This window comes from Nicotiana tabacum, chromosome 9 (assembly GCF_000715075.1).
Source record: "Nicotiana tabacum cultivar K326 chromosome 9, ASM71507v2, whole genome shotgun sequence".
Classification (NCBI taxonomy): Eukaryota; Viridiplantae; Streptophyta; class Magnoliopsida; order Solanales; family Solanaceae; genus Nicotiana; species Nicotiana tabacum.
In genome coordinates, this window is record NC_134088.1 from 126,826,161 (window position 1) to 126,898,249 (window position 72,089).

Sequence of the window (72,089 nt, forward strand, 5' to 3'; positions counted from 1 at the left end):
TGCGGCCCTGCAGATATTCTCATTTCCCTTACTCAAAAGTAATTTTTTTTTAAAAGAGGATTTGTGAGAATTTGTTATGGAATTATTTTTTACATGACACATGAGGTCCGCATCTCAAAAAGTGAACCTTTTATGTGTTTCACGATGTGTTGCATTTAGTCAAATTTGGTTTTAAATAATAAGAATTCTTATTGTATGGTCAGTGATCACTAGACTTGTTTGATTTGAGTTTCTTTAGATCAATTTATCACTATTTCTTGATTGATTAGTTATTGATTAGTACTCCAATATGTAATCCTCATTAATTAGACATTAATCACTCGTGCTTATCCATAAAGGGCAGAATCATTAGTAAACAAACATTGACTATTGGACGGTTTGGATCAAGGATTCAATTCCTACTATGGTCACGTTGCAATACTTGAATAATTTGCCTTAGATTGGACATGAGATTTGTTTTCTTTTTCTTTCTTTTTTGAAAAAGGAGGAAACTTAATCTAAGCACATGAAAATTGAGTGAAGACATTACTCATGTAAAAGTTAGGAGTATTTTTTAATCCCCAGCGAAATATTATTTTTAAACAAATTATTAAATATTAGCTGTAACTCACCGTTTACCATTAGTGTGAATAAGTAACCTAAAATATTCATACCCTTGCTGTTAATAAATATTCATACTTACTTTTATCGTTAACAATCTAATAAATTCTACGTGTCAAAAACTTAGCTTCTTTACTTTTAACTAGCTTTATAGGTACTCTCTGCAATACAGCAGGTTGGGAATTGATCAAGGTAAAAGATAATTATAAGATGATTTGATAATATGGTAACGGTTAGAATGAACTCAAATTATAATGAGAGGTAAAGTTAAGATATCCGGTATAATAGAGTGATATTTATAATTATCTTATTCAACAATAACAACGATCCAGTAAAATTTCATAAATGGAGAATAATTATCTTATTCTTTTTTGGTAAATTAAACTGAAAATAAAAACCACTCGTGTTTGCAAATTTTTTGTCACCGGCCGGGCAACACTAAATCAAGATATACTCAATTCAATTGAAGAAAAAAGCTTTAAATGTATGGAAAATGAAAAGTAATCTATAAGCCAAATAATATTTGACTTAATACACCAAAGTTTGTGAGTTGTGTGACGCTGTTTTGGGTAGTTAGTACTTGTTGGAACTTGGGAATTATTATTTGACTTGACAAAGACCAAGTTGAAGGACAAAAAATCAAATGAAAAACAAAGGTCAAAACTAAAAACAATAGTCTATATATTACTTACACAAACAACACATAAACACGCTGACTTTTTGTACTTCACTTTGTACGTGTTGGTTTTGCTACACTTTACAACACCAACCCCGCGTCCATTTAATTTGAATTCGTCGACGTTTTGTTTCATTTGACTGTCGGTTATAGTTCCATTGTCATTGAAGCGCGTTTAGGGTGAAGTGATAATATCGTTTTACTGGATTGAACAACAGTGAATTTAAATTTATGAATTACTGACTTCAAGTTAATATATTATAATAATCATACTAAAGAAATAAGTTTTCACCTAAATATTCTTATAAATTGAATGATTTTTAAATAGAAATACGGAATATAAACAAAAGGTACTGGGTTCCGGGGAACACATACTTATACCTTTAGATCCACCCCTGTTGAGCAGTGACGGAATCAGAAATTTCATCAAGAAAAATAATAAAAATGCTTTCTTATATTTAGGAAATTGAGCATAAGAACTTTTTATCTCTATATATATAGTATAATTTCTATTGAAAAGGATTCGATTGAACTCTTTCGATAACATTGAGGTTGATCACAAGGGTGTTATTAAGTGGGCCCTTTAACATAAAAATTGTAAAATTTCGAAAAAAAAAATGAATTTTTTTTTCAAGTGAAAATGATATTTGAAAATTAGAGTTATGTTTGGACACGAATGCAATTTTGGTTTTTTTTTTGAATTTTTGTGAGTGATCAAAGTAAAAATTTTGAAAAATAATTTATTTGGAGTTTTTCAAATTTTGAAAAAAATCCAAAATTCATCTTCAAGTGAAAATTAAAATTTTTATGGTCAAACACTAATTTCAAAAAAAGTAAATTTCTTTTTGAAAAAAAGTGAATTTTATTTTATGACCAAACGAGCTCTAAATAAATATTGCATAAAATTCTTCTATTTTTAATCGGAAGTCTAAATTTGAAATTCTTGTGGTAAGATATCAAACTTGTAATTGTTGTAGCCCCCTAAAAGTTCATCCAACCCCAAGGTAATATTTATCTCATTGAACATAAGCTTTAATGTACAAAGGTTACAACTTTGAATTAAAGATTAAGAAAATTTCTTCGAACTACTATATATGTAATAAATAACGAAAAAAGTTAACCCTACATTAATCGATACTTTTTCATTAGCATACCATTTCATGTCCCTCAAATCCTTAATACAAAATCACATTAATCGAACAATAGACTTTGAATACTACATATTTAATTAAAGAAAAATAAAAATAAGATGTATACCACCAGTTGTAGAAGTAGGGAGAACAGAGATAGCTGTCAACTTTTAATAGAGGCTTGTGGTTTCCAGCTACACCTCTGCCGATTACTTTTAACACTTCTCTCTCTTTCACTCACCCTTGTGTTTTGAGTTTTCACAACCTGCCGCCATAATTCTTTTCAAATTAAATGATCTAATATCATAATACAATATTAAAAAATTAATACTAGCATGTTTGCCAAGCTTCGCCAAAGCTAATTTTTTTTTAAAGTATTTCTTTTCAAAATTAAAGTATTTGACCAAACTTTTAGAAGTAAAAAACTATTTTTGAATAAAAGAAGAAGCGGTTTTGAAGAAACAGAAAAAAACAGTTTATCTCCAAAAATACTTTTTTGAAAAGCACTTTTGAGAAAAATACATTTAGAAACTGCTCAGAAGTGCTTTTCAAATTAATTAGTCAAACACAAATTGTTCATCACCAAAAATACTTTTGAGCACTTTTGAGAAAAAATAATTCTCAAAATAAGCTGATTTTTGTAGGTTGGCCAAACAGGTTATAAGACTCTGAATTATCAAGTAGTACTTCTTACATTTCTGTACACGAAGATTAAGAAATAAAAAAGAAAATTGATTTAGCCCTTGAGTTGTCCGTTTAGGTCGAATCCAGTAGCTTTGGTCCAAATTCGATATTTATCTTAAGAAACTCATTAAATATGTAATAATTATTAATATAAAACCCAGTGATTTTAAATAGAACTAAAATTTCGAATCGATAAACTTCAAATCCTGATTTCGCTCCATGACATCTTAATACCTCTTCGACTAAGGCTATATGCGCATACTATATATTATTCAAAGGCTAGGATTATCTTCAATTTTGTTCATATTATTAATGATAAAAAGGTCAAAAAAAAGGAAAGAGCATTCGGATTCGTGTTGTGTACACTTACTAAAAGGTGCAAATGTTCAATTAAAATTCTCTACCCTCGTATATGGACTTAAACTCGAGACTTCTGATAAAATATAAAAATATTACAGTCATCCCATAACACTCTATAGTAACCATGTATATTACTAGAGCAACACTCTCCTGCCATTACTTGTAAAGAATATTAGTTGTATCGGATTATGTCGATACATTTTGGCATACAAATCTAAACAAAAATTTTCAATAGATTGTGTTAGTTATTACTTCCTCACTCTTTGTCTAAAGTACTAGTGCCTCAAAAGAATATCCAGTCTTGCATAGCTTGACAAAGTGACTGTGTGCAGCTAATACTTCTCCTTCATATCTCTCTCATCAATCTATGACTATTATCTTGTTAATAAATTCTTGAATTTAGAGGCATTTTAATTTACTCACCTAACCCTTTGTAGCACCATTGGCAAACATTAGTATAAGCAGTAAATCTGATTCAATATATGTTCCAAATTTGATTCCAAAATGAAGATTTCTGTCAATTAAAATGCCTAGAAATTGATGTGGCACAGTTACAACCACCGCAGCAAGTAAAGAGAGATCTGCAAAAATTATTATAAAATGAAAAGAAAAACATGTAAGTAAAAGATTTGCGACAAACTATTTCCACAGGAAGATTTTCTATAATCTCCATTTCCAGCTTTAAATCATTTTTTTGTAAGTAAAAGAGTTTTTTTTTTCTATGGCTGAGGATTTTAATTAGGACCGTCTTTTTTCTTTTAACAAAAAATTATAATTTAGATAAATTACATGCGAACTTGTACGGACCCTTTATGAATACTAATAATTAGGTCATTTAATTACGCCAGATTGGTGTTATCATTAGTAGAGAGAGTATGTGATATGACATTAATATGATAGGAACCAACAACGTGAATGTATCTCAATGATGGGATATAAATTGTCACATCCTACGTCATTCTACTCCATGAGACCTTAAAAAATATTTAATGTTAAAAAATAGTAATTTATTACTTTTTTCGTATTTATTCATATTGTTTCAATTAGTGACACTAATTAAATGAGAGATAAAGAGTAATTTAGATAATCATTTTTGTGAATAAAAGTATAAAACTAACAACTTGTTTGGATAATAGTTACATATTATATTGTATCGTATTGTTACTTTAAATACAATGTCTGTCTTGATTGTTATTTAAATTTTATTGTATCGTATCGTTAAATTCGTCGTTACGTAACGGCGAAATGTGTCATTTTATGTAACTACCGATTTGGTGTGGTCGCGTCGTTATCTTGTCTTTTTCTCTCAATCTCACCCTTCATTATTATTAAATAATTTTATTTTATCATTTACCCTACCTTTTTATATATTGTATCATAATTTTTCTTTATAATATTGCAAGTTTATTCTTTATATTACTGGTGCGTGATATTATGAAACGATGAAAAACGACACAATCTATCCAAACATTGTATTCATCAAACGATACAGTACAATACAATACAATATAATACGATATGATACATTATGAAACGATATAATTATTATTAAAACTAATAAACATCTTTCTTAGATTGAGTATGTATAAATTTTAAGAGTTTAATTTAGTTATATACACAGTTATTTGTATAAGTTGTTTACATTATTAGTCATATTTACATATTGTAATAGGTAACTTATCGTAATTATCGTATTGTCAAGATTATAAATCTCACATTTTAAAAATTATAAATATTTTTTGATGACTTGATAATTTAACCTTTTTTTAACACTGATTTATATATCTTAAACTCAAATTTTAAAGACAAGACCACGTGGTTGAATGGCTTGTTGAGACGTGGATCTGTGAGCCAAGACCGGCTCATTGTACGGTGCAAAGTACCCATCAAAATAGGAAGAGAATTGTCTACGTAGTTGTACTTAAAAGTACTTTAAATTTTGTATTTAAAGCAAAGTGCTAATAATAATAGGAGTAATAGTTAGGTTTTGCATGGAGATCTGAAATTTGACAGTTGGATATGTCGAGTTAATCATATTATGTCTGATTTATTTTTTGGTAAAATAACTACTCCATATTTTATATTATGGTGTAAGAATTTATTCTTGTTTCTTTGTTTTTGTAGTTTTGTTGTAAGAAAATTATGCCAAGAGATTATACAAAAGAAGTCTATGCTGCATACCTCAGAATTGAGGATTTTAGGATTTGACTTCGTGCCTTAGATAGATTTATGTGAGCTTTCCGATACTTTTAAATTTATTTATTATTTGTTTGCCGAAGTGAATCTTGAAACCCAAAATTATCATATACAACAATGTTTTTTTTATTTGTTTTATGATTTCCTTTTTCGTTTCGTTACTGCAATGTTAAGAGTTGTCTCCTTTGCGTACACACTACCCTCCTCAGACCTCACTAGTGAAATTATATTGGGTTGTTGTTGTTGTTGTAGACCATTTTCTTAATTAATGAATTAGGCAGAAAACTTCTCTAGTCATTTGTAATGAAATTTATCTATTTGGCCATCCCACGCAACAATCATATTCTTTCGGTTGTTTGGTACAATATATTGTTAGTGTAAAAATTCGTTACTTACTAGTAGCCCAAAGAATGTCTAGTCTCCTTAAAATGTGAGATTTGTAGTCTTAAAAATAAGATAGGCTAATTGCAACAACAAATAAAAGTGATTTGATGATACATAAATATTTAAAATGACAAGGTATATAACTTAAACTCATTTAAATTAACTTTCACTATCTACATCATTAGTATTTGTTTAAGAATTTTTTATCTAGTTTTCCAAACTTTCAAAAGTTTTATAAAAAAATGAACGTCTTTTGGCTCATGTAAATGCGGCTGATTTTCCTCTTAGTTTGCAGAATAACTTCTTCCTCTTTTTCCTTTCACCTTTTATTTTTGGATTTTAAAAGAAATAAATAAACACAGTGGGAAACACCATATTGCGTCAAGAACCAAGTCGGTCTTTTATTTTTATTATTATTTTGGAACTATCAAATCCATTGTAATCGAGTTTGGAACCTTTGGTTTGGTCAGATATATATTTATATATATATAACCTAGAGAAAATATTATCTTAATTGTTTAATTTTTCTCCTATAAGTAAGAATTTGACTTAATACTTTCCGCAAAAAAGGAAAAAAATATATATAATAAATCAAGTTTCGTTGTTTTCTTTTTGGGCTACGCGTTACAAAGTATTTGGATTTCTTATGAATTGCACTTTTTGTCTGATTAATCGTTTGTTTAACAAAAACTTACATAATATTTTGTGAGCGTGCATGTGCTTTGAAGTGTAAAGCTCTACAAGTGACATGTTGTTCACACCTTAAATACGACGTTTTTTCCTCCTCTTCTTCTCCTCCTTTTCTTTTATAATTGTGATGTCGGATCAATTTGTGTACACCTTAATTAATTCACAAAATAATTGTTACTTCCAATCTTACTATGTGTTTCTTCCTCTTGTTCTTCATTTTGTTATTTTCACTTTTTCATAGGATCCTTGCATTTCTTATTGTTTTAATAAGTCTTCTTGGGTAAGATTTAGTTCATGACTTTTCTAGTATTTCTTTTATTTTTCATCTGGTGTTCAATATGTGACGCTATTAAATTCGAATTAGCACAAAAAAATTTCACATTGAGAATAAAGTGTTCCCTAATTAACAAATGCGATCCTGTACCCAAAGCTCGAATCTCTGTAGTTTGGTCTAAGATGTTTAAAAAATAAAAAGAGAAAATAAATAAAGTGGTAACGACTATGCTTGGCAACCACACATTTAATGCAAAACCTCCAATTATTTACGCACACAACCAATAAAGTATTATATAATGTATATTATTATATTTAACAGGTTGTATGAGTTCTATCAAAATGACACCAGATGTAAAGGCTTGAATGTTTCTTTGCATTGAATATAAATTTTAAAAATATCTGTCCTTTTAGACTTATCTGAACTCTTTTTGTTTGTATTAACTCATCAGACCCTCTCTTTTATTTATTATTATGGATTTTTCTAGTCAAATTGTGGGTCCTTCAAGAAGTATGCATGGAAGTTTCAAATAGCTTTGAGCTTTCACTTTTCTCTAATATTATTATTATTCAAAAAGGCAAAGCATGCTTGTCAATTTCAGATGTTCACCAACCCAAAAATCAATATCCACTGCATCCCAACCTAAGCAAATGCATCATTATGGCTAATAAACACTTATCCCTCGTATCCACAATAAGTAATCAATTTAATTTTTTATTTTGATTCAAAATAAATATCCATTTATATAATCAAGAAAAAATTCAATTTGTTTTTTCAAAGTTACTCTTATGTACGTATCCCTAAAATGTCTTTTACAACTCACATTAACTATATTGTAACATTTAATTAAGGGTAGTTTAGTCATACCAACTATTTTTGTTTAGAATTTTGTATTTTCTTAATGGATGTGTCCAAAGTAAATTGGTAACTTATTATGGACCGGAGAGAGTAATTAGTATAATTAATTGTCTTTACCTTCTAATTCTTTTTTATACGTAGTTATGCAAGCAAACGCGATCCATACACGATGTATTAAATATTTTAGGATATAATAAGAAACTTAAAAGACACAAACAACATATTGAAGTAGCTGTTTAAAATAGCAATGTAGAGGAAAATATTCTAAAGTAGGTCGCTGCTTCAAGATGCGACCTATCAGAAAATAATTTAATGAAAATTATCCTTTATGGAACGACCGATTTGGTGTAGTCGCATCGTTCCTTTATTTTTTTTTCCTTCTCTTGCCCTTCCATATTATTAAATAATCCTATTTTATATTTTAGCCTACTTTTTTTATATAATAATGTTATCTTGTACCTTATTTTTTCTTTATAATATTATAAGTTTATTCTTTACTTATTGGTGCATAACATCATAAAACGACGAAAATAATACAATATATTCAAATATTGTATATATCAAAATAATAAAATACAATACAATAAAATACAATACAATACGATACATTATGAAATAACGACCATGAAACTATTTTATATCACTTGTGGATCATGAAATTATATTAATACTTTATTGTTTCTTTCCCTTGATTTTGACAAAGCTTGGAGGCTAAGCTAAATGTTTGGTTTGACCGCCAATGTTACGGTGGGATGAATATGATTTATTCACCTTTAATTAAAAGTTTCGGGTTCGAATTATGAAAATAATTTTTTGTAATATGATACGTTTTTTCTTTTATTGAGCCATACGCTATCGCTATCCAATCTGGATCAGTCGAAGCCCGCTGTGCGAATATCGTACACCGAGTAGAAAACGAAAAAAGAAAATGTTTGCTTAACCTCATCAATTGCGATTACTCATATCTACTAGGTCAATACAACGTCACTAGTAAAATTTTCTTATTAAACGTACTATAGAATTGGACTTCAACAAGAAACTGAAAATATTCAAAGAGAATTTTTCTATTTTTCATTTTCCCACGCAGGGTATAATTATTGAAAATAGATGCGACTAAAGTGAAATAATGATATTAAAATTGAAAATATATAAAGGAGAAAGGAAATGTTATTGACTCAAGTGGAATTCCCATTACAAGATAAAATCTGAACTTACACTCAAGTTTTACAAAAAAATAATTTCTCTTTAATTTTTTTTTCTTTATCTTCCAATAAGTAGGGCGGAATTTTTCAAAAAGCTATATGAAAGCCATTCGTGCTTAACAAGTTAAATGAGATTACGATCTTGCATACTTATAAAGTTTCAACTAGAATTTGTTCATATTTAATAAGGAATAAAAAAGAAAATAATAAGGAGTAATAAATACACCATCTGGTTCACTTTAATTGATTTTTTGACATTTTTTTTGTGATCCACAATATTTAATTTTTTCAGATCAAGAAAGAATTAACTTCTTTTTGTCAAAATTTCCCTTGAAGTAAAGAGCTTAAGAGTATTTGTGATATTTTTAATGAACAAATTAAAGTTAATATGATCATTTTTATTATTAATTAATGTTAAAAGGTGAATTTTTTAATATTTGTAAAAACAGCAAAAAAATCAATTAAAGTGTACGGAGAGAGTACTTACTAAATAAACATAATTAAACAAAATTACCAACAAAGGTTGAAATTTTTGAAAATGAAAATAAAGGATATTATAAATAAAAGGTTAAAAAATCTGTTTTTTTCCCTCTTTGAAAGAGTAAAAGGGTTTTAAAAATACCATTTTAATTTACAGCCTCACTAAAAAGTCCATCCCACGTGCCTACCCCAGCCCCCCCTATCCAACTACCCCACACCCTCCTATGTATCCTCTTCTCCTCCTAATTCCTATATATATAAATCAGCTTATAGCCATCAGTGTAAAAAGGAGCAGAAAATACCAACATATATTCATTCTGTTATAGCACACAAAGCACAAAAGGGAAAAAGAACCGTTCTTTTTTGTGAAAATCAAAGCCAGAACCAAACCAAATTCCCATTATATTTATCCATTTATTCCATTTTATTCAAATTTTATCGCATTTTCAGTCTTGGGTTCTCAAGACTCTTACATATCATTGAGGTAAAGTTTGAATCTTTATTGTTCTTTTCATGATTTCTTGTGGATTTTCATGTATTTTTGCAACTTGGGTTTTAAAGAAGCTTGTGAAATATTTTGTTTTTGTTTTTGTTTTTGGGGTTGCTTCTTTTTCTTATGATCTGTTAAATGTGGGTTCTTTTCTGTTTTTTTCTTCTCTGGTTTGAACGTGTTTCTTGGACATTTTGAGAGATTGAGCTGACTAAATTAGAATATTCTGTGCATTTTTGTTGTCTGAGGTATTTGGGATATTGAAAATGCCATTGAGAAGTGCCTAATTTGAAAAGATTCAGTTTTTGACACTTATTGTAAAGTTTATGTTTAGTTTGCACTTTTCTGAGACAATTGAATCTGCCTTGTAAATGTTCTGCTGTTGTTGAGAAAATATGTCTTGCTTGAATTGTTCAAATATAAAAATGAAAAATTACTCAACTAGTTGTAAATGTTCTGCTGTTGTTGAGAAAATATGTCTTGCTTGAATTGTTCAAATATAAAAATGAAAAATTACTCAACTAGTTTGAAAAAAAGAATTTTTGAAATTTGTAGTCTGATATGATGTTTCAAAAGTTGCAAAAATAGTTGGTTCCGGCAAATGATACTTATGATTCTCTTTTCCTGGAGACTTAAATGGTAGTGTTAGTGTATTAATACAGCTCATAATGTGATGTACAAAAGTTATACTTGTTGATGTTTTTACATTTGGCAGTTGATTAATTATTATAATTTGAATCATTCAAATGCTAAGTATATACTATTACTATTGGCAGGATTTTAAGGTTTCAATAAGCTATTCAAGATCCATTTTGAAATCGTATGGGGTTATCCTTTTCATACCCACTTGCCTCTCATAGTGATTTGGAAACTTCCCTTGAATCTGTCATTGTGAAATCTATTGATTTTGGATACGATGAGGGAAAGACGCTACTACAATCAGTTAGCTTCAAGAGTAAAGATACAGAACCAACAATACTGCAATCGGATGGCTTTGGAAAGATGTCGATAGAAAAAACTGTAAGCTTTAGGACAATGGAAAATGCAATGGAGTTCAGTAAAACTTCATCAGAAGAGAAGCACGAGTTTAATGAGTTTCGTAGGTTAGACAACATGAACGGAGAGTCTCCAAAATCTCCTCTAGTATATACTAACAGCCCCAAACATGAAGCAGCTTTAAAATTGCAGAAAGTGTACAAGAGCTTTAGGACTAGAAGAAAATTAGCAGACTGTGCTGTACTTATAGAGCAAAGCTGGTATGCTTTTCTATCCAAAAAAGAATATGTCCTAGCTTAAAATTCTGTTGATTTGATTTTTCCTGACATGTACTTTTGAATAATTTTCAGGTGGAAGCTATTAGATTTTGCAGAACTCAAACATAGTTCTATTTCATTTTTTGATCTTGATAAACACGAGACAGCAGTTTCACGTTGGTCGAGGGCAAGAACTAGAGCAGCCAAGGTAAAATTTGGATCATATCATTTATGCTTCTGAAAGTTAATGCAAAAATTTGAATTTACTCTAAGATGTTTGCTGACTTTTATCTTCTTCATGCAGGTTGGCAAAGGCTTATCTAAAAATGGCAAAGCCCAGAAATTAGCGTTACAGCACTGGCTGGAAGCTGTACGTAGAATTTCTACGTTACACTAAATTTGTGTTTTATGCCAAATTTCTATTTTTTCTAATGTGGAAAAGGTTTCCTGTGGAACAGATTGACCCACGACATCGTTATGGACACAACTTGCATTTCTATTATGTCCAATGGTTGCATTCTCAAAGCAAGGAGCCCTTCTTCTACTGGTAATTGTCTAGATGACCGAATGATTGAATTGTAAAGATAATGCATCGTAAAAGTTTCTCATTTGCTAACTGTGTTTCTCTGAATCAGGTTGGATATTGGAGAAGGAAAAGAAGTGAATATTGTTGACAAATGCCCTCGATGGAAACTTCAGCAGCAGTGCATTAAGTACCTTGGTCCGGTAGGTCTTAGCTCCATTTATTAGTTTGTAGTAATGAGTATCTCGCTAATTGCTCTTATGGGGATTTGAAAATTTACTTACCATCGATTTTTTTCTTCATTCACAATAGATGGAAAGAAAGGCTTATGAAGTTGAAGTGCAAGATGGGAAGCTCTTCTACAAGGAAACAGGGAAGCTCCTTAACACTACCGATGAACCAAAAGGTGCTAAGTGGATTTTTGTCCTTAGCACCTCTAAAACTTTATATGTTGGCAAGAAATCGAAAGGCACATTTCAGCACTCCAGCTTCTTGGCTGGAGGAGCCACATTAGCGGCTGGGAGAATAGTTGCCGAACAAGGAGTGTTGAAGGTATGTTGATATATCACTTGCACACTTCCAATTCGACTTATATTGACACCTTATTCTGATTCCGGTCTAATTCTTTTTGTCTTCATTAACTGAATTCTACAGGCTGTCTGGCCTCATAGTGGACATTACCGACCTACCCCAGAAAACTTCCAGGACTTTGTTTCATTCATGAGGGAGAACAATGTCGACCTCAATGATGTTAAGGTACAAATTTGATCTTTTTAGGTTTTAGTTCATAGTTTTCTAAAATAGAGTCACATGCTGATTAGTTTCACATTACGCAGCTTGATTCCGACGAAGATGAGCAAGAATCCGTTGGCAAGAAGAGTGGTGTTTTCCTCAGAGGCAACTCTTCTGAGGATGACTTTCAAAAAGATGTTTTGGAGACGGAAGCGAATGTTTTAGAAGAGTCAACTTCAGAGAAAAGTGACTTGAAAGTACAACAGAATGCTGCTGATATACAACTATCCGATTCAAAACCATCTCATAGCTTCAGTAGCAAATTGACTAATCTTCAAATTCCAAGCAATGATGATTTCTTACAGAAATTAAAAAATGAAAGCGAAGCTACTAAATCTAGTTCCAACTCCTTCTCATTAGAATCACCGTCAGACGGATATGAAACAGCAGAAGAACTGTTTGCTCTTGAAAAAGATCAAACAGATTTAGAACACAGCTCTTCTATCGAAGAGCTCGAGGAAAGTAAAGAAGAGATAATTCCAGAAGAATCTATTATCCAAAGGATAAATTCACACAAGGATCTTAAATCATATCAGTTGGGAAAGCAACTGTCCTGCAAATGGAGCACCGGAGCTGGACCTCGAATCGGATGCTTGAGGGATTACCCTTCACAGCTGCAATCCCATGCTTTAGAACAAGTGAGCTTGTCCCCGAGAAGTGCTTGCCGTCTCAAGATGAGCTTCCCTTCGAGGGCATCAACGCCAACGACCTTGAGCAGGGTAATGCAGGTTTCCTGTTCCCTTTCTCCTCTGGGGAACAAGACTTTATCTTGCCTCAGTAGCAGATATTCCTCTCCTCCATATAACGGACCCTAACTTCAGTTGCTGAACCTCACACTCATGAACTAGAATTAGCTTTTTTTTCTTTTCATTAGTCTGTTCTTTCACTGTGAATAGACAAGATGACATAGGGATTCTTTCTGATTCTTTTTAAAAGAATTCTTCCATAGTTTTTTCTATTCAACTGTAAACAATTTTGTTGATCCTAGTATTAGATTGCAAGATGCAAGTTGTAAATTTTTTTTGAGTTCCAATACTTTGTAATTGGAAAAGAAAGAATTGAGAACAAAAAAAAGGAAATCATTCATACATTCTTACTCTTGCAGTGTTGATAAAAGAAAAGAAACAAAGGGCTTCCATTTCATACATTTACTGCCATTGTTCCCATTGCCCTCTCCTCTTTAGCTTCTATGATGTTTGCTAGTAGGTGATTTGTATGAGAATTAAAAGGTTAAAGATCATATGTTGGTTGACAGATTGATACTTCTGGCTCATAGAAATTGACCAATGAATTAGATGTGACAGATTGATATTTCTGGTTCTTGTAAAGCTGGCCATTTGGAGACTATAAAGTTTTGAATGAGGGAAAAATTAGTTTTGATTAGAGCTATATTGCTCGGACTCTTCAAAAATGTCATCGTATGCGTATCAGATCCTCCAAAGTGCCGCAATATTTTTGAAAGTCCGAGCAACATAGGATTAGAGTCTCATGTTTTCCACAGTGACTTTGTTCTATGTTTACTTAGTATTTGCTTTTATAAACATATAGAGCTCTGTGTTAAGCCACTGCTAGGGGAGAGTATATTTGATTTTGATTGTCAATGGATCTTTGTTTGTTTCCTAGTTTTTCTTAGATAAAAGAACTGTTGAAAGGGTACAGGAAACTGATGCAAAGCATGACTCTTTAACAAAGTTTAATATGGGCTAAAACCTTATTTAAAAAATACATTATTTCTTTCTGACAATCTCTTGTCAAAGCAAATAATATAGACAGTTTTGTTAAGACTGACTGACTCACAGGTCAAAGCAAATAATCTCATTATGATTGCTTCCAACTTCTTGGAAGTAATTAATGAAATCCCAACCATTTAAGAAACATCCAAGCACATGTTGATCTAGATCAAGATGCACAAAACTGAAAATTTTATTAATTTTTGGCCTCAAAGTTGTGGACTATATTATAACCTAGTGGTCAATGAGGCGAGTAAAAGCTTTGAAAATCAGGGTTCAAATTCCAGGAGAAACAATATCTTAGATGATTTCTTACCATTTGCCTAAGCATTGGTTGGACAGAGTTATCTGATACTTGTGCTGGTGATATAACAAGTATCCTATGAAATAATTTAGATGCGCAAGCTGCCCGACACCATGTTGACTATGTAGATTTTGAGCTCAGAAAGAACATTTATTGGTTAAAAGTTGACATGAAAAGAAGTGGAACCTAATCTAACAGATGTAAGACAACATAATGGGCAGATGTGTTGGATGAGGAATTGCATTATTTGCAAAGCCAATTGTTACTGTCTAAGAGATTCAAAACATGGAATTGTTAAAAGTACAGACAAAAACTGAAAACAAACAAAGTAGATCTCTTTTCTGCAAAATCTGCTAGTATAAACCTTAATATTTGTTGAGTAAGTTCATGAACTTGTCAATAATTAGGGAATATTACTAATAAATATTATTCTATTTCCAAAAGGCTGCACTTATCATGCTATTTACGTATTTAAAACTTGCAATTTGGACATGCAAGTTTTCTTTGTAACCACTTATTGATCCAAAACATTAGTAGTTTAAATAATTGTTGCATTAACTTCATGGTATCATGTTCTGTTTATTTTTTACTTTTCCTTTAACTAATTTTTTTTGGGTTTTAATTGAGTAAAGAACATTAAAGTACAAAGTCTTGGTTTTTGCTATCTACTTCCAGCTCATTAGGTTACTTGGAGCCCAACAATTGGTTTGAGTGTTCTTTGAAAGATTTGTGATCTTAAATTTGTGGATTGCATATCTAGGAAGTTGCTTCAATGATGGATAATTCTTCTTAAATTATTGTTCAAAAGATATATGGAAGATTGCATTTGTATGTACATCCAATTATGAGTTTAATATTAAAAACTTTATCAAAATATTTTTCGGCTCATTATTATTATTATTATTATTATTATTATTATTTGATAAACTGTCGCTAATCCTATTTAGCGACGGATTAGCGACAAATTATTAAAAAATTATGTTAGCTACGAGCGATTTAACGATGAAGTTTGTAGCTAATTTTATTTTTTTTAGTGAAATTTCCGCTATTTTGGGCCTCATAAACAGCTGGTTTTCATTACTCTTACTATGTTAGTTTTGTTAAAATTTCATTCAATTTTTCTTATTTAGTTTTCTCTTTATTGATTGGTTTCCTTGTTTGGAGGAGAGGGTGAAGTTTAAATTCTTACATCTGGCAGCAGACACAACAACCATAATACCAAATCATAATGTGAACACTTTCATTGAACAAAAAGATTGCCTAATTATATAATATTTGATTAGCCTTGTTAAGTAGATCTGGCACATTTACTTTAAACAATAGCATTAAACCCAGCTTATACTTGCACTTTGAAGTCGTACGGAAATACTATTTAGTTGTAATAATGGTCTTAGTTCCATGCATTTTGTTGATGGCATTATTATTGCCTAATTTGTATAGTGTGTGGACTAATCTTTACGTTTAAAAATAATTTGTACTTTGCATGTTATAATTATCCAATACATTTGTTTATAATTTAGATGAAGTTATATATCTTCTTGTATTTAATTTCCCAAAATTGTTGAATCGTCTCGAAATACACCAATTGACTAAATGGTATTCTTTTTTCAAAAGTGGGGAAAAAAAGTTGATTCACACCAATCATATATTATATATTAAGTGACTAGTTTGCCCTTCAATTAAACATTACATTAAAAATATGTTGTACAAAAATGTAAATACACTTTCTAATAAAATAAATATTATTACATGAATTTAATGCATATACGTTAGGTGTATAACATAGTTGAAGAGAGGCAGATTTCAATGAATCTAATGCTTACTGCCTTACCAGAATGACTGTTACTTTTCCAACCTTAGTATTCCCTATGGAAGAAGAAGAATCTCAAGAGTCTCCAGCAATTATCGCAATTATAGCACACTGGAGAATTCTGTCAAATAAAATCCTAATTTCCCAGCTCTCTCCCTCCAATTTTCGTACTCAGTGTGCTCTTCTATCTTTGTTTTCTCCTTTTAGTAAAATGGCGATGGTGGGTCTAGGGAGGGTAAGTGTACGCAGACTTTATCCCTACCCTGGGGTAAAGAGGCTATTTCCGATACATTTTCGGTTCCCTTCCTCCAAGAACTTCCCACCTTGCTCTTGGGTGACTCGAACTCACAACTTCTTGGTTGTGAGTGGAAGGTGTTTACCAACCCACTATTGTCAAAGAAATATAGAGCAAGGGCCACAAATAAAGATACAAAGCGAAATGAACTTGAATGTAAACACATGCTTCTTTTGTGGCCATATTAATTCTCTTACCCATTAGCCTTCCTCTTTTCATTTTACTTTTTTATTAGTTTGGTTTCTATCATGTATAGTAGCATTAAAGTCATACAACATCGAAGAAAATAAAAGACAATTATAATACTCAAAAGAGTTTTCAAGAAATATGTTGCTTAAGGAACAAAAATCTAAAACATCATTTTATTATATATAGTACCTTTGTTTGACTATTTAAATGTTGGAAGTTGCAGCAATTATTTTGTCTTTATTTCGTTATCTTGGTATTTACGTGCTAATTTATTCGGCCAGAAAGGGTGCCAGTACCATTTTCGCTCCTGCATCTCAAATGCTTTGCAGAAATCCTATGTACCCATTGTCATTTGTCTACGGACGTAAACTTGCCTCCCTCAGCATATCTTTTCCCTTTTAGATTAATTAACGTTGGATTTAATTTAGTAGTTTTATCTCTTGTTTCTTTTCTCACTATTTTGAATTATCTCTTTAACTTTTATCTCAAACCAGGAAAAATTAAATTTGTGTATACGGTCAAATCCGAATTTGCCCTTCGAAAATAAGAAGTAAAATCAGGTTATCGAGCTCAAGATTCAGGGACCGATCAATATCGACCTCGAGTCAATATCGAGCTATGATATGAAGTAGTGTTATCGAGCTCAAGAGCCAGAGCCCGATCAATACTGAGCCCGAGTCAATATCGAGCTCGAGTCAATATCGAGCTCGAGATCCTGAGATCGACCAATACTAAGACTGACGACCAAAATCGAGCTAAGAGACAAAGAGTCGTTGTAGCCGCACTTAGGGAGAGAATCTCGGCGGGAATTAAAGAAAAACTAATTAACTAATCTATCATGGGATCCCCACTATGTATTTTTTATTATATCCAAAGTAGAATTTTCTCACTATATTAAGAGTGAGTATCATTTCTATAAGGGGGATGGAACATCCAGAGAAGAAAACATTGATACACTCTCATATTCAGAAATTATTGAAGTTTACACACATATAATAAAGATTATTCTTTTTTTGGGTTTTGAACATTGGTTCATCTTGTTCATATAAATATCATTCCCCACTCAATTTTGATTTGTTTTAATTCCTTTTTACAGTCAATATTCGATATATCTCTACTTATTTTTCCAGTTTGTACCAAGTTATACCACGTATCCTTAGGACTAGGGCTGCTTATCGGGCGGATCGGGCAATTATTTACTTTTAACGGTTCGGCTTATCGGTTATCGGTTTTAAATGTATTAATCCGCTAGCCACCCGATAAGATATCAGGCGGATTGGTATCAGTTTAGCTATTATCGGGCGGTTTATCAGATTAATTCAATCTGTATTACAGAAGACTATTTTGGTCCTTCATGTTACAACCTATTAGTTGTTACACCAAAATTGACACCTCTAAACACTAGAGAAATCTGCTAGTGCCCACTGATGCTGCTTTCAGTTCACTACAAATATTGGATTTGGAGCAATTGATGCAATTGCACATGACGCACATACCATTTTCATAAAGATCACATCAATACTAATTTAATATGTAAAGATCTAGATAAAAAAATATTTAAAGGCAAAGTTGTAAAAATATTTAATTTACACATGCTTAAATCACTATTTGCTAGTACGTGATTAATCCATATACAGAAATAACAAAGACTACAAAACTTTATACACATATTTACACATGCTTATTAATCACTAATTTACTATCCATATATAGTAACCACTTGAAATCTTAACTATTTTATAATAATGATGAATGAAGATTCTATTAACACTTAACACTTCCTAACATGGCAATTAGCCACCTGTCAAAATGAGTCCAGAATACAACTAGAGATAAAATGGAAATTTAGACATAAAATCTATAACAATTGGAGACATCCACAAAATACAACTGCTGCAACTAACGCCTTACAGTGCTTCAATTTCTACAGCTTCAAAGTTCAAACAACAACCTAAGAGTCTTTGGAATCACTCTGCAATGGTAGAACCATTTACATTATTAATAGCATTCAAAAAATAACAAACTGCTAACATCCAACAACCTAGCACTATATAACTCAAATAGTAGCAGGCTTGAAATATGACAGCTTGAGGGTATAAGACTTTACAAAATGAGATCAATGAGTTTGCAGATACACCTTAAAATTTGAGCTAATTAGTAGAATTATATAAATTGTTGATCTAAAAATTCATGTTTGTTGTTAATATATTAACATATTAATTAACATTGCATTACAATTTGAATTCTTACCAGATATATTAATACTACACGTCAATTACGGAAGGGTCTTTTCCATCGTTAGCTAAATCTGAAGAAAACAAATTAAAATAATGAGTCATGTGATAAATATAAGCATATCCACAATACTTATATACAACAAATATAGTAACAATATTATTACCTTGTTCAAGTTGCTCGATTTTATCAATATCTTCCTCAACACTAACATGTTGTTTTAATTTTTTATTTCGAAGCCAATCTTGAAGACACACTAGAGCTTGCACCAATTTAGGAGTTAATGAACTCCTAAATGAATCAAGAAGACGCCCTCCCGTACTAAACGCACATTCGGATGCCACGCTTGAAACCGGAACCGCTAATACATCACGAGCCATCTCCGCAAGAACAGAAAATCTAGCTGAGTTCAATTTCCACCAGAGAAGCACATCAAATTCTTTAGAGTCATCCTCAGTTTCTTCACCAAAATATTTATCTAACTCTGTTTTAGTATCCACACCTCCACTCCCACTTTTATATTTTTTTATATCTTGCATTAGTGATTCTAAAAGTCCTGTATTTTGGGTGCTTACTTGATTGTCAGAAAGCCCGAAAGTAGAAGTGTCCAATGAAGAACAATCTGAAGATGAAGCAAGCACGACACCTTTTGAGCTAGACTTTATATACTCACAAAATAATGAAGTCATGTACTTCTTACCTTCTGCTTGTATAGTTGTCCCCGGATCTTCACCAAACATCTTTACAAGTGCATAACCAACTGATTCGAGCTTGTAACGTGGATCCAAAATACATGAGATGAAAATTATCTTGTTCATTTTCCCTGGATCACCCCAATACTTATTAAACTTTTCCTTCATCTTCTTTGCCATTTCACTTAAAACTGTATCTTCATTTGCTATCAATTGCTTCAAATAAACAGCAACCGCACAAAATTTCAAGAAAATGAATATTCGATGTAACATAACGTGATCCAGATATTTTCAAAGTAAGAAGATAGAAGATTTCAAGAAACTTTGTAATTCTTTTTACATTCTCCCAATCACTACTCAAAAGTTCACTTGTAGGAATTCCAACTTCAATATAAGAATGCTCAAGATAATGTCTTAGGCCAATTTCACTAGATGCATAGTGTGAAAATGCACTTTCAAATTCAACAGCGCTATGCAACATCAAGTAGGTGGAATTCCACCTAGTTGGAACATCCAAGCACAAAGTTTTTTTACAATTGAGTTGTTCATCATCAAAATATTCTTGAAACCTCTTCAACCTCGTAGGAGACTGCCTAACATATCTCACTGCATGCTTAACACATTCAATAGACACTGAAGATTCTTTTAAACCATCCTGGACCACAAGATTCATGATGTGAGCCATACATCTCACGTGAAGGTGATTACCGTTCATCAAATTAGTTTCCATTTTTGTTAATTGCTTAGACAATTCTTTTACTGTCACATCATTGGAGCTTGCATTATCAACTGTGACAGTGAAGATCTTATTTATCCCCCACTCACGTAAGCACCTAGCAATACCATTTGCCATATCTTCTCCTTTATGACTAACAATAGGACAAAAATTAATTATTCTTTTATGCATATTCCATTCACTATCAATCCAATGGGCAGTGATACACATATAATTAATTCTTTGTATAGAAGTCCAGGTATCAGTGGTAATACATACTCTTTGTTTCGTTTCTATAAAAGACCTCTTCAACTTTTGCTTTTCTTCATTAAAAAGATCAAAACAATCCCTAGTTACAGTACTACGGGAAGGGATCCGAAAAGAAGGTTGCGCAACTTTCATAAAGTCTCTAAAACCTTCTTTCTCAACAAAGCTGAAAGGAAGCTCATCAACTATTACCATACGACATAACGCCTTCCTACACTCTTCTTGATCAAATTTCCAAGTAACAACAGCTATGTCACCCTGACTACCTCCCGGAACAGATTGAAAACCTAAATTTGATTATTTTTTATCAACAATAGCAGGGCATTTAGGACATTTAAACATATGAGAAAGAAGTGTCGACATACCGTCTTTGGTCTTAAAACAATACTCAATAAAGCAATAGTCACATTTTGCTTTTGTACTCCCTTCAGAAGTAATAATTTCTGTAAAATGATCCCACACAATAGACCTTTTTTTCCTTTTTTTTGGTTATATTTGACTCCGTTGTTTCAGATTGGCTTATTGCATTTGAATTAGAAGCCCCACTTTCACCCATCATCTTATCACTTTGTATATTTTCAGCCATGCTATGAGTCACTACAACAAGAAAAGAAAAGGAATGAAAATAACTATTTCCTTAACAGATATTTAAACAGAAACTGTCAAAATCGATCTCAAAACAGCACAAGGCAGAGAAGGCAACAGTTGGAATTTCAACAAGAAAAAAAACTTACCATCTGCTGCTCTGGGCTCTAGCTATGGCGACAGGGAGAGGCGAGACGACGAGTTGGCGAGTTGGCGAGAGGGAGAGACGAGATAGAGAGTCGAGTTAGCGAGAGGGAGACAGTGAGTATGCTGCTCTGGCTGCTGGGGCCTGGGTGTAATGCTGAAATTAGCACTTTTAGATGTTAGGGTTTCTTTTTCTAATGTCTCAAATCTGAATGCCTAATAGAGTATTGATAAAGAAGGGTATTGGACAAGTGGACAACTGTAAAGAAACACTTTTAAGTTTTAAAACTTTTGCAGTATTGATAAAGAAGGGTACTGGACAAGTGAACACCTGTAAAGAAACACTTTTAAGTTTTAACACTTTTGCTTGTATAATGCCACGGCCCACGATAAGAAAGTACTTATTTCATATATATATTACATATATATTCTTAACGGGTTAACGGATTATCCGTTAAGAAAATTGAATAATCCGTCCCCAAACCGATAAGCCGTTAATAAAAATATTTCAATCCGTTCCCCATCCGTTAAACCGTTAACCCGATACCAATAAGCCATTAAACCATTTTTGCGGTTTGGTTTTCGGTTTCGGTTCGGTTTTAACACCCCTATTTAGGACTACGCATAAATTTAACTATGTCCGTTTTTCGGGTAAACAGATTGGCGCCCACCATGGGGCTAAGGATAATAGTGGTTATTTGGTACGAATCTCTGTGAAACACACTATTTTACACTTGCTATTGGAAGTGTCTTTGATTTCAGGCTAAAAACGACGAATTCTCAATTAATGGCCCTACCTATCGACAACGAAACTGGCCTTCAAGATGAGAACAACAACTTGACCCGAGGATGAAAGGCCACTCGTCGATCTCGTTGGAGCTCGGGTCGAAGAGCCAATAAATGTTAATTCACATGTGGCCATTGAGGCTAACCAACGTTCCGACCCTGAAAATAGCATTCATGGTGGAACTCGATTTGCAGCTCGAAATACCCAAAATGTTGAGGAAAACGGAATCAGCTTGCGTATGATTTTCGAAATGTTGCAAGCTCAACAGGTAGCGATAGCTCAGTTGTAGAGCCAAACCCAGGCGCCGAGCAAGCCCGAGCCCAGTCCACCCCGAGAAGTCACCTACAGAATGGGGCCAACTGTAGTAAGGTCAAATGAGGAAGAATCGGGGACTAATCCCGTAATTATTAAGATGCTCAAGGAGCTGACAAAACGAATAGAGTCAGGAGAAAGGATGATTTAAGCAAATGACAAAAAAAATAGAAACGTATAACTCCAGGGTTGATCAGATCCCGGGGGGACCACTAATATTAAAAGGCTTAGATTCCAAAACATTCGTACCAAAGCCCTTCCCCCCGAGCGCAGCTCCGAAACCGATCCCCGAGAAGTTCCGCATGCCCAAAATTCCTAAATATAATGGAACGACCGACCCCAACAAACACGTCACCTCTTACACATGTGCCATTAAAGGGAACGATCTAGAAGACGACGAGATCAAATCTGTATTATTGAAAAAATTCGGTGAAACCCTGTCAAAGGGAGCAATGATATGGTATCATAATTTACCGCCTAACTCTATCGATTCTTTTCCTATGCTTACAGATTCTTTCGTAAAAGCACATGCTGGAGCCATAAAGGTTGAGACCAGGAAGTCAGACCTTTTTAAGGTAAGACAAAAAGATAACGAGATGCTAAGAGAATTCGTATCTCGTTTCCAAATGGAACGAATAGATCTACTAACAGTCACATATGATTGGGCTGTTCAAGCTTTCACTGAAGGTCTAAATGAACGAAGCTCAATGGCTTTACGAAGGTTGAAGAAGAACCTGATCGAGTACCCAGCTGTTACCTGGGCCGATGTACACAATTGGTATCAATCAAAGATCAGAGTTGAAGACGACCAGTTGGGTTCTGGGTCCGTTATCGGCCGAGAACCAAGGTCGAACAAGGACCGATATCGGCCGTATAATAGAGATCGTAGGGGAAACGAACCTATACGCAACTCCGTACGAGGCTAAAGGAGAAGTGATCAAGGCCAAAGGTCTCGGGGGATGATGAACAAGAATGGGTTCGACAGATATATCAGACCTAAGGAAGCACCACTGTTATCAGAATATAATTTCAACATCGATGCATCCGCCATCATGTTGGCTATCGGACGCATCCAAGATACTAAGTGGCCTCGACCTCTGCAGTCCGATCCAACCCAAAGAAATCCCAATAAAATGTGCAAATATCATGGCACCCATGTCCACAGAACCGAAGACTGCAGGCAGTTGAGAGAGGAGGTAGCCCGTTTATTCAATGAGGGACACCTTCGAGAATTTTTAAGTGACCGGGCCAAAAACCGTTTCAAAAACAGAGATTACAATAGATAAAATGAACAAGAAGAGCCACAACACATCATCCACATGATTATCAGAGGGATCTATGTGCCCCAGGGACCAGTGCTTAAACGCACTAAGATGTTTATTGTAAGAGAAAATGACCTCGGACTTAGGATTACACACCTAAAGGAACCTTGTCCTTCAGTGACGAATACGTGGAAGGAATCATGCAACCCCATAATGATGCACTGGTAATATCTATACTTATGAATAAAACTCAAGTTAAGCGTGTGTTAATTGATCTAGGTAGTTCGGCCAACATCATTCGATCAAGGGTTGTAGAGCAACTCGGTCTACAGGACCAGGTCGTACCCGCTACCCTGGTACAAAACGAGTTTAATATGGTATGTGAAACTACTAAGGGTGAGATAATCTTTCCAGTAAACGTAACCGGGATCATCCAAGAAATGAAGTTCCACATAATCGAGGGCGATATGAGATATAACGCCCCGTTTGGGAGGCCATGGATCCACAACATGAGAGCAGTGACCTCGACCCTTTACTAGGTTCTGAAATTCCCAATATCGGAGGGAATTAAAATGGTCTATGGGGAGCAACCAGCCGCAAAAGAAATGTTTGTCGTCGATGAAGTGATTCTTATATCCTCACTATCATCGATAAAGGGATCCGATTCGAAGGAGGAACATGATACCAAATAGCAATCACAAACGTCAGCCTCGACCCATATAGAGAATCGAAAGACTGACGAAAACGATGACTATGGGGTCCCTTGATCTTTTGTGGTCCGTGATGATTCGGATGCCACCCAGTCAACTGTCGAAAAACTAGAGCAAATCACGCTAATCAAATATTTGCCCGAGCGAAAGGTATAACTGGGCACAGGGTCAGATCCCGAGCTCAGGAAAAAGCTTGTTCAATTTCTTATCGCTAACATAAACTGTTTCGCTTGGTCCCATCTTGACATAACAAGGATCCCATCGGAAATAGCCACTCATAGACTGAGCTTGGATCCAAGATTCCATCCGGTAAAGCAAAGAAGAAGACCCCAGTCCAAGGTCAAACATGCCAACATCAAGGACGAGGTAACCAAACATCTTAAAATAGGATCTATTCGAGAAGTAAAATACCCCGAATGGCTAGCAAATGTGGTGGTAGTCCCTAAGAAAGGAAACAAACTTAGAATGCGTATAGATTATAAAGACCTAAACAAAGCATGCCCTAAGGATTCCTTTCTGTTGCCTAGTATCAATCATATTATCGATGCCATGGCCGGCCACGAGACTCTCAATTTTCTCGATGCCTACTCTAGGTACAACCAGATACAGATGAATCCGAAGGATCAGGAAAAGACCTCGTTTATCACTAAGTACGGTACCTACTGTTATAACGTATTGCCATTCGTTCTAAAAAATACTGGTGCAACTTATCAACGCCTAGTAAATCGAATGTTCTAAAAACAAATAGGAAAATCAATGGAAGTTTATATTGATGACATGTTAGTTAAGTCCCTGCAAACAGAGGACTATTTAAAGCATTTGCAAGAAACTTTCGACATACTAAAGAAGTACAATATGAAGCTCAACCCCAAAAAATGTGCATTCGGGGTTGGCTCGAGCAAGTTTCTTGGTTTCATGGTGTCCAATCGAGAAATTGAGATCAACCCAGATAAAATCAAAGCTATCGAGGACATCACGGTAGTAGATAATATGAAGTCCGTGCAAAGGTTAACAGGGAGGATAGCCACCATGGGACGATTCATTACGAGATCCTCAGATAGGAGATACCGATTTTTCTTACTGCTTAAGAAGAAAAGCAACTTTGCATGGACTCCGAAATGCCAACAGGCTTTTGAAGAACTAAAGCGATATTTATCGAGTTCGCCTCTGCTTCATACCACGAAAGTGGATAAACAACTTTACTTGTACTTAGCTGTCTCAGAGATAGCGGTAAGTGGAGTCCTGGTTTGAGAAGAAAGAGGTACACAATTCCCTATTTATTATGTTAGTCGGACCTTAGGCGAGACCGAAACTAGATATCCACACTTAGAAAAATTAGCGCTTGCTTTAGTAAGCACCTCTAGGAAATTAAAACCATATTTATAATCTCATCCAATACATGTTGTAACAACTTATCCTCTTTGAAACATTTTGTGCAAACCTGAGCTTTCGGGTCAATTGGCCAAATGGGCCATAGAAATCAGTGGGTGCAACATCGAATATCGACCCCGAACCACTATCAAATCCCAAATCTTGGCGGACTTCGTGGCTGACTTTACGCCGGCCTTCATACTCGAGATTGAAAAAGAATTACTGATAAAATCGGGTACCTCCTTGGGAATTTGGACCCTCTTTATGGATGGTTCCTCGAACGCAAAGGGGTCCAGACTAGGCATCGTACTAAAATCGCCCAGAGGTAATATAGTTAGCGTCACGACCCAAACCGATGGGCCGTGACGGGCGCCCGGTACCTTACTCAACCGAGTACCAACATAACATATCTTTCGTATCATACTATCATAGGTAAATGAGTCGGAGAGGCTGTCGTGAGATAAGTAGAATAAAATATGAGGAAACACTCAATATAGGGTTACCCAACTTGATATACTGACTTATACATATGACGTACTGGCCTATAAGGCCATACCAGTATAAGTATACATGACATCTGTCTACAATCCTCTAAGAGTACATAAATATAATAAAGGTCGGGACAGAGCCCCGCCATGCCAAACAATACATATTCAAATCATACTGACCAAATAGGCAACTCCGGTGCAAGTGGAGTGCACAAACACCTCCTGCTGAGCTGATAGTCTACTAGGAGAACTCTCAACCTGTCTATCAGGACTTGCGGGCATGAAATGTAGTGTCCCCAGGCAAAAGGGACACCAGTACAAATAAAGTACCGAGTATGTAAGGCATGGTAGTAGTATCTAAAAGACATGAAAGAAACATGGAGTAAAGAACTCAACCTGTAATTCTGAATAACTATTTGAATCATGAAAATTTATAATGTCATGCATGTGCTTATAAATGTCATACCATGCATAGGTATATACGTACATAACATCATCAAGCCTCTTAGGGCATCCCCTCATATCATCTCAGACACTGTGGGCAAAATCATCAACGTATACCAGCTGATCAGGTGGTGGTGCGTATATAACGCCATAACCTTTTCCCATATCCCATATACATATAATATATGCGTATATAACGCCTTCTGATCACGGGTCAATGTACATGTATAAATGCATGAAATGCATAAGAAATACGTTAATAAGATTTCTCGAATATCATAAAATCAATATGCCTTTCGGACAAACTTTATCAAATACGTATTTTTATGAGACCCATGAACAAAGGATATAATAATAATTTACATGGGGAATCAAGAATATAGACACCCCTAGTATTTCTATGAATAGAGTCATTTATGAAAGTTGCGTATTTTGCTCATTTCATTTGTATCATTTGGATCATGCCAAAAAGAAAGAAGGGATAGCCTTAAAATACCTTAACTTCGTTGAGTCCTTAATACCTTCCAAGAAATTATTCAAACAACTCAATTCAATCTACCACATCATAAGTTGATTCAAAATCAGTGCTGAGTAAACGCTTAGTCCGCAACTTAAACTAGTAGCTCGTTTACGTAAATTTGGGCAGGATCTCTCCTGTAACTAGGCCCTTCTCCAATACCATATACCAACAACAACAAGAAAATAAAAATAAAAATATGTAATCATCATTTTCCAACCTTATCTCCATCACAATATACCACAAAACAACCCACACACCCTAATCACTTCATACATAAAACGACAACCAAAGTAGTATCAAACAACTTAAAATAATGTAACGACGAATGACCAACCCACCATTCCTTCATTATGTGGTGTTTATCCATACCATTTATCCTCCAAAACTCCATTAAACAGTAGAAAAATATATAGTCCAAAGGCAACACGAAACAACCCACAAAACAGTCCACTATAAGTCAAATAACTCGAACTCACAACTTTCGATCACCGTCCCGTGAGTTCTAACTATTAGGAAACGAATTTATCAACATTCCTTGATATTTAAACACTTAAATACAGAAATTACACATTTTCTTAACTATTAAGTACCTTTCAAAAATTCAAACTACAAAGAAAAAGAGAGGCGATATAGCGATACTTACGTCGTAGGGATCGTTTTAGTGTTATCGCTTCTTGATTCCGTGCCCGGGATGATAATCTTGTTTGAAGATCTTGAAGAGAGCTTAAGAGTAAAGTTAAGGGTGTTATTTGGGTGTGTTCTCTGGAAACATGGAGAAAGAGACGAGATGGGATGTAAATATCCTATATTTTTAAAAGCCAAAAAGGTGCTACTTGGCACCCTATGATTGGCCCTTCTTCCAACGCTTATAACTTTTTATCCGGGTGTCATATGAACTAACGGTTAAGATAGCTGGAAACTAAATTCCAAGACCTTCAATTTGATATATAATATGTTCCTAAAAAGACCTCATATAGCATACGAAATGTATTTCTCAAAAAGCTCTGTTACAAGGCAAATCCTTAGTCGGTTTTTCCGTAACTTTAATCCGATTTTTCCCAAACTTCATATTTTCCATCCAAACATCATATATAACTATATTATGACTTTAAAATTATTTAAATCATAATTAAAAAAATCTCATATTCATTATGTCACCGTGGGAAGCACATGGTATAACAATCTTCCCCTCTTAGAAACATTCGTCATCAAATGTTAAACTCCCAGAAATCTATAGAAATTTTGGCAGAGTCTCCTATGTAACGGTACTACTACCAACCTAAAGGTTGTGATGTCTCAGTATGATCCTCCTACGGAAGTGGAAACAAGTGAGGATACGTAGTCTTCATTTCTTCTTCAACTGCCCGAGTCATCTCCTCCACATTATTGTTAATCCAAAGTACTTTAACCGAAGCTACATCCTTAGTTCTTAATCTCTGAACTTGTTTATCTAGTATAGAAATGGGAGATTACTCATATGATAGCTGCTCTGTAACCTGAACATCGTCAAGTGGAAAGACTTTAGAGGGATCTCCAATACACCTACAGAGCATAGACATATGAAATACTGGATGTACAAACTCCAATTTGGAAGGCAAGTCTAATTCATATGCTACTTGGCCTACTTTGCGTATAATCTTATAAGGTCCAATGTACCGAGAGCTAAGATTTCCGTTCTTACCGAATCTCATAACGCCTATCATCGATGATACATTTAGGAATACCCAGTCATCTACCTGAAACTCCAAGTCTCGTCGTCGATTATATGCATAGGACTTCTGATGACTCTGAGCTGCTAATAGCCTTTCCCGTATAAGCTTAATTTTCCCAACCTCAAACCATCTGATAGGTGACCTACACTTACGTCCATAAAGTGCTTCATATGTAGCTATCTGGATGCTTGAATGATAGCTATTATTTTATGCGAACTCAATAAGTGGAAGATGATCATCCCAGCTACCCCTGAAGTCCATCACACAAGCTCGTAGCATATCCTCCAGTGTTTGAATAGTACGTTCAGCCTGACCGTGTGTCTGGGGATGAAATGTTATACTAAAACTTATCTGAGTCCCCAATCCTTTTTTGAAGGACCTCCAAAAATTAGCTGTAAACTGAGCACCTCTATCTGAGATAATAGATATAGGGACACCATGAAGTCGTACTATCTCCCTAATGTAAAGCCTTGCATAATCCTCTACTGAATAAGTAGTCATGATAGACAGAAAATGGGCTGATTTTATAAGTCTATCGACAATAACCCATATAGAATCGAACTTACGTTGGGTACGAGGTAAGCCTATGATGAAATCCATATTAATCACTTCCCATTTCCAAGTCGGAATCTCTATAGCCTATAATAATCCACCGAGTTTCTGATGCTCAATAATAACCTGCTGACAATTAGGGCACTGAGAAACAAACTCTGTTGTATCCTTCTTCATTCTGTCCCACTAGTATATTCCCTTGATATCATGATACATCTTAGTCGCTTCTTGATGAATAGAATAACGAGAATAGTGAGCTTCTCCCATAACCTGCTGGCGCAACCCTGCCACATTAGGAACACATAATCGGCCTTGATATCTGAGGACTCCATCTCCGATAATCTCAAATGGTGTATTCTCCTTTTGAGGGGATGTATCTCTGTAATGAGCTAGCACAAGATCCTCATACTGGCGTTCCTTCACTTCAGTTACTAAAGAGGATGTTGCCGTGTCCTGAATAGTAACTCTGGTATCACCTGAGTCCAGTAATCGAACTCCAAGACTAGCTAGCTGATGAATCTCATGGGCTATCCCACACTTCTATGGCTGTAAATATGACAGGCTACCCATAGATCTACGGTTGAGGGTGTCGACTACTACGTTCGCCTTTCCTGGATGGTATAAAATATCAACATCACAGTCTTTTAGTAGCTCCAACCATCGCCTTTGTCATAAATTCAATTCCTTTTGATTGAAGATATATTGAAGGCTCTTATGATCCGTATATATATCAACATAAATGCCATACAAATAATGCCTCCACATCTTTAGTGCATGAATCACCGCGGCTAACTCTAAATCGTGGGTCAGATAATTCTTCTTGTGCTTTCTTAGTTGTCTTTAAACATAAGCGATTACTTTTCATGGTCGTTCTGCCACTTGTTGTATGAATACATGGCTTATCTCATTGCTCACAAATACTGGAATTTCCTGTAACTCATATGATCTCAAATATCATCTTTTGATTTTTTTTTCTTCCCCTTCATTAGCCGCGATAGGTGCCACTTTCTTATGGAGTGCATATAATGTTGTTGTGAGACTGTTGTTACAAGACCATTTCTTCCTTATGTCACTATGATTAAGTTGAAGCCTTTTTCCTTATTTTCTCAACTAGTCTTTCTTTGTAGTACTTAAGGAGACCTTATGGCTCTTGTAAAGTTACGAGTTTGTTATATTGTATACCCGAAGGGATTTTCGGTGTTCTTACTCGCCTACAAATATCCTAAGTTATATACCTCTGTGCCCTTGTGCTCGTAGGGTTAATTCTGAAATCAAATTTTGATCGTCTCCTTACTGGAACTCTCTCTTATTTCCGTAACACTTATACGTTACCTTTAATTACTCCAACTCCTATCTGAATATTTATCAAGGATTACGATGTCATCATATTTGCGAGACTGAATTCTCTATGTTGGGTTTCACTATGTTTATCTTGCACAACCTGCTAATTTGTCGGTACCCTCTTGTTTAGCCATGGCTAGGCTCTTCCTGAATCAACTACTAACTACAAGTTAGTCCATTCTCATATCTATATTCTGTATAATATATATATATATATATATATATATTTTCTGCGTAATCTCTCTTGGGTTATATCCTTTGTCTTAACTTACCTCGCACACTGGCTCCTTATGTATCAGTGTTCATTTGCACTTATTTATTAATAATATCTAGTGATGGAACCCTTACTGCCTCTCCCCGTCGTCATGCTTACATAATGTTCTGGAGTTGTATCATATCCGTAGGATCTGAATAAATGCAATCTCATTCCTTTAGCCTTTTTACCACATTCTTCCTTTACTATTCCATAGTTACCTTAACCACATAACTCCGACTTAATACCATATCATACCATTTTCCCCCCTTTAGGGGAGTACTAACATTTGTTGCTATGAATATTTACCTATAAATGTTTCACCTCTTCATATTTGGCATCTTTTCACATCTTCCCAGACTCTTACTTGCCTTGCGATAACTCTTCTGTACCAGGGATAATTTAATTTCTTACACACAAAGGTGACACCTAGTGTAACTGGCACACTTAGTCCCTTAAGCTTAACTCTACTCACAGTACTTGTTGAAACATCTTCCTGAATGACCTTTAAAAGTTATTCTTCTGTTGTCCATTCAATTATCACCCGAAACTCGATCTCTGAAATTCTCACGATGTCAACTATTATCAAATCCTTCGGTCCCGAATTCATGTTCAATTTATCTTATTCACTAGCCCATACTAATTTCTATTACTCTGGGGGTCTAACATTTTCTTCTGGTAATCACTTATGAGTCACCAACTCATTTCTCGAAATGGGGACATGACTTTATAGCTTATACTCTTTTATTGTCTCAAGGCATGTAACTTCTTGTCATTTCCTTCACTTGACTATAGAATCTGTAGTCCTGTCATATTTTGATTTATCGTTATCATCCATTTATCACATCTTACTCATAATGCTTCATTTACTTTCTTCTTATTCTCCTGCTAATATTTCTGTCTACCACCTTATTATGAAAACTTCTTCAAAACATTCTTTCACTTTTAGCCCCCCATGATTCAACTCACTGGCTCTTCGGGTTGCCTAACACTCTCTCTTTACTAGGGACGAGAGCCATACAAAGGTAAATATTTATCCCATCTCGGATTCCAATGTCAATCTTTTGAAATTTCTGAACATTCTAGTATTCATATCTGATTGTACTATTCTAGAGTGCACCATCTGGGTGTCTCACAAGGAGAACCATTACCACATTTGCAATATCCCTCAGAAATGTGAGCTAATGATAAAAATCCATCCATAATTTTGGGTTACTCTAACCCCAGCTGGATGCTGATATCCCATCATTCTCTTAAATTATATCTGTTAGCTCCCACAGGGCATAACTGAAATGGGTGTTGTCAAGTGAATATATCTTTGTTATTGTTGAAAGTAACTCATAATGCTTATATTTCTCTACCTGAATTGTAAATATAGATGTCATATGAACAAAAAGTTAAGAGAATTGGAAACTAAATTCCAAGACCTTCAATTTGATATATAATATGTCCCAAAAATACCTCATATAGCGCACGAAGTGTATTTCTCAAAAAGCTCTGTTACAAGGCAAATCCTTAGTCAGTTTTTCCGTAACTTTAATGTGATTTTTCCCAAACTTCATATTTTCTATCCAAACATCATATATAACCATATTATGACTTTAAAATCATTTAATTCATGATTAACAAGTCTCATATTCATTACGTCACCTTGGGAAGCACAGGGTGCAACAGTTAGACAGTCTATCAGAACTGCAAAATTGACTAACAATGAGGCCGAGTATGAGGCCAGGATTGCATGTCTCGAACTAGCCAGAACCTTGGGAGCTGAGGTCGTAGAGGCTAAGTGTGATTCCCTCCTCATGGGCAACCAAGTTAACGGGACTTTCAAAGTCCGAGAAGATCAGTTGCAGAGGTACTTAGATAAATTACAGGTGACTCTACATCGATTTAAGGAATGGACTTTGCAGCATGTACCCCAAGAACAGAACAGCGAGGCCGACACCCTTGCAAACTTAGGCTCATCGGTCGGAGATGATGAACTCAACTCGGGCACTGTCGTACAACTCATAAGATCGGTGATCGAAGAAGGTCACGGCGAGATAAACTCCACGAGTCTAACCTGGGATTGGAGAAACAAATATATAGATTACTTCAAGAACGGGAAGCTTCCTTCGGATCCAAAGGAATCGAGAGCTTTGCGCATAAAGGCAACACGGTTCACCCTGTCCGAAGACGGAACACTGTTCAGAAGGACGTTCGATGGACCATTGGCAATATGTTTGGGACCAGGAGATACCGATTACATCCTATGGGAAATTCTCGAGGGCACTTGTGGAAACCATTCCGGTGCCGATTCGCTAGTCCACAAAGAAATCAGAGCTCGGTATTATTGGACCGATATGGGCAAGGATGCTAGGGAGGTCATTCGAAAATGCGACAATGCCAAAGACACGCACTCATGATTCATCAACCCAGGGAGCTACTCCACTCGGTCCTATCTCCATGAACTTTCATGAAATGGGGAATGGACATCGTCGACCCCCTCCCATCAGCCCCAGGTAAAGCTCAATTTATTTTGTTTATGACTGGTTATTTCTCTAAATGGGTTGAAGCTCAAGCTTTCGAGAAAGTCAGAGAAAAGGAAGTGACAGACTTCATTTGGGACCATATCATATGTCAATTCGGGATGCCATCTGAGATTGTATGTGATAATGGAAAACAATTCATCGACAGCAAAGTAACTAAATTTCTCGAGGATCACAAGATCAAAAGGATCCTATCAACACCGTACCATCCCAGCGAAAACGGACAAGTCGAATCGACCAACAAAATCGTCATCCAAAACCTTAAAAAGAGATTGACCGACACCAAAGTAAACTGGAGAGAAATACTACCTGAGGTCCTATGGGCATATCGCACAACATCAAAATCCAGTACCGGAGCAACGCCATTCTCGTTGGTCTATGGCGCCAAAACTCTGATCCCGGTTGAGGTCGGAGAACCTAGCATCAGGTTTCAATATGCAACAAAGGAGTCGAATAACGAGACCATGAACACGAGCCTGGAATTATTAGACGAAAGACGAGAAGCCGCTCTCGTCCGATTGGCCGCCGAAAAATAACGGATCGAAAGATACTTCAATCGAAGAACCAATCTTCGACATTTCAAAATCGGGGACTTGGTACTAAGGAAAGTCACCCTCAACACCTGAAATCCAAATGTAGGGAAACTGGGTCTGAACTGGGAAGGACCATATCAGGTTCTCAAAATCTTCGGAAAGGGGTCCTACAAGCTCAGCGTGATAAACGGCAAAGAACTACCGAGCAATTGGAATGTTTCGCACCTAAAACAATATTACTGCTAAGGTATGACCCTCCCATGTTCATTTACATTTTGAAACTAACCCTTATAGGTGTTCGACCAGAAAGAGGGATGGATTATTCAACTCGAAGCCTTTAGGACTGAAAGCACGCGTTGCACTCTTTTTCCCTTAGACCGATTTTGTCCCAAATGGGTTTTTCGGCAAGGTTTTTAATGAGTCAACCATTGACTGTGCTAACTTAGAATATTTCAATAGTATCCGAGGCCTCTTTACAATCAACCTCGAATACTGGGGGGGCATTACCCTCGAATATATCAAGCTTGATTATCAAGTTCGATGCAAGAAAGTTACTTCATGGCAATATAGTCTCGATAGGAAACATTGTAAGGGCCAAATGGTCAAACGAACCATGCCCGTGTAGTTTGCTCGAGCCCTGGCACAAAACATGAACACATGTATAATGACTTATAAAGAGAAATTTCTTCTTTACCGATATCTTATATCCCAGAAAGATTATTCTATTTCGTGATCTATTATGCAAACATGCTTAAGGGCTGACCATTACCCCATAAATCGGGGACTGCCAACCGAAACATCAATGAGATTAAGCTCCATAAAGCCTAAGGGCTACATTACTTCGAGTTCGAGCAAATACTCACTCGACCATTAAGCCTAAGGGATACATTAACTCGAGTTTGAGAAAACACTCACTCGACCAAAAAGCCTAAGGGCTACATTTGTTCGAGTTCGAGCAAACACTCACTCGACTATAAATCCCAAAGGCTATTTTCACTTTGAGTTCGAGCAAACACTCACTCGACTATTAAGCCTGAGGGCTATTTTCATTTTGAGTTTGACCAAACACTTACTCGTCCATAAAGCCTAAGGGCTACTCTTAATTCGAGTTCGAGTAAACACTCACTCGACCATAAATCCTAAGGGCTACATTACTTCCAGTTCGAGCAAACACTCACTCGACCATTAAGCCTAAGGGCTACATTAGTTCGAGTTCGAGCAAACACTCAATGAACACATGTATAATGACTTATAAACTGAAATTTCTTCTTTACCGATATCACATATCTAAGAAAGATATTTCTACTTCATGATCAAACAGGCTTAAGGGCCGACCATAAAGCCTAAGGGCTATTTTCATTTCGAGTTCGATCAAACACTCACTCGACCATAAAGCCTAAGGGTTGTTTTCATTTCGAGTTCGAGCAAACACTCACTCGACCATAAAGCCTAAGGGCTACTCTTAAATCGAGTTCAAGCAAACACTCACTCGACCATAAAGCCTAAGGGCTAATCTTAATTCGAGTTCGAGCAAACACTCACTCGACCATAAATCTTAAGGGATACATTAACACGAGTTTGAGATAACACTCACTCGATCAAGCAGATTGGGCCATCTTATTTATTGCTTAGGCACAACAGATTTTATATGTTCAAACAATAAACTTTTCAAGCCGAAAAAGGGGAGAAATCATCCTGATTCAAGAGCCTAAAGGGCCATCTTATTTTTGAGTTCAGAAATCATCCTCAAACAATTAAAACCTAAGGTTTACCCTACTCCGACTTCGAGCAAGTACTCACTCGATTATAAAAATTACATTAGCCCGACTTCGATCAAATTACCTAAAGCCTCGAACTTATGAACAAAATTTTCATAAGGCATGAATGAAACAAAATTTTCACAAGGCAGGAAATGAAATAAAGACAAGTCGAAAAGGAAAGAGATCTTTATATATATGAGAATATTTACAAGGTCCGATCAGGACCCTACACAAAAGATCAAAAATGAAAAATCCTAAGGATCCAGATTTGTTCCGGGGGCAGCTTCTTCTCCATCGAGGTCATCCCCACTCTCGGACCCTTTCTTGCTCTCGTCATCATCATCATCATCATCATCATCGTAGCAGGCCAGCACTTCAACATCGACTTCATGCTCTCTAGCCTTTGTTATCTCGTCGGTAAGATCGAAACCTCGAGCGTGGATCTCCTTGAGGGTTTCCCTCCGAGATTGGCATTTGGCGAGTTCAGCAATCCAATATGCTCGAGTTTGAGCGGTCTCAGCTGCCTCTCTCACTTGGACTTGAGCGGCTTCAGCATCATCCCGGTAGACGGCCACGATTGCCTCTGCCGCAGTCTTTGCCCTTTTGGCTTCAGACTTGGCCTTTGCAAGTTCGGAATCCAACCGGGCCTCGAGCTCCTATATTTTATTCGCCTGAATTGAGATTTTCTCCTTCATGGCTCGAAGCTGAATTTCGGCCGATGACAATTGTGATAAAGTAGACTCTTTTTTTGCAGCAAAGCAGTCCATACCTTCATCATGTCGACCTCCCCGCGGAGCTGCCCGATCATCTCGATCTTCTGCTGCAACTGTGAGATTGAAATGTTAGCCACCATTCCCGAATTGAGCCCATGAGCTTTTAAGATGTTCATTACCTGCTCGATCAGGTCGGACTGATCTTGGTGAGCCTTGGCCAACTCAGCTCGGAGGTCCTTGATCTCCTCTTCTTTTTGCCCACAGAGAAGTTTAAGGGCATTTCGCTCCTCTGTGAGCCCTCGAAGGTCGGCTTCATACCGAATCAGTTCAGCTCGAGATCGAGAAAATGCTTCCCGATGAAGCGCCGAGGCCTACGCAGAAAGAAGAAAAGAAGTTAGAGAGGAAGAGAAAAATGAACACAAGTGTAATACCAACATGAGGAGTTAAGGCTTACCCAATTCAGAGCTTGCTGCGCTTCTTTGAAAAGGCTCGATGCCTCCCCCGAGTCCTTCCTCGAGACCTCCAAGTTGCTCAGGCCGGTAGCATCTTCGACCCTAGTAAAATAATCACGAAAGTGATCTTCCTTTCCGTGGACTCCTTCGATGGAGAGGGTCTTCAAGGCCCGAGCCTCTTGAATCATCTCCTCAGAAAATGAAGAAGCAGTGGGGAGCCTCAAATTTCTATTTCCCCAAGTGGATCACTTGGGGCGTTCTCTCCATCTAGGGGGCCTCGAGATTAGCCCCTGCAACCGTACGCACCGTTGGCTCATTATGGTGGGGGGCATCCTCAATCCTTGATGACTCGGGGACTTCGCCCAAGTCTTCCCGAGAATCCCTCATCTCGAGTTGGAGTCTCTACAACCTTCACCGATTCAGTAGCCTTTGGGGCCTCTCTGCTTATTTTCACTCGGGCCACCAGCCTTGAGTCATCTTTTCCCTCTTCTTCGTCTTCATCCCTTAGATGCCGAACAAAGTCTTCGGTCAAAAGGATGATGTTCTTCCTCGTCTTACGAGCCTTCTTCTTCTTAGGTTCTGGATCCTCGGAGGTTGAGATCTTTTTCCTCTTTTTGTCCTTCACCGGTTTCGGTGCCAGGATCGAAGTCTCCTCCTCACCAGATAGGGGCCTCACAATAGTATCTTTGCCAAGGCCTGTGTGAAAATAAAATAAGTAAGAAATGCTTTAACAAAATCATCAAAGACGTGGGAAAGGGGCTTACCATGAGTTTTGGCATCCTATCGACCTTTTGATAAATCGCGCCACGAGCGCTCGACATACGTAGAGGTCGTGGCCAGGTCCCGAATCCAGCTCTTGAGGTTAGGAATTGCACCGTACATCCAAGAAATCACTACATCATGGAAAAGGATATCGATGAGAGAGAAACAAAGGAGAAAAACAATAAATAAGATCTAACAGTGGGATTATACTTACGCTTCATATTCCATTTCTCGGGAAATGACATCTTCTCGGCCGGGATTAGATCGAAAGTTTTCACTCGAACGAACCGGCCCATCTAGCCTCGGCGGGGGCTGTACAACCTGATGAGGTGGTCGAGGGTAAAAGGCATCCCCTCGATATTGCTCACGAAGAATTGAAGCAGAATAACAATTCGCCAAAAGGAAGGATGGATTTGGCCTAGGGTTATTTGATAGTGACGGCAAAAATCAACAACAACGGGGTCGAGGGGGCCCAACGTGAAAGGGTAAGTGTAAACACTTAAAAACCTTTCCACATGGGTGGTTCTTCGGGAGTCGGGATCACCACTTCTTTGCTCTCCCACTTGCAATCTTTCCTTACCTGCTTAAGGTATCCCTCAGTTATCGAGCATATATACCTCGATACTGGCTCTTATCGACCGAGAACCGACGAGGGTTTATCGGTCTTAAAATCAGAAGTGAGGACACCCCCCGTGGGAACACACTCCTCAAGTCATGGCTCCATCGGTGTTTTGTCGCCTACCGGACGTGATGAAGAAGCGTTTTCTTTTTGAGGAATAATTTTTGATGTTTTCGCCATTTGGATTTGAAGTTAAAAATAGAGGGAGATGATAAGATTTGGTGTTCTAAGAAGAGGTTAGCAGTGAAAATCGCAAATTTGCAGATGAAGAACTAAGAAGATCCAAAAAAGAACTTAGTAGATTTGGAGATTGGAAATTTAAAAGTAAAAAATGGTAAAGAGGAGTTATTTATAGATTTGGCGATGACGGTTCAATATCAGCAGTGGCCGACCATCGTCTGACGCATATTTAATGCCTTGGTAACTGAATCGACGGGACATTTATCACGTACGTCATGGTCGGGCTCGATGCAGACGTCAGTGTATATCTAGTCATATCGTTGAAAAATCATATCGTTTCTCGCAACATTCTTTCCAAGAAGCGAGGGGACTATCTGTATACGGTCAAATCCGAGTTTGCCCTTCGAAGATAAGAAGTAAAGCAAGGTTATCGAGCTCAAGATTCAGGGACCAATCAATATCGAGCTATGATATGAAGTAGTGTTATCGAGCTCAAGAGCCAGAGACCGATCAATACCGAGCTCGAGTCAATATCGAGCTCGAGATCCGGAGAACGACCAATAACAAGACCGACCAAGATCGAGCTAAGAGACAAAGAGCCGTTGTAGCTGCACTTAGGGAGAGAATCTCGGCGGGAATTAAGGAAAAACTAATTAACTAATCTATCATGGGATCCCCACTATGTATTTTTTATTATATCCAAAGTAGGATTTTTCCACTATATTAAGATTGGGTATCATTTCTGTAAGGGGGATTGAACATCCAGAGAAGAAAACATTGATACACTCTCATATTCAGAAGTTATTGAAATTTACACACATATAGTAAAGATTATCCTTTTTTTGGGTTTTGAACATTGGTTCATCTTGTTCATATAAATATCATTCCCCACTCAATTTCGGGTTGTTTTAATTCCTTTCTACAGTCAATATTTACCACGTATTCTTAGGACTACGTATAAATTCAACTCTATTTATTTTTCGGGTAAACAATTTGATAATGAGACATAGCACTCTACACCACTTGTGAGAAATTACTGAGTTTGTTGTTGTTCATAACACTCTACAAATTTGAAAGCATTTAACATATTCTTTTGTGACAAAAAAGAGAGCATTTTACCTATCAAGTATTCTGACAAATTGAGGTATAGTTTTGACTAGTGGTTCTTTGCAACAGTTTTTTCACTTTCATTAAAAGCAACATTCCTGTTATTAATATTTATTAGGAGTATTACCAAAAGATATATTTACTGAGAGTAGTATGTCTTTGATGCATGCTATTTATTCTAAGGCTACAAAGGAATAGAATATACAAGGCCTACTGCGAGAGCCAGAACCATTATTTCCTTAATCAACTTACATGCTCGATTATGTTGACAATATCCTTTAGCGTGAGAAGAAAGTTTTCATAGAAAAAATGTACTTCAAAGATAATTGTCAGTATATTGGAATTGAACCTTAATCTATGGAGAGGTGACATGCCAAGTATTGTATTATTATCTTTTCTCCCTTCTTTGTAAATCCTTTAGCCTTATTTTATGTATTTTTTTAATTGGAGGATTGATCTTATTTTACCTTATTTATTGAATTTCATTAAACATTAATGACTTGATTTCATCATCAAAGAAGTGTGAAGTCACAAAATTAAAAGTTAAAAAATCGAAATGTCTCTGTAAATTTGATCTGACCTTTTTACCCTTCAATCTAACACTATTCCTATAATATTTTTATACTTAAAAGTAAACTTACAACTCAATATCTATTAGACTATATAAATACATAACAATGAATCAGTTAGATGAGAAGATAGTGGCTACAAGCTTCGTGTATCTACAACTGTTATTGTCTATTCAATGTCTTAGAAGACTTTGAGCTTTACAACTTCCAACACTAATTGCAGACTTTTGACTTGATAGTGTTAGTGGAAAGTTGAAGGAATTTGTAGTTGTACTGCATTAACTCTTTTGCAATGCTTTTTCTTTCCTCGCTACTATTTAGGGGTCTCACTAGTTCAGTTCGGCCGGTTATTTTATAAAATTTGTACCATATTAATTTTTCGGTTATTCTATTATGTATAACCAAAATTAGACTTTTTGAAATTGTCCCAATCATGTCGGTTTCTCTTCGGTATCGGTATCGGTACGGTTCGGTTAATTTTCGATATTTTTTTAAATATCATGTAAAATTCACCAGTAGAAGTAGAATGCAATAACATATGTTCTTTTATAGGATTTAACAAAACTCTCTAGACATTTTTACTGTTTAAACGGTGATGAATTTTAAAAAAATGAAAGATGGCTAAAGTATAGATCCATCAACTATTCTACAACAACGTAAAAGCTAACAAGCAAAGGCAAAAAAAAATATAAATCACACGAGTGGAAAGATATTAACCAAGTTGGGACTCAAGAATAAAGTTTATAGAAAATTAAATATTCAAAAAGATAAATTTAAATTATATGAAAGGAAACATATTCAATACATTGTAGTTTGCTACTCATAATCGCTAGAATACTTTGTGTCTTGCTCATGAAGATACTTGAAATAATTTAGTTTAAGTAGAAGTACCATAATAGGTTTTAGGAATTAGTATTTTGAGTTTAATTACTTGTTAGCTTGTACAGTTTTTATAATTTCAAGACTCAAAGAAAAATTTAATGCATTATTATTTTTAAACTTACTATATAAATATATTTTTCACATGTAAAATTTATTCGGTACGGTTCGGTATTTTTTCGATTTATTTTCATAAAATAAAAAACCTACCCTAATTATCGGTGCGGTTATAGATTTATATAAAAACCTATGGTTTCTTTAATAGAAACCTAAAAATTGATTCGGTGCGGTACGGTTCGATCGATTTAGTCGGTTTTCGAATATCCATGGACACCCCTACTACTATTAATGCGGAAAATGATGAGTCAGCTTAAGCAACTTTTTCATCCTTTATTTGTTAAATTATGCTCAAAAGACATCCTTTGAGTAATTTTTCTTTCGGAAAAATCATTGTCAATTTGAAAATTTCTCTTTCAAATAATTCTTCTTCCCTTATAATCCAGTTTTTTCGGCACATATCTGCTCCCTTTTTGCAACATATCAAGTGCTAAATAATGTAATATCATTTTAATTTCTATCCAATTAATTCATATTTGTGCCACGTAGGGACTATTAAGTGGGGATTGATTCCTACAAGAAATTTCTTTATTCCCGAGGCTTGAAGTGAAAACTCATATTCCTTTTTAGGAGTACTTTTTGCAAGTGTTTTGCTGGTTTTATAGCTGCTCCTTTTCTTAAATATATGTCGATAGATCTATCATCAAACAAAAACTCTCTTGTTTATGTAATGTGTTTGATAGGAAAACAATTTTCTGTAGGAAATAGTGTCCTCTTTGTTAAGTATTTTCTTTGCTGTAACTATAACTATAAATTTCATAATTAGGTCAATCATATTTCATGGATCTGTGCTACATCTACTCTGTTTTATATTTTTAAGATTTCACTTCTAGGTTTAAATATGAAACCAAGTTAAATGCCTAACTTAAAGGAGCAGCTCTTTTCAGATTTTCTCTCATCTATTTTTTCCTTTTTTGTTATAGTTTTTACTAATAGAGGGCAATGAGGATTACCGTTACTTGCTAAGATTATGTGTAAAAATTCCTACCCATTCAACAAATTGAATCTCCTTTTTAGTTTTAATGCATTTGCCGACTGCCGTAGAAATCATTAAGTGTAACACAACTTCACTCATAATTTTTTATTTTTAACTTATCTTTATAAGTTAAAAGAAATTAATTTTCATGTCAATAACCAATAAGCAAACTATTCATAATATTTTGGTTAAACAGTTTTTTCTTTCCTGTTTTTCTGTAATGACCCAAAAGGGTCATCTTATGTTTTAGAACTCGAATCTGCGCTCTTAAGCCCTAAAAATCTCATTTTTACCTTTCTCAATTTACGTGCGCAATCCGGACAGATTTTCGGAAAGCTTTTATGTTGAAAACTAATGAAAATAAGAATTTTTGCCTTAAAAGTTGATTTTAGTTGACTTCGGTCAATATTTTTGGTAAACAGGCCCGGATCCGTGCTTTGACGGTCCCGGTAGGTCCATATCGAATTATGGGACCTGGTCGTATGCCCGAAATCGAATTCGGAGGTCCCTAGCTTGAGTTATGAATTTTTGATGAAAATTAAAAGTTTGAAAATTATTTATTTTTAAGAATTGATTGATATTTTGCATTGTTAGTATCGGGTCCGTATTTTGGTTTTGGAGCCCGGTATAGGTTCATTATGATATTTAAGACCTGTTTGTGAAATTTGGTGAGAAACGGAGTTGATTTGACGTGATTCGGACGTCCAGTTGAGAAGATAGGAATTTTAAAGTGTTCTTGAGAATTTTATTTGATTTGGTACTAAATTCGTAGTTCTAGGTATTATTTTAGCGATTTGATCGCGCGAGCAAGTTCGTATGATGTTTTTAAACTTGTGTGCATGTTTGGTTTGGAGCCACGAGGGCTCGGGTGAGTTCTGGATAGGCCACGAGATATTTTGGACTTGGGAAAAACATGATTTTTTGCAGATTTTGGTGTCTGGCATATCCTTATTCGCGTTCGTCAAGGTCCTCTCGCGAACGCGAAGAGTAACCTGATGAGGCTGAGACTTCTTCTTCGCGAACGTGAAGGCCTAGTCGCGAACGCGAAGTGATGGAGGACTTTCCCTTCGTGAACGCGACCGGCTCAACGCGAACGCGAAGCATGTGGGGACCTGGGGGGGGGGGGGGGTGATCGTTCCTTCATCACGAACGCGAGCCATGCCTCGCGAACGCGAAAGCCAGGGGGGAGTAATCATCTCGAACGCGATGGCTTGGCAGCTAGTACCCTTCACGAACGCGACACTGCTCTCGCGAACGCGATGAACACTGTCGCTCAGCACTTCACAGAATTCAAAAGTGGGATTTTAGCCAAAAACTCATTTTTCTCAAAAACCAAACGGTGAGAGGCAATTTTTCAAGAGTCATTTCTTCCCTAAATTATTGACAAGTGATTCTAAATCATTTTCTTTCAATTACCCATTACATTTTTTGAATTATCAACCTAAAATCTAGAGTTTTCATGGTAGAATTAGGGGTTAGGGTAGAAACTAGGGATTTCGGAAATTTGGGGATTTAAACCTCAATTTGAGGTCGGATTCTAAAACCAATTATATATTCGGGCTCGGGGGTGAATAGGTAAATGGATTTTGGTCCGAACCTCGAGTTTTGACCAAGCGGGTCCGGAGTCAATTTTTTTGATTTTTTGGAGAAAAATTTAGAAAATTTAATTTATGCAATATAATTGATTCCTTTAGCAATATTTGATATTATTTAGTCATTTTTGAATAGATACGAGTGGTTTGGAGGTGAATTCCAAAGGAAAAGCTGTGATTGAGAATTAAGTGGCCTTCAGAGCGAGGTAAGTGTTGTGTCTAACCCTGACTTGAGGGAATTAGGAACCTTAGATTACTTGCTAAGTGAAATTCATGTGAGCGTCATATATATGAGGTGACGAATACGTATACGCCACCAATTTACCTGTTTTTCATGTTTCTCTGTTTTTTCTTATATTGTCTCTTTCCTATGCCAAATTGCTACGTGTTATACTAGCGTTATTCAATTTATCGTTCTTATCATATTTATGGAATTTCTGGTGATAATTGAGCTTTTATTTCAAAGTTGAGATTGATATTATGGAACCAAATATTGAAGTAAGGTTTGTACTTGTTATTCTATCTCCCTGTTATTATTTATGCATTGCATTATAGTAAGGGAGAGTGTTAATGCACGAAAGGTGATGCCGTGCCATATTGTGAGTGTTAATGCATGAAGGGTGATGTCGTGCCATATTGTGAATGTTATTGCACGAAGGGTGATGCCGTGCCATATTGTGAATGTTAATACACGAAGGGTGATGCCGTGCCATATTGTGAGTATTAATACACGAAGGGTGATGTCGTTCCATGATATGAGAGTTAATGCACGAAGCGTGATGCCATGCCGTTTCTATTAATTTTATGGTGAGATTGAGAGTAAAAGCACGAAGGGTGATGCCGTGCGTTTTTCCTTACTGTATTCACTACTCCTATTGATTTATGGTATATTGACTGCTCCGGTGATCGTTCTGTTATAGTTTTTTTTATCTTGTATTCCCCTCAGTATGTTCCCCTCCTGACATTTCCTGTTTAGTTCTTCATTCTTGTTATTTTTGTATACACTGTTAAATTGTACAGGTTGATTTGTAGGTGCCTTGCCTTAGCCTCGTCACTACTTCGTCGAGGTTAGGCTCGACACTTACTAGTATATGGGGTCGGTTGTACTGATACTGTACTCTGCACTTTCTGTGCAGATTTTGATACCGGCTCGGGTTGATCAAGATTTTGCTATTGGCCCGTTGTTCGGAGACTCAAGGTAGATTTGTCGGCGTTCACAGACCTTGAAGTCCCCGTCTATCCTTTTTGTTCTACTGTTTCTTTCATTCAGACTATTAATTGTAGTAAATTCTAGAATGCTCGTGAATTGTGACTCCAGATCCGGGTGGTAGTAATTAATGCAGTTTTGTGATATTCCGCACTTATTATATTTTATCTTAGTTAATTATTGTTAATTACTGAATGGAAATAAGGAATTGGTTTAATGATTCTCTAACGTTGGCTTGCCTAGTAAGTGAAATGTTAGGCGCCATCACGGTCCCGTCGGTGGAAAATTTCGGGTCGTGACAGTTGGTATCAGAGCACTAGGTTGCCTAGGTCTCACGATTCACGAGAAATCTTAGTAGAGTCTGGAGGATCGGCACGGAGACGTCTGTGCTTATCTTCCAGAGGCTATGAAGTTTAGGAACAAGTTTCGCTTCTATTTTTCTCTGTCGTGCGATTTTGCTTTCTCAATACTGATTGAACTCTTCTACTCTTGTTCTCTCGCAGATGTCGAGAACACGTACCGCTTCCTCAGCTAAGCAGCAGCTAGAGCTTCCAGTGACAGCTCATACGTAGGGCAGAGGTCGAGGCAGGGGCAGGGCTCAGCCTAGGGCCCGAGCAGTAGCCCCAACAATGGAGCCTCAGATAGAACTTGATGAGGAGGTTCCAGCCTAGACTGTTCCTGCCAAACCAGCTCAGGTTCCGGAGGGGTTCATTACTACCCCAGTACTTCAGGACGCTTTGTTCCATTTGGTGGGCCTTATGGAGAGTGTGGCCTAGACTGACGTATTTCCCATGGCACCAGCAGTCTCTCAGGCTGGAGGAGGAGCCCAGACTCCCACCACTCCTGCTCCGGAGCGGATAGCTCCCCAGTATCAGGCTCCAGCAGTTCAACCAGTCGGATTAGTTCAGTCGATTATTGCGGCACAGGTCGGAGATGGGCCAGCTATGTATTCTGAGGCTTTATGGAGATTGGACAGGTTTACCAAGCTCTTTCCTGTTCACTTCAGTGGTGCTCCTTCAGAGGATCCCCGGGAGTATTTTGATAGCTGTCACGAGGTTCTACAGAACATGGGTATAGTGGTGACCAATGGGGTCGATTTTGCTTCATTACAGATGACTGGTTCTGCCAAGAAATGGTGGAGAGATTACTTATTGACCAGACCAGCTAGGTCGCCTGATCTTACTTGGGACCAGTTCTCTCAGCTCTTTAGAGAGAAGTTTCTGCCTATCACATTGAGAGAGGAGCGTCGCCGTCAGTTTGAGCATCTCCATCAGGGTAGTATGACTGTTACTCAGTATGAGACTCATTTTGTGGATTTGGCCCGTCATGCCATTCTTTTGCTTCCCACTGAGAGAGAGAGAGGGTGAGGAGGTTTATTGATGGATTTGCTCAGCCTATCAGATTGCAGATGGCTAAGGAGACTGGGAGTGAGATTTCTTTTCAGGCGGCTGCTAATGTCGCCAGACGAGACGGAATGATTCTTACTCAGGGAGGTCAAGGGTCTGACAAGAGACCTCGTCATTCCGGTGAGTTCAGCGGTGCCTCACCTAGAGGCAGAACTACTTTTGGTAGATGCCATCCTCCCAGGTCGTTTCATTCAGCGCTCCAGGTATCCCATGGTGCCTCAGGTGGTCGTGGCCCTTAGATGCGTTATTCCGACCAGCTAGCCTACAGTGCACCACCAGCTCCTATTAGTGTACCTCCACTCCAGAGTTATCAGGGGGGTTATTCAGGTCGACAGGGTCAGTTTCAGGGTCAGCAGTCACAACAGCCGAGGTTATGTTATACTTGTGGTGATCCGAGGCACATTGCTAGATTTTGCCCTCGGGCAACTGGCAGCTCACAGCATCAGAGTTCTCGTGCCATGGTTCCGGCACCAATTGCTGCACCACCTGCTCAGCCAGCTAGAGGCAGGGGTCAGGCAGCCAGAGGTAGGGGCCAGACAGTTAGAGGTGGAGGTCAGGCTGTTAGAGGTGGAGACCAGCCTGCTAGAGGTCGTCCTAGGGATGTAGTTCAGGGTGGTGGGGCCCAGCCCCGGTGTTATGCTTTCCCAGCCTGGCCTGAGGCTGAGTCATCTGACGCTTTTATCACATGTACTATTTCAGTTTGCAGTTGAGATGCTTCAGTTCTATTTGATCCGGGATCTACTTACTCCTATGTGTCATCCTATTTTGCTTCCTATTTGGTTGTGCACCGTGATTATTTTAGTGCTCCTGTGTATGTTTCCACACCAGTAGGAGATGCTATTGTTGTAGATCGTGTTTATCGTTTGTGTGTGGTCACTATTGGGAGTCTTGAGACTCACGTAGATCTTTTACTTCTCGACATGGTTGATTTTGATGTCATACTGGGTATGGATTGGTTGCCACCTTATCATGCTATATTAGATTGTCACGCCAAGACGGTGACCTTAGCCTTGCAGGGGTTGCCTCGATTAGAGTGGAGATGGAATCTTGGCCATTCTGCCAGCATGATTATCTCTTATGTGAAGGCTCGACAAATGGTCGAGAAAGGGTGTTTAGCTTATTTGGCTTATGTCCGCAATCCTAGTGCAGAAGTTCCTTCCATAGATTCGGTGTCGGTTGTTCGTGAGTTTCCAGAGGTGTTCCCTGTAGACCTGCCAGGGATGCCACCCGACAGGGATATTGACTTCTGCATTGATTTGGCTCCGGGCACTCAGCCCATTTCCATTCTGCCATATCGCATGGCCCCGCCAGAGTTGAAAGAATTGAAGGAGCAGTTACAAGATTTGCTTGATAAGGGCTTCATTAGACCTAGTGTTTCGCCCTGGGGTGCACCAATGTTGTTTTTGAAGAAGAAAGATGGATCGATGAGGATGTGTATTGATTATCGGCAGTTGAACAAAGTCACCACCAAGAACAAATATCCATTGCCGAGGATTGATGATTTTTTTGATCAGCTTCAGGGTGCCAAGGTGTTTTCAAAGAATGATTTGAGATGTGGCTACCATCAGTTGAGGATTAGGGCACCTGATATTTCTAAGACAACTTTTCGGACTAGGTATGGGCATTATGAGTTTCTAGTGATGTCACTTGGGCTGACAAATGCCCTAGCAGCATCCATGGATTTGATGAACCAAGTGTTCAAACCCTACTTGGATTCCTTTGTGGTTGTGTTTATTGATGATATCGTGATCTACTCCCATAGTCGAGAGGAGCATGAGCAGCACATTCGGATCGTTCTTCGGACTCTGAAAGACAACCAGTTATATGCTAAGTTCTCAAAATGCGAGTTTTGGTTGAGTTCAGTTGCTTTCTTGGGTCATGTTGTATCAACATAGGGTATTCAGGTGGGTCCTAAGAAGATTGAGGCAGCCCAGAACTGGCCTATACCCACATCAGCTACAAGGATCCGTAGTTTCCTGGGTTTGGCGGACTATTACCGTCGATTTGTGGAGGGATTTTCATCCATAGCAGACCCGTTGACCAGATTGACCCAGAAGGGTGCCCCGTTCAGGTGGTCAGACGAGTGTGAAATGAGCTTTTAGAAGCTCAAGACAGCTTTGACTACGGCACCGGTATTGGTGTTACCCACAGGTTCAGGATCTTATACAGTATATTGCGACGCATCTCGTATTGGTCTGGGTGCGGTATTGATGCAGGGTGGTAAGGTTATTGCATATGCTTCATGGAAGTTGAAGGGTTCACGAGAAGAATTACCCTGTTCATGATCTAGAGCTGGCAGCCATTGTTCACGCGCTGAAGATTTGGAGGCACTACCTTTACGGTGTGTCATGTGAGGTATTCACTGATCATCAGAGCTTGCAGTATTTGTTCAAGCAGAAGGAACTCAATTTGAGGCAGAGGAGGTGGCTGGAGCTATTGAAAGACTATGATATCACTATATTGTATCATCCAGGAAGGCCAATGTGATGGCCGATGCTTTGAGTAGAAAGTCAGTCAGTATGGGTAGCCTTGCATATATTCCAGCTGGTGAGAGACTGCTTGCATTGGATGTTCAGGCCTTGGCCAACCAGTTCGTGAGGTTAGATGTTTCTGAGCCCAGCCGTGTTCTAGCTTGTCCAGTTGCTCGATCTTCTTTGTTTGAGCGCATCAGAGATCGGCAGGATGACGATCCTCATTTACTTGTCCTTAGAGACACAGTGCGGCACGGTGGTGCCAAGCAGGTTACTGTTGGAGATGACAGAGTTTTGAGGATGCATGGTCGTATTTGTGTGCATAATGTGGATGGACTTCGTGAGTTGATCCTTCAGGAGTCCCACAGTTCCCGGTATTCTATTCATCCGAGTGCCGCCAAGATGTATCAGAACTTGAGGTAGCATTATTGGTGGAGGCGAATGAAGAAGGACATAGTTGCCTATGTAGCTCGATGCCTAAATTACCAGCAGGTAAAGTGTGAGCATCAGAGACCTGGTGGTTTACTTCAGAGGTTAGATATTCCTGAGTGGAAGTGGGAGCGTATCACTATGGATTTTGTTGTTGGACTCCCACGGACTCAGAGGAAGTTCGATGCAATTTGGGTTATTGTGGACAGGCTGACTAAGTCAGCACATTTTATTCCTGTGGCAGTTACCTATTCCTCATAGCGGTTGGTAGAGATTTATATTCGTGAGATCGTCCGTCTTCATGGTGTGCCAGTGTCTATAATTTCTGATCGAGGTACGCAGTTTACCTCTCACTTTTGGAGGGCAGTTCAGCGTGAGTTGAGTACGCGGGTTAAGTTTAGCACAACATTTCATCCTCAAACGAACGGGCAGTTCGAGCGTACTATTCAGATCTTAGAGGATATGCTCCGTGCTTGTGTTATAGACTTCGGAGGATCGTGGGATCAATTCTTGCCCCTTGCAGAGTTCGAATACAATAATAGCTACCAGTCGAGCATTCAGATGGTTCCCTATGAGGCATTATATGGTAGGCGGTGTCGGTCGCCAGTTGGGTGGTTCGATCCGGGAGAGGCTCGGTTGTTGGGCATAAACTTAGTACAGGATGCCTTGGATAAAGTCAAGATTATTCAGGATCGACTCCGCACAGCTCAGTCCAGGCAGAAGAGTTATGCCAACTGTAGAGTTCGTGATGTTGCATTCATGGTCGGAGAGAGAGTGTTACTTCGGGTATCACCCATGAAGGGTATAATGAGGTTCAGAAAGAAGGGCAAGTTGAGCCCTAGGTATATCGGACCTTTTGATATTCTGGAGAGAGTGGGAGAGGTGTCTTACAAGCTTGCGTTGCCACCTAGTTTAGCAGTTTTTCATCCGGTATTCCATGTGTCCATGCTTCGAAAGTATCACGGCGATCCGTCTCATGTGTTAGATTTCAACACTGTCCAGTTGGACAAGGATTTGACTTACGAGGAGGAGCCGGTGGCAATTCTAGCCCGGCAAGTTTGCCAGTTGAGATCAAAGAGTTACCCTTCAGTTTGAGTGTAGTGGAGCGGTCAGCCTATTGAGGCAGCTACTTGGGAGTCTGAGTACGATATGCGGAGTAGATATTCCCACCTTTTCACCAGCCCAGGTAATTTTCTATGTCCGTTCGAGGACGAACGGTTGTTTTAGAGGTGGAGAATGTGATGACCCAAAAGGGCCATCTTATGTTTTAGAACTCGAATCTGTGCTCTGAAGCCTTAAAAATCTCATTTTTACCTTCCTCGATTTACGTGCGCAGTCCGTGCAGGTTTCAAGAAAGCTTTTATGTTGAAAACTAATAAAAATAAGAATTTTTGCCTTAAAAGTTAATTTTAGTTGACTTCGGTCAACATTTTTGGTAAATGGGCCCGGATCCGTGCTTTGACGGTCCCAGTAGGTCGAATTATAGGACCTGGGCGTATGTCCAGAATCGAATTCGGAGGTCCCTAGCTTAAGTTATGAATATTTAATAAAAATTAAAAGTTTGAAAATTATTTATTTTAAGAATTGATTGATATTTGGCATTATTAGTATCGGGTCCGTATTTTGATTCCGGAGCCCGGTACATGTTCATTATGATATTTAAGACTTGTCTATGAAATTTGGTGAGAAACAGAGTTGATTTGACGTGATTCAGATGTCCAGTTGAGAAGATAGGAATTTCAAAGTGTTCTTGAGAATTTCATTTAATTTGGTGCTAAATTCGTAGTTTTAGATGTTATTTTAGCGATTTGATCACGCGAGTAAGTTCGTATGATGTTTTTAGACTTATGTGCATGTTTGGTTTGGAGCCCAGAGGGCTCGGGTGAGTTTCGGATAGGCCACGAGATGTTTTGGACTTGGGAAAAATCTGGTTTTCTGCAGATTCTGGTGTCTAGCATATCCTTCTTCGCGTTCGCGAAGGTCCTCTCGCGAATGCGAAAAGTAACCTGATGAGGCTGAGACTTCTTCTTCGTGAACGCGAAGGCCTAGTCGCGAATGTGAAGTGATGGGGGACTTACCCTTCACGAACGCGATCGGCTCAATGCGAACGCGAAGCATGTGGGAACCTGGGGGGGGGAGGGGGGTTGGTCGTTCCTTCATCGCGAACGCGAGCCATGCCTCGCGAACGCGAAGGCCGGGGGGAGTAATCATCGCGAATGCGAGCTGGGTCTCGCGAACGCGAAGGCTTGGCAGCCAGTACCCTTCGCGAACGCGATGAACACTGTCGCCCAGCACTTAAAAGAATCCAAAAACGAGATTTTAGCCAAAAACTCAATTTTCTCAAAAACCAAACGGTGAGAGGCGATTTTTCAAGAGTCATTTCTTCCCCAAATTGTTGGTAAGTGATTCTAAACCATTTTCTTTCAATTACCCATTATATTTCTTGAATTATCAACCTAAAAACTAGAGTTTTCATGGTAGAATTAGGGGTTAGGGTAGAAACTAGGGATTTTGGAAATTTGGGGATTTAGACCTCAATTTGAGGTCGGATTCCAAAACCAATTATATATTCGGGCTTGGGGGTGAATGGGTAAATGGAGTTTGGTCTGAACCTCGGGTTTTGACCAAGCGGGCCCGGGGTTGATTTTTTTGACTTTTTGGAGAAAAATTTGGGAAATTTAATTTATGCAATATAATTGATTCCTTTAGCAATATTTGATGTTATTGAGTCATTTTTGAATAGATACGAGTGGTTTGGAGATGAATTCCAAAGAAAAAGCTGTGATTGAGAATTAAGTGGCCTTCGGAACGAGGTAAGTGTTGTGTCTAACCCTGACTTGAGGGAATTAGGAACCTTAGATTACTTGCTAAGTGAAATTCTTGTGAGCAGCATATATGTGAGGTGACGAGTACTTATGCGCCGCCAATTTACCTGTTTTCCATGTTTCTCTATTTTTTTCTTATATTGTCTCTTTCCTATGCCAAATTGCTACGTGTTATACTAGTGTTGTTCAATTTATCGTTCTTATCATGTTTACGGAATTTCTGATGATAATTAAATTTTTATTTCAAAGTTGAGATTGATATTATGGAACCAAATATTGAAGTAAGGTTTGTACTTGTTATTCTATCTCCCTGTTGTTATTTATGCATTGCATTATGGTAAGGGAGAGTGTTAATACATGAAGGGTGATGCCGTGCCATATTGTGAGTATTAATGCACAAAGGGTGATGCCGTGCCATATTGTGAGTCTTAATGCACGAAGGGTGATGCCGTGCCATATTGTAAGTGTTAATGCACGAAGGGTGATGCCGTGCCATGATATGAGAGTTAATGCACGAAGGGTGATACCGTGTCGTTTCTATTAATTTTATGGTGAGATTGAGAGTAAAAGCACGAAGGATGATGCCGTACATTTTTTCTTACTGTATTCATTATTCCTGTTGATTCATGGTATATTGACTGCTCCGGTGATCGTTCTGTTGTAGTTCTTTATCTTGTATTCCCCTTAGTATGTTTCCCTCCCCACATTTTCTGTTTAGTTCTTGATTCCTGTTATTTGTGTATACACTGTTAAATTGTACAGGTTGATTTGTACGTGCCTTGCCTTAGCCTCGTCACTACTTCATCGAGGTTAGGCTCGACACTTACCAGTATATGGGGTCGGTTATACTGATACTGCACTCTGTACTTTCTGTGCAGATTTTGATATCGGCTCGAGTTGATCGAGATTTTGCTATTGGCATGTTGTCCGGAGACTCAAGGTAGATCTGTCGTCGTTCACAGACCTTGAAGTCCCCTTCTATCCTTTCTGTTCTACTGTTTCTTTCATTCAAATAGTTTTATTTCTTTCAAACTATTAATTGTAGTAAATTCTAGAATGCTCGTGAATTGTGACTCCAGATCCGGGTGGTAGTAATTAATGCAGTTTTATGATATTCCACACTTATTATATTTTATTTTAGTTAATTATTATTAATTACTGAATGAAAATAAGGAATTGGTTTAATGATTCTCTAACGTTGGCTTGCCTAGCAAGTGAAATGTTAGGCGCCATCACGGTCCCGTCGGTGAGAAATTTCGGGTTGTGATATTTTCTGACAATTAAAAATAACTTTAGTTGTTTTATTTCATCTTCTAAAATAGGTCAATGGGACTCATCATTCATTAGTTTGAGCATATATTTTTTTTTTCTTTAAAATATGTGTTATACGTCAAGCACGTATTTTAGTAATAATTCTGTCGTTTTGAAAAGTTTGTATCAATAGATATGGACTACACGTGCAACGCACGTGTCCAGAAACTAGTTATAGACATAAATAATTTGCATCATTAAGTCATCTTCACATGAAAACATAAATTCTTATGAATAAATCGCATATAGTTATTTTAATACGATAAAAGATAATTTTGTGACTTTATTGATATAACATATATTCGTGAAGTATTCTCAAGTAATAGAAGTAAAATTGGGTGAAGTACACAAATAGGCCTCAAAGTGATAATCTTGAATTTTTGTCTCCACTTATCCCATGGATAGAACTTCAAATTTAACAAGTGTTGTCCCTCGCTTGCCCTATGAGTAATGCATTTAACTTTTGGCGTTGAGGTTTTGCCCATGAGGCAAACAAGGGTTAAAGATTACTCCAAAATGTGTCATATTTCTACAATTTGTTGATTACAATTTGTAATCCATTTGGGCCTTTGGACAGCTACGGTTATTCGGACCTTTGGTACTAATTCTTGGCCCATTAAACACTTCGTGAGCCCATTCAACCAATCATTTATTTAGATAAAAAATTGAAAACTTCTAAAAATTTCAACAGGTGTGCAAAGGTTTCCTAAGAGATTTAAGATAATCCCGAATTACTTTCTCAATTGCCTTAAGATTTTAGGTTATATGCTTGAATGTTAGAGCTATATATGCTTGAACTTTAGAGGAATATTTATCGATTGAGTTAATACCAACACTCAGCAAGGAAGAGAAATCAGTGAACTAGCATATCAAAAACAATTTTAACAGGTTAACGTTTAGTTTTCCATTGAAATTACTTTATGTAATTAAGAAAAAGATAAGAATAATTTCATAAATTTTTGAACTGGCTTTGCAGTCGAATCCAATTAATCAACTAATAATAAGGCTGATTATAGGAAGCAATGATATAATTTAAGGCCATGAACTCAACCAATAATCTCTATGCAACAAACTATGGATAAATGAAGACAAATCTATAGTTTGAGTCTTAAAGGAAGAAAACTCATGTTTTTATTCATAGGGTAATGAACACTTAAAGAAACATCATAATAAACTATGAAAGACAAAGGCTTATATTTGCATCTCCAGCAACTTATTTGACTTGAAACCTGCAATGTTCAAAAATGAATTAAGAATTAGAGTTAAAATGGTTAGATTATAAAACATCGATAATCAAAAGAATTTGCATAGAGATCAAGTTGAATACCTGGACACACTAATATTTTTTCTTGTGTTTTTTCATTCTCGTAACAATTCTTTGTTCCAATTCTACAACCATCCTGGAAAACCATAATGGATTTTGAGTTGACAGCATTATGTATATTATGGATAGTCCAATAACTAGTCCACAACCGTAACCCATGAGAACTGCATGCCAACTGATCATTGATGAATCTTCTTCTTCTTCTTCTTGATCTAGCACAACTGGAGTTGTAGCTTGTGTTACTCCGTCATCACCACAGCCTCTTGAGAGTGGTAATCCATGTAACCCATCATTCCCTTGGTATGAATTGTTCTCAAAAGTATCAAATTGTTTTCCTTTAGGGATGCATCCAACGAGATGATTGTGTGAGAGATTTAAGACTTCAAGTGATGTGAGAGATGCAAGTTGTTGCGGAATTCTTCCACCAATTTTGTTAAATGAGAGATCCAATGATTCAAGGACATATAGATGTTGCAGTGATGGTGGTATGTTACACTCCAAGCCATTGTGAGATAAGTTCAACGTACGAAGTCCAATGAGACCTCCAATAGTACTTGGAATACAACCTTCAAATCTATTCCTCGAGAGATCGATAACCATGTTACTACTATTCAAAACTCGAGGAAATTCAAGTTCCAATCCCTTTGTTGTAAGTATCAAATTAGATGCAATTTCTACATTTGCACTCCAATACCAAAGTGCACTCATGCTCTTATCAATTAGTTTCATGGATTGGAATTTCTCAAAAAGGCCTGCTGGTAAATTCCCACTAAATGCATTGGATGAAAGATCCAGAATTTGAAGTTTTGCAAACAAGTTTCTATTCCTTGAAGCTCTGATGGACCCATGCAACTTATTTGATCTCAAATTTAAAATCCTCAATTTTGGTAGGATTCCCAACCATTTTGGAAAAGTGTCGTTCAACTCATTGTTACCTAAATGAAGTAGTTCCAAATACTTGCAATTGATCAAAGATCCTGGGACTTTCCCCTCTAGCTTATTTCCATACAATTTAATGACTCTGAATATGTTTCCAGTACTAAAATTTAATTGAATTGTCCCACTAAGATTATTATTACTTAAATCCAAAACAAAAGTACTATCCATATGACCCAAACATTCTGGGATTGTTCCCTGTAAATTATTACTTCCCAGATCTAGCAACTGCACTGTTCTAAGATTGCAGATGGTTGAAGCAATCTGTCCACTGAGATTATTTTGAGAAAGGTGAAGTCCCATTAGGCTCTGCTGGTTTAGGAGTGACTTGGGAATAGGACCTTGCAGCTGATTTTGTGTTAGATCAACTATGCTCAATGTTTTGGACTTGAACTCTTCAATTTTGCCACTGAAATGGTTATTGCTCAAGTCTAACCAATCTAGTGATGGGACGGAGAATATCCAGGATGGTATAGTCCCATTCAAGTAATTAAATGACAACCAGAGTTCGTTTAGGTTTTGCAAACCACTTACATTAGAAGGAATTGGACCAGTTAGGGAATTGGACGAAATTTCTAAGTACCTAAGTTGCTTCCCATTCAAGCACTCAAGTCGACCATCAAAGTTGTTATTTCCAAGTGATAACCTCTTGAGATTACTGAATCTGAAGAACTGGGAAATTGGTCCTTCAAGTTGGTTATTTCCAAGGTACAAAAGCTCTATGCAAGTTAGATTCCATAGAGGTTTAGGAATAGGCGCTGAGAGATTACAAGATTCCATGTACAGTGCATACAATGAAGTTAAATAGATAAATGATTCGGGTATATTCCCAGTAAAATTCACACTAGAGAGAATTAAATCCGTGAGCGATGTGCTGCTATTCCATTTGGACATTGGAAATCCAACTGTGAGCTGGGAATTATAAGATAACTCAAGAGATTTCAAGTTGGGAAGGTGAAAAACTCTTTCAGGCAATGTCCCATATAATTGCGTGTATGGAAGTCGTAGAGTTGTTAAATAAGAAGAGAAATTTAGAGGAAAGGTGGAGGAGATGTTGACGTAGTCAAGCTCGAGCACTCTTAATTGGGTCAAGTTCTTAACGAGCAGTTCAAAATTGTGAGATCCAAGTCTAAGTCTAGGCTCATCCTTGATACGAACAACGTTTAATTTAGAAAGATAAGAGATTTCTGAAGGAATTGTAGAAGAGCAAGAGCTTGATCTTTAGGGCACAAATGAGGTACGGATGAGGAGAAAGCAAGTCTACAGAGAATGGCAAATATCAGAAACAATGCAAGTTTTCCATAATCCATTTCTGCACTATGTTAAAATTGTCAAAAGTCCCACATCGGTGGATTACAATTTTGAATGGGAATTTCACCCTATAAAAAGAGGCCTAATGTTTAGGATTTAAATACACCTCTCATTTGCCTTTTTTATCTTCTTAAGGCATTTGTATCTTCTCTCTTTAGTATTATTTCACTTCTAATTTTGGAGTGGAATAAAATATTGATTGTGTCCGAGAAAGTAGGCAAAATTGGCCGAACCTCGTAAATTCTGGTGTTCTTTTATTGTTGTCTTATTGTCTTGTTTATTATTTAGTGGTTGTCATAATTTTTGGTATAGTAGTTGTTACTTATTCACACTATATACATTTGACTTCCGCAACAATTGGTATCAGAGCCAAGGTACTGTCTAAGTATGCTCTGTGGTTGCAGCATAGTCTGATCTTCCACATCAGAAAAGATCTATCTTGGTAACTAAGTCAAGGTTCTGTCTGAGTATGCTCTGTGGTTGCAGCTTAGTCTGATCTTCCACACCAGAAAGGAAATAATCTTGATTTGTGTCGTCAGCTACTAAATAATATTTGTGTCAAAATGGTAGACAATAAACAAGAAGAATCTACATCAAGTGTCAATAATACGTCATCGTTGGCATCTTCGCTTATGACAAGAATTGTGTCAAATGCAAAATTTACGGTAGAAATTTTTGACGGGTCAGGACATTTTGGGATATGGCAAGGCGAGGTTCTAGATGTTCTTTTTCAACAAGGGCTAGATCTTGCCATTGAAGAAAAGAAACCAGATGTTATTGGAGAAGAAGATTGGAAAATTATCAATCGTGTTGCTTGCGGTACCATTCGATCCTACCTTGCTAGAGAGCAGAAATATCCATACACAAAGGAAACTTCTGCAAGTAAATTATGGAAAACACTGGAGGATAAATTTTTGAAGAAAAACAGTCAAAATAAATTGTACATGAAGAAGAGACTGTTTTGCTTCACCTATGTTCCTGGTACCACAATGAATGAACATATCATCAGTTTCAATAAGTTGGTCACAGATTTGCAAAATATGGATGCAACTTTTGATGATGGTGACTTGGCCTTGATGTTGTTGGGGTCACTTCCTAATGAGTACGAGCACCTTGAAACTACTCTACTCCATGAAAATGACGAAATTTCTCTCAGAGAAGTTTGTTCGGCTTTGTACAGCTATGAACAAAGAAAGGGAGAAAAATCGAAGGGCGGAGAAGGAGAAGCACTAATTGTGAGGGGTCGTCCTCAAAATCAAACGAGGACTAAGAAGGGAAGATCCAAGTCGATATCTAGACCCAGCAAAGATGAATGTGCCTTTTGTCGAGAAAAGGGGCACTGGAAGAAAGACTGTCCGAAGTTGAAGAATAAGGCCAGACATAACAATGGAAAAGCCATTATGGATTCAAATGTAGCTGATTGTGATGATTCAAACTTCTCATTAGTTACAACAGAGTTATCAACATCATCAAACATATGGTTGATGGACTCGGCTTGTAGCTATCATATGTGTCCCAACAAGGACTGGTTCGTGAATTTTCAAGAAGGAGAATATGGAGTCATCCACACAGCGGATAACAGCCCTCTTACCTCATATGGCATTGGTTCAATAATATTAAGGAGCCATGATGGAATGATCAGAATATTAACAGATGTTCGATATGTACCGGGTTTGAAGAAGAATCTCATCTCTGTGGGAGCCCTAGAATCAAAAGGGTTCAAAATCATTGCAGAAAATGGAGTGATGAGAATATGCTCCGGTGCACTAGTGGTAATGAAGGCCAATCGGAAGAACAATAACATGTACCGCTATCGTGGTAGTACAGTTATTGGGACAGCAACAGTGACATCCAGTGATGACAAAGAGGCAGAAGCAACCAGGCTATGTCACATGCGCTTGGGACATGCTGGAGGGAAATCCTTGAAAACTCTATCTAATCAAGGATTGTTAAAAGGCGTAAAGACTTGAAACTTGGAGTTTTGCGAGCATTGTGTCAAAGGGAAACATACAAGGGTTAAATTTGGTACAACGATCCATAATACTAAAGGCATTTTGGATTATGTACACTCTGATGTTTGGGGTTCTTCCAAAACACTTTCATTGGGTGGGAAGGATTATTTTGTAACCTTTGTTGATGATTTTTTCCGAAGAGTGTGGGTGTATACAATGAAGAGGAAAGATGAAGTGTTGGGAATTTTTCTCAAATGGAAGACGATGGTGGAGAATCAAACAGGCAGGAGGATCAAGTGTATTCGCACAGACAATGGAGGTGAATACAAAAATGATCATTTCAATAAGGTCTGTAAAAATGATGGCATCGTCCGACACTTCACTGTCAGACATACACCACAACAGAATGGAGTGGCAGAACGTATGAACCGGACTTTATTGGAGAAGGTACGGTGTATGTTGTCCAATGCTGGCTTGGGCAAAGAATTTTGAGCTGAGGCAATTACATATGCATGCCACCTCATTAATCGTCTACCATCTGCTGCTATTGATGGCAAGACACCATTTGAAAAATGGTATGGAAAATCTGTTGTAGATTATGACTCTTTGCACGTGTTTGGCTCAATTGCATACTATCATGTGAAAGAGTCAAAATTGGATCCGAGAGCAAAGACGGCTATATTTATGGGGATTACTTCTGGAGTCAAAGAATACCGCTTATGGTGTCCAGAGACAAGGAATATTATATTCAGCAGAGATGTTACTTTTGATGAATCTGCCATAACAGATAAGGTAACAGTTGAAGATGTCAAACAAACTGGTGGTGCATCAAAGTAGGTGGAGTTTGAGGGAAAATTTATTTTTCCTACACAAGAAGCAGAGGAGGAAACTCATGAAGATTACCCTCTGTAAGAAGAGCCAGTAGAGAGGGAGATTCCAACTCAGGAACCTCGACAACAACTTGAATCAATAGCAACCAGCAGGCCAAAAAGGACAATAACGAAACCTGTTCATCTCATAGAGACGGTAGCTTGTGCAACCTCAATTGTAGCTGATGGTGTTCCTACCACTTATAAAGACGTAATATAAAGTTCAGAAGAAGATAAGTGGAGGATTGCCATGAATGAAAAAATGCAGTTCCTTCATCAGAATCATACATGGAAATTGGCCAATCTCCCGAAGGGAAAGAAAATAATTGGGTGCAAATGGGTATTTGCAAAGAAAGAAGGATTTTCTAACCAAGAAGATGTTCGCTACAAAGCAAGATTGGTGGCCAAAGGATATGCTCAGAAGGAGGGAATTGATTACAATGAAGTATTTTCTCCAGTTGTAAAACATTCCTCCATTAGAATTATGTTGGCTTTGGTAGCACAGTTGGATTTGGAACTAGTTTAAATGGATGTAAAAACTGCGTTTTTACATGGAAACTTGGAGGAGGAAATCTACATGACTCAGCCAGAAGGATTTAAAGTTGCTGGAAAAGAAAATATGGTATGCAAACTTGAAAAATCGTTGTACGGATTGAAACAATCTTCTAGACAATGGTACAAGCGATTTGATAAGTTTATGTTGCGGCAAGGGTACAAGAGAAGCAAATACGATCATTGTGTGTATTTGCGCAAACTTAATGATGGTTCCTTTGTATATCTTCTCCTATATGTTGATGATATGTTGATAACTTCCAAGAATTCGGAAGAAATTGATAAGTTGAAGATTCAACTGAAGGAGGAGTTCGAGATGAAGGATCTGGGTGAGGCAAAAAAAATTCTTGGCATGGAGATAATAAGAGATAGACGTTCAAAGAAACTCGGTTTATCTCAGAAAGAATATTTGAAGAGAGTACTACAACGTTTTGGCATAGATAAGAAGACTAAACCAATTAGTACGCCACTTGCTCCCCATTTTAAGCTAAGTACTACTATGTCGCCAAAGGATGAAACTGAACAGGAGTATATGTCAAGGGTACCATATGCAAATGCTGTTGGTAGCTTGATGTATGCAATGGTTTGTACGAGACCTGACATTTCACAAGCCGTTGGAGTTATTAGCAGATATATGCATAATCCAGGAAAGGAGCATTGGCAAGCTGTGAAATGGATTTTACGGTATATTCATAGTACTGTAGATGTTGGGTTATTGAGCAGGAAGGCAATCGGTCTGTAGTTGGATATTGTGACTCAGATTTTGCGGGTGATCTGGACAAACGAAGGTCAACTACTGGTTATGTATTTACTTTTGCAAAGGCACTAGTTAGTTGGAAGTCTACTTTGCAGTCAACAGTTGCTTTGTCTACAACAGAGGCAGAGTACATGGCTATTACAGAGGCTGTGAAGGAGGCAATTTGGCTTCAGGGGTTGCTAAAGGAGCTTGGTATTGAACAAAAAAATATTACAATTTTTTGTGATAGTCAAAGTGCTATTCAATTAGCGAAGAACCAAGTTTATCATGCAAGGACGAAGCACATTGATGTTCGGTATCATTTCGTACGAGAAATCATAGAAGAAGGTGGAGTCACGGTGAAGAAAATTCATACTACGGAGAACCCTGCTGATATGCTGACAAAAGTGGTGACTGCGGTCAAGTTTCAACATTGTTTGGATTTGATCAACATTGTTGAACACTAAAGATTGAAGATGAAGACACAACCAAAATTTGTTATTGAGAGAAAATTGAAGATGTGGAATTTTGCCAAGGTGGAGATTTGTTGAAATTGTCAAAAGTCCCACATCGGTGGATGACAATTTTGAATGGGAATTTCACCCTATAAAAAGAGGCCTAATGTTTAGGATTTATACACACCTCTCATTTGCCTTTTTATCTTCTTAAGACATTTGTATCTTCTCTCTTTACTATTATTTCACTTGTAATTTTGGAGTGGAATAAAATATTGATTTTGTCCGAGGAAGTAGGCAAAATTGGCCGAACCTCGTAAATTCTAGTGTTCTTTTATTGTTGTCTTATTGTCTTGTTTATTATTTAGTGGTTGTCATAATTTTTGATATAGTAATTGTGACTCATTCACACTATATACATTTGGCTTCCGCAACACACTATACAGAATCAAAACAATCAAGAAATCTTTGCTTTGTTACTCTATTGAATAATTCTGAGGTATATATAGCACATAGCAAAGAAATTTACTACTGTTGCTTTGCAGAAGAAGAAGGGGAGTTATCAGTTTGGAATGTTAGTGGTGGCGGCTATTAGATAGTTGGAAAAGGCTACTGTTGCTTTACAGTAATCAATTCAAGGAAGCTCACCTATAACTAGGATAAGGATGTTACTTGGTGTATAGACCTTGACTTAAAGGTTAAAAGTTTCATAAAATTTGATGCTGATTATAATACAAGGATGTAGTTATTTGGGTTACTTTCTAAGAGTAGTAATGAATTTACATATTTGAAATTTTTTCAATAACTAATTAGAATGCAACTGAGCTATATTGTGAACGCATCTACGGCTCCTGAATTATAAAGTGATGAACTTGATAATTTTTTTCTTCTTGTTCAGTTACTTTTATGTGACAAAAAAATATTTTCTGGTTGTACTATTGGATTGAAAAAGTTTGCTTTAAAAAAAAGATAAAAATTAAAATTTTCATGACTTTATATTAGGCTGAACATGAAAAAGAATTGGTTCGATCAGCTGTATCATCTATGATTCCTTTGAGATCGCACAAGCCTGTACATGAAATATAACAAAACCAAATCAATCTACCTGTGAGAAAAATAAATGAATTCCAAAGATCTTTGGCAAATTCAAAGAGGATTTTTCGTGGTTGGGACCAGTAAGGATAGTACAACAATAGTCACTTGTTCATTAACTACAAACTCGGTATGATCTTAGGCCATCTTTGTTCTTTCTGCCTCGTTCCAGAGAAAATTAATAATTCTAAGTATGAAGTTTACCTTTTTTTTAAAGTTCCAAAAGCGTAGTAGAGAAACCTCATTTGGCTAAAAATCAACCATCTGCAACTTTTAAAGGTAACTTTTGTTTTGAAAGTGTATCTAGTCACAAATGAGCCAACTGTATGTCTTTCTTTGACTAGTATAATGAGATGTTTTTTTTTAAAATTCTGTAATTTGAAAGTGAAAGGAGAAAGCTCATGTCTTTTTCATAGGGTAACAAACACCTTAAGATTAAACATCTACAAACTAGGAAAGTAAAGGCATCCCCAGCAACTTAGGATAGACTCGAAACTTGCAATTTCCAAAAATCAAAAATTAAAGTTAAGAGCTTTAAGGATGAAGGAGGTAAAAAATACACAGATTAATAAAAAATAACCTTCTAAATTATAAAATGGATAGACCATAAAAGTACATCTACAGCCTTTAAATAGGGTTTACCTTTAGCTCAAAGCTTCAATAAGTCAAAAAAAAGATTGTAGAAATACCACAGGGCAGCTCTGAATTGATAGTGTAACAAAAAATGGTAAATGAAAATGCTAAAACAGCTACTTCAATTGGCGACATGCAACACCTATATTTTAGTGGCGACCGTATTAAGTCGCCAAAGAAGGTTGTCAGGAATGTAAGGCACTATTACAATTAGCGACCTCTGTAGTGGCGACGACAAAGTTGCCACAGAAGATCGTAACTGAAATAACAAATGGCGACATATATCATAACATTTGGCGGCGGTTTTTGAAGTCGCCACAACTAGTTGTCAGTGAAATGTGGGTCGCTATTACAATTAGCGACATTGTACCTCTTTTAGTGGCGTAGTCGCCACAGAAGGTGGTCACTGAAATGCCGTCACAAATATTTTTATTTCACCTTGTTCTCTAACAGTAATAAACATGAAATTGAGTAGATTACTCTTTAAGGTGCCAATTTTCTCATAAGAAAATATTTGACTAATCCAAACTATTTTTATTTTATTTTTTTACATATAATTTTTGTGAAAGTTTTCCACCAAGACTTACCAATGTGAACGTGTGTCCGCTCCTGTTGCATTATTCTTAATGTTTTATTATTAGAGCTTTTGTGTCCATTACGATCATCACAAATTGTAAACAAATGCGCCACAAAATGAACTTTAGGTATATATAGCACCACTTTTGGTGACGACTACTGAGGCTACCACAGATGAGATTGACATGAACCAATGGTCAGAATATGTAGGCATCAACTTTCTATTTTCTTTGTAATTTTTTTCCCTTTAATAACGATCAGTTTTGTTGGATGAAACGTTCTAAGACTTGTTCTAGCATAACATTCCAAGCCATTACTATGGAAATTGAAGGGAATTCCAAGTCTCACCTAGTCATATTAGTCATTGATATGTTTAAGAAGGGAAAATAAAGATCTCTAGAGCCAAAAATTAGTACTAGTTATACAGATCTTCAGTAGAAGTTATTGCAATGTGAGTCGACTTGTTAATTCAATGAAGATACCACAACACAAAAAAGGCAATTGAAAAGGATACAAAAACTACATTTCTCCATATATAAAAATACCATGTTCTCTACATTAGTTTATATATCTCGCGTCAAATGTAATGAATGGTAGTTGAGTAATTCAAAAAAGAAAAGAAAAAGGAAAAGGTCAAACCGCTCTACGGGCACTCTTAAACTCAGTAAATTAGATATATATAAAGCATTGAGAATGAGATTGTTCTTACGCTTGTTTTCGTTGATCACAGTCTAAAAATATGTCGTGTAATTTTGAACGTGATAGATCAAGATGCGTCAAGCTAGAAAATTCACCAAATTTAGGTGAAATATGCGATCCAAAGAAATTATTACTTAAAAGATAAAACAAGCCTTTTGAGATCAGAGATGAAAGAGGCTACTGTTGGACTGAAACTTGCCTTGAAGTCGGCTGCAACAGAGGTTAAGCTCAATCACTTCGCCTGTCGTTTCATCACAATAAACTCCATCCCACGAGCAGCAATCTATGCTCATATTCTGTGATAGTGTTTTTGGATGAGATGTTAATGCACAAAAGCTATAATGAATTGAAGCATTAGGATTTATAGTAAACATGTGTTGTGTGCACTTATCAAGTAATTGTTATCAACATTTGTGAAAAAGCGTACCTGTTGAATGTTATCAACATTGATCAACAAATCGCGTTAAAAATAAAGTTTTTTTTCCTACTGATCAGAGAGGAATACTTGCCTAAGTTTTGTTAATTGGTAAGATGTAAGTTCATAAAGATGCTTTGCCCATATTAAGAACTTCATACTGTCTCTTCACAAGATTTGTAGAGCACTACATACCACTTATTCAGAGATTGTGTACAAGTTATAATTTCACATTGTGAAGCTGTTGTTATGAAACAATCACAGTAACAATCACACAATAAGTAAGTATCTGTTTAATCACTAAAATTATACCATATTAACCATAAGACATTTATTGTACCAGGGGACAAACAAGAATCAGAATGTAACAACAGCCGGAAGACAGTTTAGGACCCAAGACATGTCATCCTCTTCATATATTCAATACCATTGATTCATAAAGTCCAGCTAGATATGTAGAAAGTAATCCTGAAACTTGGGTTTTCAAGAAGATTGTGAAAATGTTCTGTTTTTTGTTTTTGGGGTTTCTTCTTTTTCTTATGATCTGTTAAAAGTGGATTCTTTTCTGTTTTTTCCCTCTGTTTTGAATGTGTTTCTTTGAAATTTTGAGTAAATTAGAAAATTCTATGCATTTCGGTTTTCTGAGGTATTTGGGTTTTAGGAAATGCCATTGAGAAATAGCTATTTGAAAAGATTCAGTTTTTGACACTTTGACACTTTATATGTTCTGCTGTTGTTGAGAAAATATGTCTTGCTTGACTTGCTCAAATATAAAAATAAAATATTACTCCTTTCGTCTCAATTTATGTGAGGTTCTTTGGTCGGATACAAAATTTAAGAAAGAAAGATTTTTTGGAACTTGTAGTCTAAAAGTTGCAAAAAAGTTGGTTCCGGCAAATGATACTTTTGATTCTCTTTTCTTGGAGACTTAAATGGTAGTGTTAGTGTATTAATACAGCTCATAATGTGATGTACAAAAGTTATACTTGTTGATGTGTTTACATTTGGCACTTGATTATTATAATTTGAATCATTCAAATGCTAAGTATATACTATTACTATTGGCAGGATTTTAAGGTTTCAATAAGCTATTCAAGATCCATATATTTTGAAATCGTATGGGGTTATCCTTTTCATACCCACTTGCCTCTCATATTGATTTGGAAACTTCCCTTGAATCTGTCATTGTGAAATCTATTCATTTTGGATACAGAACCAACAGTACTGCAATCGGATGGCTTTGGAAAGATGTCGATAGAAAAAACTGTAAGCTTTAGGACAATGGAAAATGCAATGGAGTTCAGTAAAACTTCATCAGAAGAGAAGCACGAGTTTAATGAGTTTCGTAGGTTAGAAAGCATGAACGGAGAGTCCCCGAAATCTCCTCTAGTATATACTAACAGCCCCAAACACGAGGCAGCTTTAAAGTTGCAGAAAGTGTACAAGAGCTTTCTGACTAGAAGAAAATTAGCAGACTGTGCAGTACTTATAGAGCAAAGCTGGTATGCTTTTCTATACAAAGAAAGATTATGTCCTAGCTTAAAATTCTGTTGATTTGATTTTTCCTGACATGTAGTTTTGAATAATTTTCAGGTGGAAGCAATTAGATTTTGCAGAACTCAAACATAGTTCGATTTCATTTTTTGATCTTGATAAACACGAGACAGCAGTTTCACGTTGGTCGAGGGCAAGAACTAGAGCAGCCAAGGTAAAATTTGGATCATATCATTTTTGCTTCTGAAAGTTAATGCAAAAATTTGAATTTACTCTGAGATGTTTACTGGCTTTTATCTTCTTCATGCAGGTAGGGAAAGGCTTATCTAAAAATGGCAAAGCTCAAAAACTAGCTTTACAGCACTGGCTTGAAGCTGTAAGTAGATCATTTTATGGTTTACTGAGTTTATGTTTTTTGCCGAATTTCTATTTTGCTAATGTGGAAAAGGTTTCCTTTGGAACAGATTGGCCCACGGCATCGTTATGGACACAACTTGCATTTCTATTATGTCCAATGGTTGCATTCCCAAAGCAAAGAGCCCTTCTTCTACTGGTAATTGTCTAGATAACGAATGATTGAATTGTGACGATAATACATCGTAAAAAGTTTCTCATTTGCTTACTGTGTTTCTCTGAATCAGGTTGGATATTGGAGAAGGAAAAGAATTGTCACTACCCAAAATCTCACATGTTGTGATTGCGCCTATCTCGATACTAGACAAATCGACAACCTCAATAAACCACAATTTCTTTTAAGTTTAAAAATATAATATTTAAGGTCAATACAAAATCTCATTAATACCGACATAAAACACTCCCAAAACACGGTGCCACTGAATACATGAACATCTAAATGATAACATAGTCTGACGGATAGAACACTGTCTGGAAAAATAGAACAGTACAAATAACTGAAAGGAAAGAGAGTCAAGGTCTGCGGACGCCAAGCAACTACCTCGATAGTCTCCACAGATAAAGCTCCGAAAAACTAGCAACCGCCGTGTCCGGAGGTACCCGGATCGGCACGCGAGGTGCAGGGTGTAGTATGAGTACAACCAACTCAGCAAGTAACAATACTAAATAAAGAGCTGAAGATAGTGACGAGCTGCACAGCTTAGTCCAATTACAGTAATTTCCAACATAAGATTTAGGGCATGCTTTCACTTTCAATATTTAACACTCAACTGTAATTTCATATCAAGTTTGACTGAAAAAGAAGATAATATCTTTCAGAAATTTCCAACACAAAAATATATGACAATTGTAGTGCAATAAGAATGAAATCATATGCATCCTCTCAGGACCATAGTCACTCAGCCATTTCATTTACTCAGCACTCATCACTCGCACTCAGTAGGTACCTGCTCTCACTAGGGGTGTACAGACTCCAGAAGGGCTCCTTCAGCCCAAGCGCTATAATCCGCACAGACAACCTAACGTGTTGCACGGACAACTCACGTGCTATAGTATAATATATGGATCAGCATAGACAACTCACGTGTTGCATGGACAACTCACCTGCTATAGTATCAATATCTGGATCCGCACGGACAACTCACGTGCTATAGTATAATATCTGAATCCGCACGGACAACTCACGTGCTGCACGGACAACTCACGTACTATAGTATAATATTTGGATCCGCACGGACAACTTACGTGCTATAGTATCACAATCAGGCCATCGACCTCACTCAATTATAAATATCTCCAGTCTCTCGGGCTTCTCAATAGTCATGATAATCAGCCCAAACAACAATAATATGATGCATCAATAATGAACAATAGAGACTAAGATAAAATAAACAAGTAAACTGTGACCGAGTACAAAACAACAATTTAACAGATAATTCAACATGGACACGACCTTTGTGGGTCCCTATAGTGCCAACACATAATCTAAACATGATTTGCGGTTTAATTTCTCTACTATAGGGAGAATGTTTAGATAACCACAGATTATCCAACTACACAGTTCTATGGAATTTGACCAAGTCACATTTTCTACGGTGCACGCCCGTCACCTAGCATGTGCGTCATCCAAAACCGATCATATAACACATAATCCGGGGTTTCATACCCACAAAACCAAATTTAGAACCGTTACTTACCTCGAACTGTGTAATTCTTTATGCTGCTATGTCTTTGCCTCGCGAATCGGCCTCCGAACGCGTCAAATATAGCCATAGTTAATTCAATTCAGTCAATACTAATTATAGGAATTAATTCCATATGAAAATACTAATCTTTCAACAAAATCCGAAATTTAACTCAAAAATCATCTGTGGGGCCCACATCTCAGAATCTGTTGAAACTCAAAAATCTGACAACCCATTCAGCTACGAGTTTAACCATACCAATTTTATCAAATTCCGATAACATCTCGGTCTCCAAATCTAAAATTTTTGTTCCTGAAAAATTTTGCAAAAATCTTGATTTCTTCCATTTAAATCTGAAATAAATGATGAATATAACCATGGATTTATGAAATATAATCACTTTTGGATATAGGACACTTACCCAAGTCGAAGTCGTGAAGAAATCCTCAAAATCGCCCAAGAACCGTGCTAAAAAAATCCAAAACAAAATGAAGGAAATGACCATTTTTGGTCCTTAAGTTTCTGCCCATCTGTCACTAAAAGTCCATTTTCCGTCACGAAACATCCATTTTCCGTCACTAAAAGTTCACACCAAAACTTGCTTGCACTAGCAGTTATAGTTTTCACTAAAAAGGCTCTAACTCCATCATACGAAATCGAAATTCGACGATTCTTATTTCTATGAGTCACAAATAATAATACGAACCTAGTCGTTCAATCGAAACTCAATTCAGAGTTCATTTGCTCAATGTGATACCAATTTTGCTCGTTAAACAATTAACTCATGTTTCGCGCTAAAAACCCAATCGCGACTTGATGAAATTAGACCAAACTTTTCAGATCACTCCTATAATTAATTATCAAAATCCAGGAAGTCTCGAAATCAAATTTCGATTTCTAGAACTAAAAATAGATCTTTGGATCATTACATGCTTATGCTCAAAACACCAAATTCTTCCAAAAACTCTTCCAAAAACTCTTCCAAAACTCATCCGAGCCCATGGGACCCCAACCAAGTATACTAACAAGTCCCATAATATGACACTAACTTAGTCGATACCTCAAATTATATTTAACAATACTAAAACGCGAATCGTACCCTAATTCAAGCCTAATCAAAACTAACAAATTCCAAATTCTACATTCGATGTCGAAACCTATCAAATCAAGTCCGATTGACCTCAAATATTGCACACAAGTCATAAACGACATAACAGACCTATTCAAATTTCCAGAATCATATTCCGTCCTCGATATCAAAAAGTCAACTCCCCGGTCAAACTTCCAAGTTTAAATTTCTATTTTAGCCATTTCAAGCCTAATTTAACTACGGGCTTCCAAATAATTTTCTGAACATGCTCCAAAGTCCAAAATCACCATACAGAGCTATTGGAATTATCAAAACTATATTCTGGGGTCATATATACATAAGTCAACATCCGGTTAACTATTTCAACTGAATCTTCCAACATGAAATTCATTCTTTCAAGCTAACTCCGAAATACCTTAAAACTAAAACCGACAATTTACACAAATCATAATACATCGTAGGAAGTTATTCAAGACTTTAAATAGTTGAAAGGAGCGTAAATGCTCAAAACGACCGGTCGGGTCGTTACAATCTTCCCCACTTAAACATATGTTTGTCCTCGAACGTGCCAAGAGTTGTTCCTAATCCTTTAAATCACTGTTCCTCCTTACCATGCACATACATGGTGATGATCCCACATCACCCTATTCTATATAGGCCTGACAACATAACACAACTGAAAATCATTAATTTAACCTTAGCCCAAAACTTAGAGCCCAATTTCTAACGCCAGAATTCTTTTCAAGATCTAAATCTCACATATACACTGTATAAGTCTGAACAAGGTGTATCAAGTCATAGCCATAACCCCAAATATAATCACATTACATACTACACAACTCACATGTTCGGAGCACCATTCCCGTTCATAGTAATTACTCCAAACCAACCAAGTACAAGTCTTAAACCCCATATCAAGCCAAACCGCGTTCCAAAACCTTCGTACACTGCTGATAATAAAAGAAACATGCAAAAATCTCATGACCCCTTATCATAGCAACAAGTCATGGAGCTCTCTCACCCCAACCAGAATCATAATCACTTTCTAAGTCGACTTTCAATATTATCCTCCAGAATATACTGTACTCAAACCTGATAGTACCTATTCTAGGTCAAATAACCTTATATTATTAAACACAACTATCCCACTGACATACCACATCAATATAACTCAAGCCACAACTGCGCAATCCGTGAACCCAAATATGGGAGATGTCTCAAGGAAGAGAACCGTATTATAAGTTCAACAAGCACCATCACAACCGCAATGTTACAACTAACTCCTCAGATTTCGTGAAGAGGATAACCGTAGGCGCATGCGCACAATTGTAGAGGAAGGAAATTAATAAATCATATAAATTATCATAGAAATATAATTCCCACACACGGCACGAACAACTCACGTGCCAATAATATAAATCGCCTAGCATGGTCACATGCCTCCAGTCCTAGCATATCATGCAGGAGCAATTAAACAAGTACACATATATATGATAATGAAATAAGATTCTGATGCTCCTGGACTGGTATAAATAACACGCCATAGCATAAGCATGTGCAAAGTCTGCTATCACACTTCAAATCGGCAAGTTAACGCAAAAATAGTAACTACCCCGTTTATTCAGGGGAATTAGCCTCTTTGTAACCTCAAATATAGCCCAGATAGTTCTCAAAAAAGGTACGAATACGAGAAACTTTATAACTTTACGCTTAACAGTCAACTCTACGCATATCATAGCCTAAGCATTCTTTCGAGTATGAATACTTTCCCCGATGCCCGCACATTGGCTCAAATATGCACACTTATAGCGCGTAGCTATCATAAATAATTAACGCAACTAGTGCCTCCACTGAGTTAAAATAAAATACTAACCTCAAATAGGCCGCAACCCGAAACAATATACTTCTGAGAACTCCAAGTCTCCAAATTTATCAAACACATGAATCACTGTAAATGATCCCAACTCCAGCACTAGAATGACGAACACATCTTCCATTCACGATCTACCCATGAGGAATACTTTCATAATTCTTCCGTGCCATATAGCAATAATTTGAATATCAACAGTCTATCAACCATGTGAGTACTACAATACAAATGATCATATGT

At 36.9% G+C, this 72,089-nt stretch overlaps 3 protein-coding genes and 1 pseudogene across 3 annotated transcripts; 2 read left to right on the top strand and 2 right to left on the bottom strand.

Moving 5' to 3' along the window:
* Positions 1 to 9,821: 9,821 nt before the first annotated feature.
* Positions 9,822 to 13,610, top strand: LOC107816143 (IQ domain-containing protein IQM2). Its single transcript, XM_016641831.2, has 9 exons — positions 9,822 to 10,018; positions 10,801 to 11,280; positions 11,371 to 11,485; positions 11,582 to 11,647; positions 11,736 to 11,824; positions 11,913 to 12,003; positions 12,113 to 12,352; positions 12,455 to 12,556; positions 12,637 to 13,610. The coding sequence occupies exons 2-9, from the start codon at positions 10,847 to 10,849 to the stop codon at positions 13,405 to 13,407; spliced, it is 1,908 nt and encodes a 635-aa protein (XP_016497317.1). The 5' UTR covers positions 9,822 to 10,018; positions 10,801 to 10,846; the 3' UTR covers positions 13,408 to 13,610.
* Positions 13,611 to 19,184: 5,574 nt separating this feature from the next.
* On the bottom strand, positions 19,185 to 37,484 carry LOC142164143 (zinc finger BED domain-containing protein RICESLEEPER 2-like). Its single transcript, XM_075221332.1, has 7 exons — positions 37,299 to 37,484; positions 37,107 to 37,215; positions 36,901 to 36,957; positions 20,867 to 21,116; positions 20,188 to 20,716; positions 19,322 to 20,063; positions 19,185 to 19,228 (listed from the first exon to the last, which is right to left on the bottom strand). Exons 1-7 carry the CDS (start codon positions 37,482 to 37,484, stop codon positions 19,185 to 19,187), a joined length of 1,917 nt encoding a protein of 638 aa, XP_075077433.1.
* A 17,489-nt stretch (positions 37,485 to 54,973) lies between these two features.
* On the bottom strand, positions 54,974 to 65,255 carry LOC107792523 (receptor-like protein Cf-9 homolog; annotated as a pseudogene).
* A 1,322-nt stretch (positions 65,256 to 66,577) lies between these two features.
* Positions 66,578 to 67,347, top strand: LOC107792522 (IQ domain-containing protein IQM2-like). The gene is made up of 4 exons (XM_075221333.1): positions 66,578 to 66,798; positions 66,890 to 67,004; positions 67,101 to 67,166; positions 67,255 to 67,347. Exons 1-4 carry the CDS (start codon positions 66,578 to 66,580, stop codon positions 67,345 to 67,347), a joined length of 495 nt encoding a protein of 164 aa, XP_075077434.1.
* The last annotated feature ends 4,742 nt before the right edge of the window (positions 67,348 to 72,089 follow it).

What these genes read in the sequence shown, in the direction of transcription:
- LOC107816143 (XM_016641831.2), top strand. Translation starts at nt 10,847, where the DNA reads ATGGGGTTATCCTTTTCATACCCACTTGCCTCTCATAGTGATTTGGAA. An exon ending in CCGAACAAGGAGTGTTGAAG is followed by an intron (nt 12,353 to 12,454) that starts GTATGTTGATAT and finishes TGAATTCTACAG; the next exon opens with GCTGTCTGGCCTCATAGTGG. An exon ending in TCGACCTCAATGATGTTAAG is followed by an intron (nt 12,557 to 12,636) that starts GTACAAATTTGA and finishes CACATTACGCAG; the next exon opens with CTTGATTCCGACGAAGATGA.
- LOC142164143 (XM_075221332.1), bottom strand. Translation starts at nt 37,484, where the DNA reads ATGATTCAAGAGGCTCGGGCCTTGAAGACCCTCTCCATCGAAGGAGTC. An exon ending in GGGAGGTCGACATGATGAAG is followed by an intron (nt 21,117 to 36,900) that starts GTATGGACTGCT and finishes AATCAAATTTAG; the next exon opens with GTTTTCAATCTGTTCCGGGA. An exon ending in GAAAAGCAAAAGTTGAAGAG is followed by an intron (nt 20,717 to 20,866) that starts GTCTTTTATAGA and finishes TCCTATTGTTAG; the next exon opens with TCATAAAGGAGAAGATATGG.
- LOC107792522 (XM_075221333.1), top strand. Translation starts at nt 66,578, where the DNA reads ATGGAAAATGCAATGGAGTTCAGTAAAACTTCATCAGAAGAGAAGCAC. An exon ending in CAAGAACTAGAGCAGCCAAG is followed by an intron (nt 67,005 to 67,100) that starts GTAAAATTTGGA and finishes TTCTTCATGCAG; the next exon opens with GTAGGGAAAGGCTTATCTAA. An exon ending in TACAGCACTGGCTTGAAGCT is followed by an intron (nt 67,167 to 67,254) that starts GTAAGTAGATCA and finishes CCTTTGGAACAG; the next exon opens with ATTGGCCCACGGCATCGTTA.